Below are 72089 nucleotides of genomic sequence, written 5' to 3'. Positions count from 1 at the left end.
GAAACCACAGGTGATTACTGTATTTAAATTACATCCTGCTTCAAGACTCCACAGTGTACATTCTTCCGGCTGACATGCAATTGCAGTTACTATGTCTTTGACTAAGTCAATTCAGAATTTCATATTTCCCTTAAGATCCAGGTTATTGTATAGCATTGTCGATATGTGATAACAGGGTTTGGATAACTAATGCACTGTCTCATTCCATGTCTTCAAACATCAAGTGTAATAAAGTTTTAAACTTATGCACTATATGACAATGAACTTGGCAATATGAATGTTTTGGGAAACAAATCCAAGATTGGCAAAAAGCATGAACCAAGATTGTTTTGCATGAACATCTACTATATTCCTGCAATGAAATTGCTGATAATAGTCAGCAGGGACTAGGGTTGCAAAGCTACCGGTAATTTACCAAAGTTACTGGAATCTTCTGTAACTTTTGTAATTAACAGGTAATCTATGGCAATCTATGGTAATTTATACTTCAATAACAAAATATATATTAATAATGTATAAACAGTACCAGTCAAAAGTTTGGACACATCTACGAGGGTTTTTCTTTATTTTTACTATTTTCTACATTGTAGAATAATTGTGAAGACATCTTCACAATTAGACATCTATGGCGATCTTCATGAGGGACAGTTTCATCATAGCGCATGATGGTTTTTGCGTTCTTGATATTTTCCGTATTGAGTGACCTTCATGTCTTAATAAAGAAATGATGGACTGTCGTTTCTCTTTGCTTATTTGAGCTGTTCTTGCCATAATATGGACTTGGTGTCCATCTGCTCCCGCTCCCCCTCTCTGGCGCTCGAGGTCGCCAGGCTGCTCATCATTACGCACATCTGTCACCATCGTAACGCGCACCAGCGCATCATCGGACTCACCTGGACTCTATCACGTCATTGATTGCCTCCCCTATATATGTCACTTCCTAAGTTTCACTCCCGTGTCTGCATTTATGTTGTTTTGTTTCTCTTGTCCAGACGTTGTTCTTGTTTAGTTTCATGTCTATTTATTATTAAATCCTCACCCTGCACTTGCTTCCCGTCTCCCAGCATCTGTAGTTATGGAACCGTTACACTTGGTCTTTTACTATACCACCCCTACCTTGTCACAACACAACTGAATGGCTCAAATGCATTAAGATGGAAAGAAATTCCATAAATTAGTTTTTAACAAGGCACACCTGTTAATTGAAACTGCCTCATGAAGCTGGTTGAGAGAATTCCAAGAGTGTGCAAAGCTGTCATCAAGGCAAAGGTTGAGTACTTTGACGAATCTCAAATGTAAAATATATTTTGATTTGTTGAAAAAAAATTGGGTTACTACATGGTTCCATATGTGTTATTTCATAGTTCTGATGTCTTCACTATTATTCTACAAATGAAGAAAAGATTAAAAATAAAGAAAACTTTTGAATGAGTAGGTTTGTCCAAACTTTTGACTGGTACTGTATATATTTTACAATACCTTCAGAAAGTATTCACACCCCTTGACTTTTTCCACATTTCGTTGTGTTACAAAGTGGGATTAAAATGGATTTAATAGTAATTTCTTTGGTCAACAATCTACACAAAATACTTTGTAATGTCAAAGTGAGAAAAAATAATAATAAACACTAATATATCTTAATTAGATAAGTATTCAACCCCCTGAGTCAATACATGTTACAATCACCTTTGGCAGGGATTATAGCTGTGAGTCTTTATGGATAAGTCTCTAAGAGCGTTCAAGCTCTGTCAAATTGGTTGTTGATCATTGCTAGATGCCTTGCATTTCAGGTCCTGCTGAAAGGTGAATTGATCTCCCAATGTCTGGTGGAAAGCAGACTGGATCAGCTTGTCCTCTAGGATTTTGCCCTTTGATTAGCTCCATTAGGTTTATTTTTTATCCCAAAAAAACTCCCCATTCCACCACTTTGCTTGAAATGGAGGGAGGTACTCAGTATTGTGTTGTATTTAATTTTCCCGAAACATAACACTTTGTATTCAGGATAAAAAGTTAATTGCTTTGCCTCCTATGTTGCAGTATTACTTTAGTGCCTTGTTGCAAACAGGATGCATGTTTTGGAATATTTTTATTCTTTACAGACTATCTTCTTTTCACTCTGTCAATTAGGTTAGTTTTTTGGAGTAACTACAATGTTGTTGATCCATCCTATATCACAGCCATTAAACTCTATAACTGTTTTAATGTCACCATTGGCTTCGTGGTGAAATTATTGAGCAGTTTCCTCCCTCTCCGGCAACTGAGTTAGGAAGGAAGCCTGTATATTTGTAGTGACTGGGTGTATTTATACACCATCTAACTTGTAATTAATAATACCACGCTCAAAGGGATATTCAATGTCTGCTTTTTAAAATTGTTTTTTACCCATTTACCAATAGGTGCCCTTCTTTGCGAGGCATTGGAAAACTTCCCTGATCTTTGTGGTTGAATCTTTGTTTGAAATTCACTTCTCGACTGAGGAAACTTACAGATAATTGTATGTGTGGTGTACAGCGATGAGGTAGTCATTCAAAAACCCAGTCCATGCAATTTATTATGTGACTTGAACATTACAAAAATGATTGTAGTTTCCTTTAACTTAGAACGTTTCAAGTAATATATCCTCCCTTTGCAACGTTAGCAAGTACCCTTGTCCTATTCACATGATTTTTATACACTTTGGAGTAGAGGTCGACCGATTAATCATAATGGCCGATTAATTAGGGCCGATTTCAAATTTTCATAACAATCGGTAATCGGTATTTTTTTACACCTTTATTTAACTAGGCAAGTCAGTTAAGAACACATTCTTATTTTCAATGACGGCCTAGGAACGGTGGGTTAACTGTCTTGTTCAGTCAGGGGCAGAACGACCGATTTTTACCTTGTCAGCTCTGGGATTCGTTTTTGCAACCTTCCGGTTACTAGTCCAACGCTCTAACCACCTGCCTTACATTGCACTCCACGAGGAGCCTGCGTGGCAGGCTGACTACCTGTTACGCGAGGGCAGCAAGAAGCCAAGGTAAGTTGCTAGCTAGCATTAAACTTATCTTATAAAAAACAACCTTAACATAATCACTAGTTAACTACAGTGAGGGAAAAAAGTATTTGATCCCCTGCTGATTTTGTACGTTTGCCCACTGACAAAGAAATGATCAGTCTATAATTTTAATGGTAGGTTTATTTGAACAGTGAGAGACAGAATAACAACAAAAATATCCAGAAAAACGCATGTCAAAAATGTTATAAATTGATTTGCATTTTAATGAGGGAAATAAGTATTTGACCCCCTCTCAATCAGAAAGATTTCTGGCTCCCAGGTGTCTTTCATACAGGTAACGAGCTGAGATTAGGAGCACACTCTTAAAGGGAGTGCTCCTAATCTCAGTTTCTTACCTGTATAAAAGACACCTGTCCACAGAAGCAATCAATCAATCAGATTCCAAACTCTCCACCATGGCCAAGACCAAAGAGCTCTCCAAGGATGTCAGGGACAAGATTGTAGATCTACACAAGGCTGGAATGGGCTACAAGACCATTGCCAAGCAGCTTGGTGAGAAGGTGACAACAGTTGGTGCGATTATTCGCAAATGGAAGAAACACAAAATAACTGTCAATCTCCCTTGGCCTAGGGCTCCATGCAAGATCTCACCTCGTGGAGTTGCAATGATCATGAGAATGGTGAGGAATCAGCCCAGAACTACACAGGAGGATCTTGTCAATGATATCAAGGCAGCTGGGACCATAGTCACCAAGAAAACAATTGGTAACACACTACGCCGTGAAGGACTGAAATCCTGCAGCGCCCGCAAGGTCCCCCTGCTCAAGAAAGCACATATACATGCCCGTCTGAAGTTTGCCAATGAACATCTGAATGATTCAGAGGACAACTGGGTGAACGTGTTGTGGTCAGACGAGACCAAAATGGAGTTCTTTGGCATCAACTCAACTTGTCGTGTTTGGAGGAGGAGGAATGCTGCCTATGACCCCAAGAAACCATCCCCACCGTCAAACATGGAGGTGGAAACATTATGCTTTGGGGGTGTTTTTCTGCTAAGGGGACAGGACAACTTCACCGCATCAAAGGGACGATGGACGGGGCCATGTACCGTCAAATCTTGGGTGAAAACCTCCTTCCCTCAGCCAGGGTATTGAAAATGGGTCGTGGATGGGTATTCCAGCATGACAATGACCCAAAACACACGGCCAAGGCAGCAAAGGAGTGGCTCAAGAAAAAGCACATTAAGGTCCTGGAGTGGCCTAGCCAGTCTCCAGACCTTAATCCCATAGAAAATCTGTGGAGGGAGCTGAAGGTTCGAGTTGCCAAACGTCAGCCTCGAAACCTTAATGACTTGAAGAAGATCTGCAAAGAGGAGTGGGACAAAATCCCTCCTGAGATGTGTGCAAACCTGGTGGCCAACTACAAGAAACATCTGACCTCTGTGATTGCCAACAAGGGTTTTGCCACCAAGTACTAAGTCATGTTTTGCAGAGGGGTCAAATACTTATTTCCCTCATTAAAATGCAAATCAATTTATAAAATTTTTGACATGCGTTTTTCTGGATTTTTTTGTTGATATTCTGTCTCTCACTGTTCAAATAAACCTACCATTAAAATTACAGACTGATCATTTCAATGTCAGTGGGCAAACGAACAAAATCAGCAGGGGATCAAATACTTTTTTCCCTCACTGTACATGGTTGATGATATTACTAGTTTATCTAGCGTGTCCTGCGTTGCATATAATCGATGCGGTGCCTGTTCATTTCTCATTAAATCACAGCCTACTTCGACAAACGGGTGATGATTTAACAAGCGCATTTGCGAAAAAAGCACTGTCGTTGCACCAATGTACCTAACCATAAACATCAATGCCTTTCTTTAAAATCAATACACAAGTATATATTTTTAAACCTGCATATTTAGTTAATATTGCCTGCTAACATGAATTTCTTATAACTAGGGAAATTGTGTCATTCTCTTGCGTTCCGTGCAAGCAGTCAGGGTATATGCAGCAGTTTGGGCCGCCTGGCTCATTGCAAACTGTGTGAAGTCCATTTATTCCTAACAAAGGCCATAATTAATTTGCCAGAATTGTACATAATTATGACATAACATTGAAAGTTGTACAATGTAACAGCAATATTTAGACTTAGGGATGCCATACGTTAGATAAAATACGGAACGGTTCCATATATCACTGAAAAAATTAAAGTTTTGTTTTCGAAATTATAGTTTCCGGATTCGACCATAATGACCAAAGGCTCGTATTTCTCTTTGTTATTATGTTATAATTAAGTCTATGATTTGATAGAGCAGTCTGACTGAGCGATGGTAGGCACCAGCAGGCTCGTAAGCATTCATTCAAACAGCACTTTCGTGCGTTTTGCCAGCAGCTCTTCGCAATGCTTCAAGCATTGCGCTGTTTATGACTTCAAGCATATCAACTCTCGAGATTAGGCTGGTGTAACCGATGTGAAATGGCTAGATGGTTAGCGGGGTGCGAGCTAATAGCGTTTCAAACGTCACTCGCTCTGAGACTTGGAGTAGTTGTTCCCCTTGCTCTGCATGGGTAACGCTGCTTCGAGGGTGGCTGTTGTCGATCTGTTCCTGGTTCGAGCCCAGGTAGGGGCGAGGAGAGGGACGGAAGCTATACTGTTACACTGGCAATACTAAAGTGCCTCTAAGAACATCCAATAGTCAAAGGTAAATGAAATACAAATCGTATAGAGAGAAATAGTCCTATAATTCCTATAATAACTACAACCTAAAACTTCTTACCTGGGAATATTGAAGACTCATGTTAAAAGGAACCACCAGCTTTCATATGTTCTCATGTTCTGAGCAAGGAACTTAAAACGTTAGTTTTTTTACATGGCACATATTGCACTTTTACTTTCTTCTCCAACACTTTGTTTTTGCATTATTTAAACCAAATTGAACATGTTTATTTATTTGAGGCTAAATTGATTTTATTGATGAATTATATTAAGTTAAAATAAGTGTTCATTCAGTATTGTTGTAATTGTCATCATTACAAATACATTTAAAAAAACGGCCGATTAATCGGTATCGGCTTTTTTTGGTCCTCCAATAATCGGTATCGGCGTTGAAAAATCATAATTGGTCGACCTCTACTTTGGAGTTTTTACTACCAGCCTCATCAGTATAAATGAATCCACTCCCAGCAGCACAGTTCATAGTATGGTCAGGTGGTTCTGTCGTCTCCATTTATCTCCTCTCTAAAACATCCAGAATCAAAGGCATGCCCGGTAATACTAATTAAAAGGAATGTGTCCCTGCTTATGTCATTTAAATTTATGTAATTATCTGACCTTCATAGAGGGATTACTGCCAATGCTAAGCTATTAGCAGGTCTGTATCATAACCCTTTCCTCTTTGTCCTTTTTGTCCTCCTCTCCTTGTCTTCGCTTCCTCTCCTCCTCCTCCCCTCCTTCAGAATGAGATTAATTCCATTAACTGTACTCTCCTCAGGCCCAGAGGAATTGATGAAATACATATTTAATACAGAGAGCGGTCAGCTGACTTTAGGAACTAGGCAGTCAATCCAATCAATAAATCAATAATTGAGTTGACTAATGATTCCCTTTGTGTGCCTCTCTCAGGTTCCAGATAGTGCTCCCTGCTGAAGCCTCAGGCTATGTCCTGGTGTTTGGTGTCAACAGCTTTGTGGGCATGGCCCTGCAGTCTCCCCACTGCCATCATCCTCAACACCAAGAGTCTGCAACTCACAGGTACTGCAGAGACACATGCACTTACAACCACACACACATACAACCACCTCAAACACATACACTCACCTTACTGAAATAAAATAATCTCACAAGCAATTACTGACAAACATTATATAAAAAAAGTGGAAGGTATGGTGGAACTGTTAGTACTTTCTGGCTTGTTACTGTAAAACGAACAATACATTTTCATTTACACAGGTAGCTACTGTGTTATAAGACCTATGTAATGCAATGTAGCATAACAAGAGCGTTCCTCCCCCTGCAGTTCTTTGTCTATGCCAGTTATATTGCTGCCATGGCTGTGCTGTTTCTCATCAGAGAAGTGTATAATCTTATTCTTTGCAGCCGATTGGTGGAGCCCATCCCAGCTGAGTGTTTATCAAAGAGAAGAACTGACCTGCCACAAGTTTAACCTCTGGCATGACACTCAAAAAGGGAAATAATATGCAGCACTGCCACCACTTAAAGGGAGAACAAAGCAATGCAACGGATACACAACACACCTGTATTACAATTATTTGTGTCCAAGGAGTGCAATACGTGTATATAGCCATCAGAGAGCACTGTAGCCTTATGAACATGAACAACAAGTTTCCAGCAGACTTTTTACAACACACACAAAAAAAGTATTTTGTATAGATCTACCCTTGAGATGTGTGTGCCAAACCAAATATTTTCCATTCAGTTCCTCTACAACCACATTCATGTGCACAATGTAATCACTATGGATATGCTCAAATTCCATTTGATTGTTTTTTATTTAAAAAAGCTGTGCTGACCAATGCAAGTCAATGTAAAAATGTGACTAATTAATGAACAGTGAGTATAACTGTGGGAGCCTTTTTATAGATTGCACGGACAATAGGGTAGCAGTGCAGAGATGCTTGATCCTAAACTATTGACAATTTTGTAAAAGGCTATGGGTTAATTCAGCCCGAGTTACACGTCCGTAAATGTAACTTAATTCCCTTTTTGTGCACTTTTCTCTCTATGGGTATTCTGACCTTGAACTGAAGCATGGGGAAACACATGTGCTAGCCAGGTATTCATTTGGGGTGGAGATCACAGAAATTGAGGTGTGGAAGAGGGGCGTCTACGGATGCGCTGTATTAACCTTGACAGTATTCTGACCTTGACTGATAATTCCACCACCTTTACTCAGGAGGAAACCATGAATATGGTCGAGCAAACCTTTCGGCTCCAAGTGGAAAAACATGTGCTTTCTTTTTTCCAGATAGAAGCAACACCATTCTCCATGCACCATCATTTATAAATTGCTAAGAGTTATGTAAATGAGTAATCTTCTTGGAGAAGGGGATTGTACAAATAACAAATGTTGTAGATAATTGTTTGTTAGAGACGGATGTGAAACATTAATGGAAGCAAACTGAAAAGCATACAGTATCAACATGACAGGTATTTCTGCCCGTTTCCAACAGTGAAGTAAAACACACCTTATGCATCATTTAAATTGTATGGCCTTTAAACTTTTTTTTGTAATTATTATTATTTTTTGGCCCATCTATGGGCTGGACATCCCAGGAGATGAGTTTGAATTGGTCTGCTACTTTTCTCAACAACATTGATGCCCTGAATTTAGCAGGCGCTATCGACAGAGCAGTAGGAAAAAGTGATCCAGTGGAGGCTGGTGAAGTAAACAATTTAGGAGGATGCTAGACCCACGGTACAGGCGCGGAACCCGGAGACAACAAAGTGTTTCAAAAATCTTCTAGGACTAATTATTTTAACCTAAAGCATTTAATAAAGACATTTATAGTAGAATATTATGAGGATTGGGAATGAAGTGGCCACTTACACAGTGATGGAAAGGGATCACAGCAGTGATTGAATGAGGGTTTGAGGCATGAGTTGAAGTGTTCAGAGGCTTGACCAGCGCAGGACAGGATTTGACTGGGAAGAGCAAAAACAATAACACAACATACTACACAGTTAAACAAAAGAGCTAAGATTGAGTTAGTCCAAGCAAGGAGTAAAATCATTGATGTGTAATAATGCAATTGTTTTTGTGTATGTGATTGACTCTACATACAGTAATGAGAGAACATTGATATGGGTACTCACAATGCTTGGAGAGGAAACATTCAATGTACCAGTGGATGAGCGGGCACATGAGACGTGGCTTCAGTTCATGTCAGGAGAGAGTGGTAGTGGAGTGGAGTAGCCATCACCTCTTAATCAGGGAACAGAAGGGGACTTAGCTGTAAATACAAATAGCAGATACATTCCACTACAGCTGCGCCATCGTAGGTTTGGACAACGAGTGTCTCTAAGAAGTTAAACTCAGACATCTCAAAATAAATACAGTCAAACACAGACTGCTCATCTCGCCCACTTGACAAATCAAATTAGTCCAACAAACGTTCCTGAATAAAGCCCTGATCATCCACATACCTGACGATAACTGACAACTGCAAGCAGACTGGTGGCACCGTAGGTCCCAGAGCGGTGGGGCAATTTTTACCCCCTGGGGCCTGGAGTTTTTCCTTATATGATAACCTAACTAGGAACACTCTGGGCCCTATAAGGTATGACAGTTGTAAAAAGGTTTTAAATGGGCTGTGATGGGGCCAGTTTTTCCTAATGAGATCAAATGGTTTTAAAACACTCCTGGCCCTGGGGGATGAAACCCCTATCAAACTGCAGCTACCTTATATTTGTTCATATAAATTATATTTAGACTAGATTAGGAGGGGGATTTCCTCTACCTAGACACATAGACAACAACTGATAGACAGTAGAACTCCAAGGGCTGAGCTTGCTTTATGCATGTTTGCATCATGCAGGCCCATGCAACTGTAGGCCTTATAATATATTTACTCACTATTATGTTGACTGATTAATTCCAGTTAATAATGTTGGATCAAAAACGTATAGGCAGCATAGCCAGCCCAATTTGGAATATAAACTACATTTGATCACATTCACAGTTTCTCCTGACACACAAATGGACTATAAATACATTACCAATTAGTTTACCCTGACCAGATGGACAGGGCGCATAGGATGTAACATTATGCAGCTGCTCTTATTACTAGCCTACAGTTGTTCAGACTGAAAAGTAGTCTTGTTTTCATCACATACAGCATTCCAGATTTCTAATGTTTATATGTAGACTAGGATGCAGCAACATTTCTGTCATGAGGTTTTGCTGGTGTCTGTCTGGAGTGATTATGTGTTATCATCTTTGCTAAATAAATACCGGAGGAAAGTGGACAGCCTACTTGAGCGCACACGAAAAAATGCGCTGCGTCATCATCTCTCTTTAATCAAAACGTTAATGAATGGTGCGATGGAAGCTATCAAATCATATGGAATTGTTTTCGACATCCTAGAAAAGACAGTCGAAAGTTCGATATGTTCAGCAAATTAAAGCGTCGTAACGTGCGATTACCTCTGTAAGCTCCTTGTAGTTGCCCTTGTTGGTGGAACTTTCCCTCTCGTCTGTCTAGGTTTTAATTCGCACATTTTCTGTGTACCACAGAGAATGAAAGGGGTTCTTAACACATAGAACCCCCATAATGCTCTGTGGCACAATCCCAATGTATCACACTAAATTCATTCTCTGATCCTAATTATATGATTGGATGGACAACATGTCAGTTCATACTGCAAAACCTTTGATTGGTTGGGGAACGTCCTCTGGAAGTTGTCATAATTACCATGTATGTCTATGGAAGGGGGTGAGGCCTACGAGCCTCCTAGGTTTTGTATTGAAGTCAATGTAGCCAGAGAAGGATGGAAGCTTTTTGTCCTCCGGCTACACCGTGGTGCTACCCCAGACAGTGATGTTGACATTACTGTAGACCTGCATTGCAAAACAGTGTATTTTAATCAGTTATTTGGTGACATATGAATATATTTAGTATAGTTTTATCTAAAAAGAATAACTTTTGTAATGTTTCTGTTTTTATTTTTATGAACTTTCACTGAGGAGGATGGTCCTCCCCTTCCTCCTCTGAGGAGCCTCCACGAAGTGATATGATACTTCCTGCACACGTCACAGTCAGTGTGAACCAGAGTGACTTGAAACAAAGCTGACCAAACAAGATGTAGCAACAAACAAAAAAGAGTTAAATGGTTCCAGTCTGCCGTGAAGCAATCATCCATGTATACGGGTAAGAGTCTAGCTACATTTTCCAGATATAAGTTTCTAATTATGTCAAAGTCATTTTATTGCAAGATAAAGCATACTGTTATTTAGCCAGAAAACATTAGCTTGCTGGCTCACAAGCTAACGTTACACGTATGATCAGGGTAGTAATATTTTTCAAATCAAGATCCATTTGCATTGCTAGTTATAGACTGTTAGCTAGTTAACGTTGAACCTAGTTTGTTAGCTTTCGCTACCTGCAGATTCATACTACAGCTATGACAATGTTTGAATTGGTAGGAGTATGAGTGGGGATTATGTCAGTTCATTGTTTAGCTAGCTAGCTAGCTACATGTCTAAACAAAAGACTCCACTTCGCTAGATTATTACATCACCCATCAAATTAGCAGGTGTGTCTGGGGGTGATTACGGCCACTGATTGTATTTCATGAACATGTGTACGTGTCTAGACAATAGTGACCCATCCACTTACAGTAGCTAGATGTGGGTGAGGGGTAGTTTTAGAATTTACTTCACATGACCCATCAATTTAGAGAAGTGTGTCAGGTAAGCGTCATCGAATAACGATAAAATATTTATACAATATTTTTATCTGGACACCTTCTGTTTTTGATATTGCTTCTATGCAAATACGCAAGTACTATCACTGTACTGTTTACAGCTTCTGTATCCTGCGCATGACAAATAAACTTGATATAGCGTGTGTTTACCACATGGCCTCACATGTGAGTCATCAAAGAGATGGGTGGGACTAAGGCTTATGAGGGTGTGAAAGATGCTGAATGGGTGTAGACAAAGAAGAGCTCTCCAGGAGGGCATTTTTCATCAAAAGTGAGGTTTACAAGTTTATCAACTTTCAAAGCAGAATTACTTTCCCATTGTTCCTCAACTGTAGTGTACAATGTACCATTTTCTAGCTCTGAGTCTCTACTTTTATCCAAATAACACCATTTCAAATTTACTACATAAGACCGAATCAAGCCGGTCGGTCACAAATGTCTTGAGTCAATAAGTATTCAAACCTTTGTTATGGCAAGCCTAAATGAATTCAGGAATACAAATGTGCGTAACAAGTCACATAATAACTTATATCTGTTTCGCATGTCTTTGTGCTTGTCTCCACCCACCTCCAGGTGTCGCCCATCTTCCCCATTATCCCCAGTGTATTTATACCTGTGTTCTCTGTTTGTCTGTTGCCAGTTAATTTTGTTCGTCAAGCCTACCAGCGTTTTTCCCCTTGCTTCTGTCTTTTTCTTTTCTTTTTTTTTTATTATTCTTTTTTTAAAATAAATTTTCTCCCCTTTTCTCCCCAATTTTCGTGGTATCCAATCGCTAGTAATTACTATCTTGTCTCATCGCTACAACTCCCGTACGGGCTCGGGAGAGACGAAGGTTGAAAGTCATGCGTCCTCCGAAGCACAACCCATCCAAGCCGCACTGCTTCTTAACACAGCGCGCCTCCAACCCGGAAGCCAGCCGCACCAATGTGTCGGAGGAAACACCGTGCACCCGCCCCCCTCAGTTAGCGCGCACTGCGCCCCGCCCACCACAGGAGTCGCTGGAGCGCGATGAGACAAGGATATCCCTACCGGCCAAACCCTCCCTAACCCGGACGACGCTAAGCCAATTGTGCGTCGCCCCACGGACCTCCCGGTCGCGGCCGGCTGCGACAGAGCCTGGGCGCGAACCCAGACTCTGGTGGCGCAGCATAGCACTGCGATGCAGTGCTCTAGACCACTGCGCCACCCGGGAGGCCCTGCTTCTGTCTTTTTCTAGTCCCTGTTTTCTAGTTTTCCCGGTTTTAACCATTCTGCCTGCCCTGACCCTGAGCCTGCCTGCCATTCTGTACCTTGTCACACCACCCTGGATTATTGACCTCTGCATGCCCTGAGCCCGAGACTGCCTGCCATTCTGTACTTTATGGACTCTGATCTGGATTACTGACCTCTGCCTGCCTTTGACCTGTTGTTTTGCCTGCCCAGTTCTAGTAATAAACTTGTGTTACTTCGACACTGTCTGCATCTGTGTCTTCTCCTGAAATGTGATAGCATGGACTCACTGCGTGTGCAAAAACAGTTTTAAACAAGATTTTTTTTATGACTACCTCATCTCTGTACCCCACACATACAATTATCTAAAAGGTCCCTGAGTTGATCAGTGAATTTCAAACACAGATTCAACCACAAAGCCCAGGGAGGTTTTCCAGTGCCTCGCAAAGAAGGGCATCTATTGGCAGATGGGTAACAAAATAAAATAAACCAGACATTGAATAGACCTTTAGCATGGTGAAGTTATTAATTAGACTTTGGATGGTGTATCAATACACGTAGTCACTACAAAGATACAGGTGTCCTTCCTAGGTTGCCAGAGAGGAAGGCAACCGCTCAGGGATATCACCAAGAGGACAATGATGACTTTAAAATAGTTACAGTTTAATGGCTGTGATAGGAAAAAACTGAGGATGAATTGACAACATTGTAGTTTCTCCACAATACTAAACTAATTGACAGAGTGAAAAGAAGGAAGCCTGTACATAATATCTAAAAATATCCAAAACATGCATCCTGTTTGCAACCAAGTACTAAAGTAATACTGCAGAAAATGCTGCAAATCATTAAATGTTTTGTCCTGAATACAACGTGTTATATTTGTGCAAATTCAATACAACACATTACTGAGTACCACTCTCCATATTTTGCGGACTGATGTAAATGGACAAGTGTTGGAGGAACTACTGGATGAGAAAGGGCTTGTGAGTCTAAATGACTGCCGGGGAACCAGGATTGACTTAGTAACTGGAAATGAATCTGCTCTGGATCTTAAGCTGATCTTAAGATCAATGGCAGGCAGATATAGTTGTGAGGTTTTTGATGAATCTACAGGGGTAGTGATCACTATCCTATCATGTGTACAGTAGGAATGAGGGTGGAAGATTCAGTAGGAAATGGATTGAGGTGGATATTTGGGAAAGTGGGATAAGTTTCAGGAGTTGGGTGAACCTGAGCTTTCTCAGGTTGATCTCAATTCAGATATAGAAAAGTGAATGATGGAGTAATTGGAGCAATAGTAGGGGCCGCAAGGCAGGTGATTCCTATGGGTACAGGGGAGAGAAAGAGTAAAGCAGTTCCCTGGTGGACTGAAGAGTGTAAGCTGTGAAGAGTAGGAACAGGGCTTTCAGAATGTTGAAAAGGTCCCATAATTAACAGCGCCTGATTCAGCATAAACAAACACAATCAGTAGTAAGGAGGATCATTAGGACAGCTAAGAGGGAGTGTTGGCACTGGTTCTGTGGAAACATAGGCAGGACCACTCCTGTGGGAGAGGTATGGGTGATGGTTAAGAGAATGAGTGGGGTCAGATGAGATTGGGATCTCCCTGTACTGAAAAGTGGGGAGATTGTTGCAGTAAGCAATATGGAGAAGGCAGAGATGTTAGCCCAGGCATTTGTGAAGGTGCACAGCTCAAATAATCTGACAAAAAAAGCGGCAATATGGGAGAGAGAGGGTCAGGGGAGAACATCCGGGGATACTGGATCAGAGAGAGATGGTGGGGGATGAATTGAATGCCCCTTTTACGTTGGCTAAGATGAAGAGAGAATTAGCTAAAGCTAGGGTAGCATTGTAATGGAGAAATTTGGGACAGTTTGTACATAATTGTATGTCAATGCAACAGGTCAAAAAGATTAAGATTACAAGAGAATTGTTTACTTTAGAATGTGCCTAATTCAGCTTTACGGGACACCGTATCATCTGATATGTTTGAAGTATAAGTGGGTCTGAAGTATAATTCTGTATACTCATGGGTTTATTAAGACTTCCTGCCCAAGATGGAGTAAACTCGATTATGTTAATTTTCTTTCTTCCAGGACTGATAGAATGTCCGCTACCAAGTTTTTTTTACATGTTAATCAGTGATTCTGTATCTCTCCCTTTGAAAGGCTCGCTGAGGCAGGTACCTTGGGAGAGCAGTTAAAAGTGCCCGGATCCAGCTGTTTAGGGACCTCCCAAATTAAGCAAGGCCTAGCCATTTTGTTTGTGTTAACCCTACAATTTTTGCCACACACACCCCAGCACCCACACGCAACCCACCTGTTAATACTCTGTTGGATTTAGAGGTGTGGGGTCTTTGTATTTGGTATTAGTGGGTTTTTAACAGGTTAGAAAATATGCTGAAAACAATTGAAAGTTTCTATTGTCAGAGTTTTGTTTGCACACATGTCAATTCTCTACATCTGCATTGCTTGCTGTTTGGGGATTTAGGATGGGTTTCTGTATAGCACTTTGTGACATCGACTGATGTAAAAAAGGGCTTTATAAATACATTTGATTGATTAGAAGAAATATACAAAAAAAAATATATATCTTTAAATAATGTCTGAGGTACAGGAAAACAAACACTCACTTAATAGGGCTGACTGACCTCTGACCTCTGTTCTGACTTCCTGTTGAGGCCTGATCACCCTCATTAGAAAGATAGGGGCTATGTAAAAACAAATAACTAGGAAGAATTTATAATTTATCAATAGTCCTACGTGTGATTCGGACCACGAGAAGGACATAGAGCACTGCCCCTGAATTATCAAATCAAATGTATTTATAAAGCCCTTCTTAGATCAGCTGATATCTCAAAGTGCTGTACAGAAACCCAGCCTAAAACCCCAAACAGCAAGCAATGCAGGTGTAGAAGCACGGTGGCTAGGAAAAACTCCCTAGAAAGGCCAAAACCTAGGAAGAAACATAGAGAGGAACCAGGCTATGAGGGGTGGCTAGTCCTCTTCTGGCTGTGCCAGGTGGAGATTATAACAGAACATGGCCAAGATGTTCAAATGTTCATAAATGACCAGCGCGGTCAAATAATAATAATCACAGTAGTTGTCGAGGGTGCAACAGGTCAGCACCTCAGGAGTAAATGTCAGTTGGCTTTTCATAGACGATCATTGAGAGTATCTCTACCGCTCCTGCTGTCTCTAGAGAGTTGAAAACAGCAGGTCTGGGACATGTAGTACGTCCGGTGAACAGGTCAGGGTTCCATAGCCGCAGGCAGAACAGTTGAAACTGGAGCAGCAGCGCGGCCAGGTGGACTGGGGACAGCAAGAAGTCATCATGCCAGGTAGTCCTGAGGCATGGTCCTAGGGCTCAAGTCCTCCGAGAGAGAGAAAGAAAGAAAGAAAGAAAGAAAGAAAGAAAGAAAGAAAGAAAGAAAGAAAGAAAGAAAGAAAGAAAGAAAGAAAGAAAGAAAGAAAGAAAGAGAGAATTAGATAGAGCATACTTAAATTCACACACAGGACACCGGATAAGACAGGAGAAATACTCCAGATATAACAGACTGAACCTAGCCCCCCGACACATAAACTACTGCAGCATAAATACTGGAAGCTGAGACAGTAGGGGTCAGGAGACAGGTCAGGGAGTATTATGAGGGACACCTGTCTTTAGTCTATTTTACCATTACCTTATGGGATACAATTATTTCCTTATGGAGTTATCAAGAGTTGTAATCCTAATTTGATTTGTTATTCTAATTTGTTTATTTTTTATTTAACAGGCAGTGTTTTTTGGGGGGGACGCATGAATCACAATATGAGTCATGTGTCCAAAGGGGGAATTACCAGTCTCCTGGGGCCCTTAGGTAAATAAGCAAATTGATTGATTGAAGTTTCACCCATATCTAGTGATATACTGTATGTGTATTGCTGTTATTGTTTTATTTTCTTTGTTTCTTTTCTTCTTACTTCAATAACAAATCTCACCAGATTGTGTCTGCTGGATGGTCAGATTTCTCCCTAAGGATTAGCCCTCTGACTCTCTGACCTGTAACTCTGCAGTAAAATCGCCAAGATGATAGGGGAGTCAATTGGCGGGGGTGGGGGGGGTCAACAACGTGTTGTTTTTCTCTTTGACATTTGTCTTAGAAGTCTGTACTTCCTGAATTAGAAATACCCTAAACTAAACTGTTTTTCTGGTCTGTCCTCTCTCTCGAAGGTGACCAGCAGGTCAGACTCAGGACTCACTCTTTCTCGAAGGTGACCACATATGGTACCTAGATGCATGGAAGATAATTCGGCAGAAAACAGTGTGAACCTCAACACCCCCTCTAACCGGCTGAAGTAATGGTGAAAATGGCATTCAGTATGGTCCTTCACTACTTCTACCTTGAGTCCTGAGTCTAAGCCAGCAACCTGTACACAGCATTCAGTCAAAGCTATCAACTGTCTTTTCTCTCATGCTTTTTCTCAGGAGTGCGACATGGGTCCATGTGGAGTGAGCATGGAGAGAGATCCAGTCCAAACTTCTCTCATGCTGCTGGTGTACTGGTAAGAAAATGGATGAAGACATAATGGACGGTAAAGGACAGTGATGGCTCAGGTGAGAGACATTATCAAGGGCCATCCACTTTGAACATGTGTCATTAAAAAGATGCACTGAAACACTATCTGAAGAAGAACATGAGTGCTGGGGACAGAGGGGGTGGTCAACCATGCCCGTAATTAATCTAGGCTTATCCAAAATTGATTATTTGGGGTATCAGGTTGATTGTGGAGGTCTGCACACTGCGAAATGTATAATCATTTAGACTAAGAATGCATTGAGATACCAATCTGTCTTTACCACAAATGGGGGCCATGATGAGAAAAGTTCATGCTAGAAAAATGTAAAGGTACATTCTGCCAGTATCGGTGTGTGCTAAGTCGAGGGTCTTAAATTAAAGCGGTTGAACCAACGTGTAACACTAAGGAGTGTCATTTTAAATTTGGGTTGGATAATTTTTTTATAGTTACAATTATGATGTGGAAAGGTAAGGTTTCTAGAGACAGAGCTGTGCCCTAAAATGTGGGGAGAGCTAGTGAGATTGTAGCTTGGGCTAACCTTGCTCCAATCTCATTCTTAGCAATGTTGATGTGAATCTGTTATAACATCTCTTCCCTGTGAAATGTTATTAACAGAGACACAAAACCCTCCATAACGAAAGGTAAACAATCTGGGTCAATTGGGACTTTCACATGCCCCTGGGCAGGAAACGGAGGTACAGGACTGAACTGGGACAGGCGCTGCTAACACCGTCGGCTTAGGTTTAACGGTAGTGCCAGTACATAAACATACCTGAATTTGTCCAATAGAAACTCTCGTTTGCAATGGTTTGACTAATGATTACACTCTAGATCAGCTAGATGCAGGCAAAAGTATTGAAGGTGTCACTGTCTGACACGTAAAAAAATTCTCGACCTGTGTGCACCTACGTTGTAAACTTTCATTAGTAGGCTAGGTTGTAGCAACCTCATGATGGGTATAGGGAAAATTAGAGTGTGATGTAGTAGCCTAAACCTATCGATGTTACATTGAACTGGGTGAATGGAATATCAATGAGAGTCATCCAACATGCTGTAATAGAAATAAGCACATGCTCATGAAAATAAGAATCGTCCTCCCTCATCATAAACGGCACTGACCACCACTGGTCCACAGATAAGTGAATCTGACCAACCCTTTCATGGGAACAGAATATTGAAATATATGACCATGGCATCCCATAATCCAAATCATAAATTTATACATTTTAAGTTTGTATTTAGGAATTTTTTCACGGTGTAATTGGCACCAACTCCCAACTGTTCACCCTAAATCAGGTAGGCACATTCATATGATGTGGGAGTGCCCTGTGTTAGGTAAACTTTTTCCCAGCGTGAATATTTCCTAATTGTTCTGATTGTGTTGTGATTGTCTTGTTGAAGAAATTCTCACAGCGTGAGAATGTTCCAAGTTCAATAATTGTACTTGTCTCTTTATGTGGATGGTTTAGCTCATGTGGGTGGCTGAGCTCGTGCGGATCTCTCTCTCTTTAGGTGTCTGCTGGTCGAGATGGCTTGTTCTCAGAGGTGTGCAATTTTAACTTGTTTGTAAAGCTAAATAAACCAATATAAAAGCTAGGTTTTAGCTTCACATCTCCACTAGTTACTTTGACATTGTTCTAAGATGTAATTTGATAACCAAATGTATTGAGCTAGCTATCTGCCATTTCGTGCATCACATGAAACACTAGCTAGCTAGGACAACTAGCTTGTGTCCACAACTAGCTAACTTATAACATTACCCACCGTCTCTCACATTACCCTAAACGTGGTTGCCTCTCTGCTGGAGCAATCCTTGAGTGGAGAGTAAATGGCAACACTGCAAATAAATGCAATGCTAATTCGTGGTAAAGCCAAATCAACTTTCACACTACTACCAAAGATTTATATAACTAACCCATGGTACTTCAATTTCTCCAAAAGCATCTGTTTTTGCTGTCATTTATGTCACTTGAGTGACCCCTACTGTTATAATGTGGAACTGAAGACTCAACTGCGTTGTGAGTGTGTCTTTTAAGTTTATCTCCAGAATATTGCGGAGGAGAAAGCAAGTCCATTATGTAATTTATGGCCATATGCTTAATTAGTAGGTTGTTAACCAGTTAACAGACAGTGAAATATTTGAGGGAACAGATTTTATTACAGGGTGTGAGAGAAAAAAAACATTACAGGCTATCCAAAAGAAAACTGTTCACCCCCCACAACACCAAATTGATGCTCACCAACAAAAATAAAGACATACATTCTGTATATTTCCAGCCAAGGTTCAGCACTATGGCTGTGTTTATACAGGCAGCCCGATTATAATATTTTGGCCAATTATTGTCAAAGAGCTAATCTGATTGGTCAAAAGACCAATTAGTGGGAAAATAATCAGAATTGGGCTGCCTGTATAAACGCAGCCTATGTGGCATCCTCAACCCTCCCTGAAGAAGGTGCTGAAATGTTGGTTCTTTCCATTAAATCAGGAGTGTGAAACTCATTCCATGGAGGGCCTAGTGTCTGCTGGTTTTTGTTTTTTCCTTTCAAGTAAGACTGAGACAACAAGGTAAGGGGAGTTCCTTAGTAATTAGTCACCTTAATTAATCAATCAAGTACAAGGGAGGATGAAAACCCAGCAGCAACTCAAACCTCCATTGAATGAGTTTGACACATGTGCATTAAATGATTTGAGTATACAGTGTGTCTGACTTTATTATTATATAAGTTAACAAAGCTGTACGCTACTTTGAGCAAAGAATAAGTTCTAACTAAGTAATAAGCAGATCCCAAAAAGTAAGAAGACAATATGAAATGTAGGCTTTAAGAAAACAAAACATTTATATGAAATCATATTTGCAACTATAACACATTGATGAGATTTACTTGACATGATGAGCGAGACATAAGAACTGTGTGCTGATGTTACAATATGATGGTGGAATTACATACATACAAAATAAAAAGCATACATGTTAAATAAATCAAAAATGTGATCTTGTGTCAGTAAGATGTGAAGGTGGATGGGTTTTTTTCAGAGGGAAGCAAAAACCAGCAGCAAGTATGGGAAAAAACTGGCAAAAGTCTTCCCTGACTTCTTTTTACAAAACGATCGAGAAAGCTCCTGGAAAATACACAGAAACTAAAGATTAAGAGGAGAATAAGAAATGCAAGCTATCACTAAGAAAACAAAAGAGTTATGAAATTATATTTAAAACTATAATACATTGATTAGATTAATTTGACATGATGAGCAAGACATAAGAACGGTGTGCTGGTGATCGTGGTGTCATGACTGTCCTGTAAGGATCCAAATAGGTCAGATCAGCTTTTCAATAAATAACTTCAGCCAGATCCCCACCACAGAGGGGGGAGAAGGGAGCTGGTGGGGTTGACAGCTCACACCCTGTTGCAAATCAAGGATTAGAACATTCAGCTATCTCCCTCTCCAAATTCACAAAGGAATGTGCCTTTGTTTCACAGACATTTCCCCGTCGAAACTTTAACACCTTCTAAAGCGAATACTGGAACAATATTTCTAACATAGAACGTGGGGAATGGTGTCACGACTTCCACCGAAGGTGGTTCCTCTCCCTGTTCGGGCGGTGCTCGGCGGTCGGCGTCGCCGGGCTACTAGCCATCACCAATCCATGTTTCCTTTTCCGTTTGTTTTGTCTTTGGTTCATTCACACCTGGTTTTCATTTGATTTAATTTCTGTGTGTATATTTACCCCTGTTTCCCCCCCCCGCTTAGGTTTGTGCGGGATTATTTTCTTGTTGCTTGTGGAGGCTTTCCTCAGTGTATTTCGCGTGTGGTTATTATAGTAAGGTGCGTTGTGTTTTTGCGCCTTACGGGAGTACTGTTAGTTCCCATTGTCTTGGGCGTTGTTTTGGGGTATTGTACTGTACCATGTTTTTGGACTTGCCCTTATTAAAATATACAGTACACTGACATCTCTGCTCTCCTGCGTTTGACTCCTCACCTATCTTCAGTGTGTAAACTCAACAAATGGTCAGAGGCGATCCAAAGAATAATAATGTAATTACGGTTGTTATTTTGTGATGTCATTAAAAATGTTAAAGGAAATACTGGAACTTGAAAAGTATATACACTACATGTACGAAGTTGTGTTTTTGTTGAGAGGGATGTGATCTTAGAAACTATTAGAGGAAATTGTTTCTTTAACTTTGTACAAGTAAGTAGTCACCGCCCCTTGAGTGGAATTAACATATCAGACCAGAAAGGAGTCAAGATGCAGCTGACGTAAAAAGTGGTTTGAACTCTGAAATCTTAACACGAGGTAGAGACGATAGTCACATCCCGGACAATCACTGGTACAGCTGATTAGCTGTCCTAAGTAAAGTATCTAGAAAAGTGAACTTAAGTGGGACCATTCTACTACTCTTCTCAAGTCACCGTAGTACGCTACGCTCATCACCACAATGGGAACCATTGACACGGCTGGCTAGCCTATCTTCAAAGAGGCAGCTTCAGTAGTGAATGGAAGGGAAATTAACTCTGTAGTTCTGTTCAGGACTACATAACAAGTCACTGGATACCGGACGACAGCAGAGATGAACAACAGTAGAAGACGGGTTGGGACCCCCTTTTGGACAATTAGAGCCTTACAAGCGTGCCGCAAAAAGGCCCAATAACCTTTCCAAGAAGGCCTGGTTCCGACAGAAATACACGAAAAACCAAGGCCTTTCCATGTAAATACATTTATGATTTCTTACTCCAAACGGTTGGCGGTATATGTGCAAAGTATAGGATTACTGTGAGAGTAGTTTCTAAATGTACCAAAGTATTATGTCTATGTCCCTCTCTGTCCCCCCCCCCCCCCCATCTCTTTTGTAACAAGCCACCATATCGTTGTCAGCCCGCTAGGGACCTGTTTCTAAAGTATTTATGGTTATGATTAATACATTGACTGTTTATGGATGTGATAGGTAAAGACCTTTAGAGTTTAATTCGGGAGATGGTAACTCTTTAAAGAACCGCTCTCATGGTGCCCCAATTCCTAATGAGTTAATTGTCATATGATTAATTTAATTGGGTAACAATTTAACATAGTTTATTAGATAAATAACAGTCCTCAGATTAATGAAAGTAAAGTCACGACAGTGGCATTACATACAAAATAAAAAGCAAACATGTTAATAGGGATGTGCATCTTTCCGTTTCAAGACGATTCAATACGTATCTACAGTATATGATTTGATTTATATAGATACATGGGATACGAAATATCAACGATACGTTTTAGGTTGAACCTACCTACTCCGAAGATGATTACAGTTGAACACAATCTACATCTGACGAAGCAGAGAAAGTTCGCTAGCTCCGATATGGCCCTCTTAACCCCTTAGACTCTGCCTCTCAAATGAACATGCAGATGGAACCAAATAGTGAAATAAATAAAAACAAGTTATGGGGAGGCAATATGTGTGAGGAAAACTAAAGTGTACAAGTGTGTGTGTGTGCGCAAGTGTGTGTTTGCATCAATGGTGCAATCCAGTTGGCATGCGTCGGTTGACACACGCCTCATCGTAGGACAGCTTTTCCCAAAAGCGACTGAAACCCTCATGCTTCTGCAGAATCCCCACTGTGACCTGTATATTAAGAATACAAACAGATGTTGCATCGACTGCAAAATGTACACTCCTATAACACATAAAAAAATCCAATACCATATTTAATTACCTCTCAGAAAATAACTTCTGTAATGAAGTAGAAGTGTGTGTCAGCGTCAAAGTCCTTGTCCAGCTTACAATGACCCTGTTATCCTGTTGAGGACAAGGGGGTGCTGTTTTCACTTTTGGAGAAAATCGTATGATTTTTAAACGGCCTCGTACTCAATTCTTGCTCGTACAATATGCATATTAATATTACTATTGGATAGAAAACAGTCTCTAGTTTCTAAAAACGTTTGAATTATTTCTCTAAGTGAAACAGAACTCCTTTTACAGACCATTTCCTAACCGGAACTGAGATTTCCAAAATCGAACTCTCTCTTCAGGAGCTTGTCTATAAAAGGGCATGTCACTTATGACTGTAGAAACACGTCATACGCCTTCGCCTGTGTGTAATGCGGAAGTGAGAGAAAAAATCAGTTGATTATCTCGACCAGGGACTGAACACAACGTCTTTGACTGAGACGTGCGCACTTTTATTTATTTTCTGGGCGCGAAGTCTGACCTGTACTCGGCTCATTGAAGAACCTTTTTAAAGGTGAATATGATCTCTGGCTTCGATTTTCTTTGATACATGTCACAATATCATCTTAAAGTATGTTTTTTCAATATAGTTTAATTATATTATTGAAATTTATTCTGGACTTTAGACGTGATGCGACGCAAGAATTGGTTCAAGAACGAGAGGCTAGCAATGCTAGCTAATGTTGCTTGCTAATTCTGAGGGAAATCGTTCGTTATGGATCCAAATAAAGTCGGTTCTGAACAAAGGACCCCTTGGAGAACATTCTGATGGAAGATCCACAAAGATAAGGACCCAATTTGGGATGCTTTTTCATATATATCTGTCGAACTGTGCTATGCTACCGTTTGACTAGAAGCAATGCTGCTGTGTGCTAGCTATTGTAGTAAGCTAATATAACGATATATTGTGTTTTCGCTGTAAAACACTTCAAAAATCGGAAATATTGGCTCTGTTCACAAGATCTTATTCTTTCATTAGCTATCCACCATATATTGTTCTGAAATGTTTTATGATGTGTAATTAGTAGTTGACGTTGGTGTCTGTATTTTCTCTGGCTACTGCCGTGCGATTTCTGACTGTAGCTGTGATGGTGGCTATGATGGTAGCAGTAATGTAAAACTGATTTATAGCTAAAATATGCACATTTTTCGAACAAAACATAGATTTATTGTGTAACATGTTATAGGACTGTCATCTGAGGGAGTTTTTTCTAGGTTATTTAGGTTGGTTCTAGGTTGGTTCTAGGTTAGTTAGGTTAGCTACTTGCATGCTACCGTTGCTGTGAAAAACTGTCTGTCTGTCTTTTGTATTTGGTGGTGAACTAACATAAATATATGTGGTGTTTTCGCTGTAAAACACTTCAACAATCGGAAATATTGTCTGTATTCACAAGATATTTGTCTTTCATTAGCTATCCACCATATATTTGTCTGAAATGATTTATGATGTGTAATTAGGTAGTTGGTGTCTGTATTTACTCTGGCTACTCCCGTGCGATTTCTGACTGTAGCTATGATGGTAGCAGTAATGTAAAACTGATTTATAGCTAAAATATGCAATTTTTTTGAACAAAACATAGATTTATTGTGTAACATGTTATAGGACTGTCATCTGAGGTAGTTTTTTCTAGGTTATTTAGGTTGGTTCTAGGTTAGTTAGGTTGGCTTGTGCATGCTACCTGCAGCCTACTTGTGCTGTGAAAAATGTCTGTCTGTCTTTTTTTATTTGGTGGTGACCTAACATAAATATATGTGGTGTTTTCTCTGTAAAACATTTTAAAAAATCGGACATGTTGGCTGGATTGACAAGATGTTTATCTTTCAAATGCTGTATTGGACTTGTTAATGTGTGAAAGTTAAATATTTCATTTTTTTTTTTATTTGCCGCTCTGCCTTTTCAATGGAATGTGGGAGGAGTGCCGCTAGCGGCACCCGTAGCCTCAACAGGTTAACTTCCTTATGAGGGCCTCGTGGAACTTGGAGACTGCGGGATTAGCAAACTTCGAGCCTTCTTGTCTCATCCTTAATGATCATGAAGGATCCAGCCACTTGCTCATCTAGTCATTTGTGACTGTGCTGTCGGAAAGCTCTCGGTATGCAATGTAATAGTTACAGTAAGTGGAAGGATACTGTTAGTCATGTGAATTGTAAGCTAATTGTAGTTGAGAGACTCATCAAGACAATCAAAATAATTTCTTCAAACAAGAAAATTACCTCAAGGTCTTCAGCACACACACTCTGGCTCCCGGGTGGCGCAGCGGTCTAAGGCACTGCATCTCAGTGCTAGAGGCATCACTACAGACACCCTGGTTCGAATCCAGGCTGTATCACAACTGGCTGTGATTGGGAGTCCCATAGGGCGGCGCATAATTGGCCCAGCGTCGTCTGGGTTTGGCCCCAAAACCTTGGCGTTGATGCCCTCATCACAGATTTTTTTTTTTACCTTTATTTAACTAGACAAGTCAGTTAAGAAAAAGTTATTATTTACAATGACGGCCTGGAAAATACCATATAAGAAAGATGAATGTATGGTCATGTCTGATCTTTAATTGCTAATTATTGTAACAAACTCGTTAAGATTCTGCGGAAGTCATGGAACTAACATTTTAGATTACGAGTTTTGTTTAGCAGTTCTGGTGTAGACTGATTCAGGTTGTGTGTGATAGGATGAGATAAGGTGGGTGATTGGTATGTCCATATTTAGGAGACTTTACACAAAATTCTAGCGTCCAATTAGATTTCCATGTTTATTTAGCAGATAACAGATTAGAATTCTTAACTTTGTTCTTGTTGATGTATGAATGCAAGGAGTTTACACTGTTGTATGATGATGGCCTATTGCTGAGTTTGAGATCTACCACAGGCGTTCACAGGGAGGGCTGGATGACGGTCGGACACTGTTGTTCTCATAAAGCCAGTATAAGCAGGAGCATAAGCTTTGTCTCTTATCAGCCCTTCAGCTCCAATGGAAACTATGTACACATCCTATTATATTGCATAGTATCTCTATCATCATACTGTACTACTTCCTCTGGGGATAAAACTAAATGACAACCTTAAATTTGCATGTCACAAAGACAGTTCTCTGTGTGTCCGACTTCCTTCTCTACTCCCTCCTATCTCTTTTGCTCTCTCAGTTTTTGAAAATACCAAATACCTGATAACATAAAAAAATGTATGTATAGTTTAGTGTGTTCCCATGTCACATCTATCCCAAACAAGGAATGGCATTTAGGCGTTTAAATATAACATGACATAAAACAGACCAAAACATTTATTATCTGCCCCCCCATCCCCCGTCAGTATGATTTCAATATTTAGGAAGTCAATCACCCATACTCACTGTCAGTATAATGTAATAATTTAGGAAGTAGACAACCCATATTAGGAAATCCCTGTGTGTGTGACTTCTCGTCTTCGTTATCCCCACTAAACTAACAGTGTGTGGGTGGGCGTTCATTCAGAATGGTATTTTCCACCCACCCACCGGTCGCCGAGCCACAGTGCATCACTCTGACGCATGCAAGGTCTTCACTCGCCTCCCCACATAAATGCGTGGCATTACCTCCAGAGGAAGCCACGGCCCGCCACTGACTACCATTGATCCAACCAGAGATGTTACACCCATCAGTGCTAAAATGTCACAGGGCACGTAATTGGGAAGAAAGAGGAAACAGTTTGAAGCAGTCAGAGCCTGTTATCAGTCTAATTACAGCAGGAGGAGAGTCGTGATGGTAGGTAAAGAACAAGATCTGTCGAAGAGAATTAAACTACGTAAAATTAGCTACAGTGTAGCGACTCTATGTTTCCCGTGCTTTGTTTGACCTGTGACAGTACTGATGCAACCTCTTTCGCTTTCGCTTTCTCTCTGTCTCTTTCAATTCAATTCAAAAGGGCTTTACTGGAATGGGAAACTTATTTTTACATTGCCAAAGCAAGTGAAATAAACAATCACAAATTAATAGTTAACATTAAACTCACAAAAGAGAAATATGTTTGAAATATTATATTATTAATTATGTATAGTGTTGTTGCAATGTGCAAATGGTAAAAGTACAAATGGCAAGGGCAAATAAATAAACAGATAAATATAGTTTTATTTACTTTGGTGTTTGTGCTCCACTGGTTGCCCTTTTCTTATCGCAACAGGTGACACATTTGCTCTGATGATTACACACAGCGGTATTTCACTTAACAACTAACATATACAGCAACTTATCAATATTTGTTTATTGTTCAAATAATTTTGGGGTCATTGTAATCCCAGGGAAATATAACTCTTTCTCTCACGCTCTCCCTCTCGCCCTCGTTCTCCTTCCTGTTTGTACAGGTGTGATCTGTTTTGTTGTTCCTCTCCTCCACCTGTTGTCAGTTATTATTATGTTGTCTCATAAAACACCTCGATGAGAGATATCTTCTCTCTTAGTTGTTGTTCACACAGAAAGGTATGAAGGAGTGTCAATATCTGACAACTGCTTGCAAGACCTAGAAGTATACAACAGAGATGACTTTGTCTGAATATAAACGTGTACAGTGGCTTGCAAAAGAATTCACCCCCCTTGGCATTTTTCCTATTTTGTTGCCTTACAACCTGGAATTAAAATTGATTTTGGGGGGGTTTATATATAAAAAACTGAAAACTTGAGCATGCATAACTATTCACCCCCCTGAAGTCAATACTTTCTAGAGACACCTTTTGCAGCAATTACAGCTGCAAGTCACTTGGAGTATGTCTCTATAAGCTTGGTACATCTAGCCACTGGGATTTTGCCCATTCTTCAAGGCAAAACTGCTCCAGCTCCTTCAAGTTGGATGGGTTCCGCTGGTGTAGAGCAATCTTTAAGTCATACAACAGATTCTCAATTGAATTTAGTTCTGGGCTTTGACTAGGCCATTCCAAGACATTTAAATGTTTCCCCTTAACTTTTTATTGATAGGGGGCAGCATTTTCACTTTGGAAGAATAGCGTGCCCAAATTGAACTGCCTCCTACTCTGTCCCACATGCTAATATATGCATATTATTATTATTATTGGATAGAAAACACTCTGAAGTTTCTAAAACTGTTTGAATTATGTCTGTGAGTATAACAGAACACATATGGCAGGCAAATTTCCAAACAGGAAGTGGAAATTCTGAGGCTGGTCGATATTCAACTGATCGCCTGTTCAAATCTCAGTAAGATATGAACCTGTTTGCACTTCATACGCCTTCCACTAGATGTCAACAGTCTGTAGAACGTTGAATGAAGCTTATACTGTGTTGTGGGGCCGGATGAGAGGGGAATGAGTCAGTGGTCTGGCAGATTTCCAGTTCCTGGTCATGCGCATTCCTCATGATATCGCATTGCCTAACTTCTACAGACACGAAGGAATGCTCCGGTTGGAACTTTATTGGATATACAGTGAGGGAAAAAAGTATTTGATCCCCTGCTGATTTTGTACGTTTGCCCACTGACAAAGAAATTATCAGTCTATAATTTTAATGGTAGGTTTATTTGAACAGTGAGAGACAGAATAACAACAAAAATATCCAGAAAAACGCATGTCAAAAATGTTATAAATTGATTTGCATTTTAATGAGGGAAATAAGTATTTGACCCCCTCTCAATCAGAAAGATTTCTGGCACCCAGGTGTCTTTCATACAGGTAACGAGCTGAGATTAGGAGCACACTCTTAAAGGGAGTGCTCCTAATCTCAGTTTTTTACCTGTATAAAAGACACCTGTCCACAGAAGCAATCAATCAATCAGATTCCAAACTCTCCACCATGGCCAAGACCAAAGGGCTCTCCAAGGATGTCAGGGACAAGATTGTAGATCTACACAAGGCTGGAATGGGCTACAAGACCATTGCCAAGCAGCTTGGTGAGAAGGTGACAACAGTTGGTGCGATTATTCGCAAATGGAAGAAACACAAAAGAACTGTCAAACTCCCTCGGCCTGGGACTCCATGCAAGATCGCACCTCGTGGAGTTGCAATGATCATGAGAACGGTGAGGAATCAGCCCAGAACTACACAGGAGGATCTTGTCAATGATCTCAAGGCAGCTGGGACCATAGTCACCAAGAAAACAATTGGTAACACACTACGCCGTGAAGGACTGAAATTCTGCAGCGTCCGCAAGGTCCCCCTGCTCAAGAAAGCAAATATACATGCCCGTCTGAAGTTTGCCAATGAACATCTGAATGATTCAGAGGACAACTGGGTGAACGTGTTGTGGTCAGATGAGACCAAAATGGAGTTATTTGGCATCAACTCAACTTGCCGTGTTTAGAGGAGGAGGAATGCTGCCTATGACCCCAAGAAACCATCCCCACCGTCAAACATGGAGGTGGAAACATTATGCTTTGGGGGTGTTTTTCTGCTAAGGGGACAGGACAACTTCACCGCATCAAAGGGACGATGGACGGGGCCATGTACCGTCAAATCTTGGGTGAAAACCTCCTTCCCTCAGCCAGGGTATTGAAAATGGGTCGTGGATGGGTATTCCAGCATGACAATGACCCAAAACACACGGCCAAGGCAACAAAGGAGTGGCTCAAGAAAAAGCACATTAAGGTCCTGGAGTGGCCTAGCCAGTCTCCAGACCTTAATCCCATAGAAAATCTGTGGAGGGAGCTGAAGGTTCGAGTTGCCAAACGTCAGCCTCGATACCTTAATGACTTGAAGAAGATCTGCAAAGAGGAGTGGGACAAAATCCCTCCTGAGATGTGTGCAAACCTGGTGGCCAACTACAAGAAACATCTGACCTCTGTGATTGCCAACAAGGGTTTTGCCACCAAGTACTAAGTCATGTTTTGCAGAGGGGTCAAATACTTATTTCCCTCATTAAAATGCAAATCAATTTATAACATTTGTGACATGTGTTTTTCTGGATTTTTTTGTTGATATTCTGTCTCTCACTGTTCAAATAAACCTACCATTAAAATTACAGACTGATAATTTCTTTGTCAGTGGGCAAACGTACAAAATCAGCAGGGGATCAAATACTTTTTTCCCTCACTGTATATGATAACAACATCCTGAAAATTGATTCTCTACTTAGTTTGACCAGTTTATTCGACCTGTTATATAACTTTTTGAAGTTTTCGTCCGACGTTCGCCTGGACCGGCGCGAGCGTTTGGATATGTTTACTAAACGTGCTAGCAAAAGTAGCTACTTGGCCATTAATTCCTTTTCCAATGGCTTCCTCAGGCTGTGACCAGGCTTTAGACATAGTTTCAGGCTTTTATTTTGAAAAATGAGCGAGATTTTTCAAAAGTAGTCAGGTGTCCTCTGATTAGTTCCTGCGCGCGAGAGGGGTAGCTCTCCATTTTCTTTCTCTCTTTAATTGAATAGGTTACGGTCCGGTTGAAATATTATAGATTATGTTTGTTAATCTACCACTTCTCTCTCCCGGATCCGGGATCCTCCTCATCAAAAAAGCTGACTAGCATAGCCTAGCCTAACAGGACAGGGATATCATATGATATAATTTTCATGAAATCACAAGTCCAATACAGCAAATGAAAGATAAACATCTTGTGAATCCAGCCATCATTTCCGATTTTTAAAATGTTTTACAGCGAAAACACAATATGTATTTCTATTAGCTAACCACAATAGCCAAAGACTCAACCGCATATTTTCACCATGTTTCTACCGCATAGGTAGCTATCACAAAACCGACCAAATAGAGATATAATTAGTCACTAACCAAGAAACAACTTCATCAGATGACAGTCGTATAACATGTTATACAATAAATTAATGTTTTGTTCGAAAATGTGCGTATTTGAGGTATAAATCATAGTTTTACATTGCAGCTACCATAAAAAATATCACCAAAGCAGCCAGAATAATTACAGAGAGCAACGTGAAATACCTAAATACTCATCATAAAACATTTATGAAAAATACATGGTGTACAGCAAATGAAAGATAAACATCTTGTGAATCCAGCCAATATTTCAGATTTTTTAAGTGTTTTACAGCGAAAACACAATATAGCATTATATTAGCTTACCACAATAGCCAAACACACAAACGCATTTATTCACCGCATAGATAGCATTCGCAAAAACCAGCAAAATATATAAAATTAATCACTAACCTTGAACAACTTCATCAGATGACAGTCTTATAACATCAGATTATACAATACACTTATGTTTTGTTCGAAAATGTGCATATTTAGAGCTGCAAACCGTGGTTATACATTGTGAAAATGTAGCAACATTTCCCCAGAATGTCAGGAGCTATTTTGGACACTCACCTAATCTGACAAAAGAACTCATCATAAACTTTACTAAAAAATACATGTTGTACAGCAAATGAAAGATACACTGGTTCTTAAAAACAACCTGAGGATTGATTCCTCAGGACTGGAACGTGGCTGTAGTTTTCTCAGCATAACGCGCAACCCAAATGGCGTTTTTTTGTTATAAAAGTAATATTTATCGAACAAAAATAACATTTATTGTGTAACTGGGAGTCTCGTGATTGCAAACATCCGAAGATTATCAAAGGTAAACAATTAATTGTATTGCTTTTCTGACTTTCGTGACCATGCTAATTTGGGGCTAGCTGTTCTAGCATTGATTGATACACTCACAAAAGCTTGGATTTCTTTCTCTGTAAAGCATATTTTAAAAATCTGACACGATAGGTGGATTAACAACAACCTAAGCTGTGTTTTGGTATATTTCACTTGTGATTGCATGATTATAAATATTTTTAGTAATATTTTGCGCCCTGCAATTCAGCGGTTGTTCAGGAAAATGATCCCGTAAAAGGGATCTGTAGCGCAGAGAAGTTAATGCAACCGCTATGTCAGATTTAAAAAAAGCTTTAACGAAAAAGCACACCATGCAATAATCTGAGTACAGCGCTCAGAGCCCAATCAACCCAAAGAGATATCCGCCATGTTGGAGTCAACATAAGTCAGAAATAGTATTATAATTATTCACTTACCATTGATGATCTTCATCAGAATGCACTCCCAGGAATCCCAGTTCCACAATAAATGTTTGATTTGTTCCATAAAGCCCATCACTTATGTCCAAACACATCCTTTTGTTCACGCGTTTAGTACACAATCCAAACTGACGACACGCTGGCAGGCCCAGGCGAAAGTTCAGACGAAAAGTCATATTACAGACCGTAGAAACATGTCAAACTAAGTATAGAATCAGTCTTTATGATGTTTGTATCATAAATCTTCAATAATGTTCCAACCCGGAGAATTCCTTTGTCTTCAGAAATGCTATGAAACGCAAGCTACCTCTCATATGAATGTGCATGACCAGCTCATGGCACTCTGCCAGACCTCTGACTCAATCCCCTCTCATTCCCCCCTCCTTTGTAGTAGAAGCATCAAACAAGGTTCTATAGACTGTTGACATCTAGTGGAAGCCTTAGGAAGTGCAACATGACCCCATTTCCACTGTATCTTGGATAGGCAAAGAGTTGAAACACTACAAACCTCAGATATCCCACTTCCTGGTTGGATTTTTTCTCAGGTTTTTGCCTGCCATATGAGTTCTGTTATACTCACAGACATCATTCAAACAGTTTTAGCAACTTCAGAGTGTTTTCTTTCCAAATCTACTAATTATATGCATATTCTAGCTTTTAGGACAGAGTAGCAGGCAGTTTACTCTGGGCACCTTTTTATCCAAGCTACTCAATACTGCCCCCCTGTCCCAAAGAAGTTAAGGTTACCAAACGGTCAATTAAATCTATCCCAATCAGCATCCGTTCGGTGTCAATGATAGTCACGTACACAGGGTGGATCAGTGACGCTCTTTCGAAGTTGAGTTTAAGTAGGAGTCGCTTGGTTAGGGGGGAGGTAGCTTGAGTGAAACCTCAAAGATTCGTGTCGCAACCTTCCGTTTTCAACCAACGAGGTCCACTGGGTCCACTGCCCTTTTTAGTTCATCCAGCAAAGTTTCAGATATGAGGGAAATTGTCGAACCCGAATCTATCAGAGCATCTCAAGTCAAACAGTCCTCCAAGACTGCTCTAAGGTATGGCCTGTTCGAGTTGGTTTTTCTCGTCATATCCCCAACAAATTGGAGTGGGTTGGAAGAACAGAGCGGATTGTTATCTGTGTTGATTTTCGAGACAGATAACCCGCCTTTGTGACCCAGTGGATCCTCTATCGGAATGGGAGAGGAATCATCTTACCATTCATCTTACCATGTGCGTCTCCACATCTGTATCAAAGTCGGTAGACAAAACCTGCGGGCTTGTGTCTAGAACGAGCGGTCCCTCGACAGGGATTTGAGTGAGAGCGGGGGTAATAGGAATGTTGACGTTCTCGCGAATTTCGGCTGACTTGGTCTCAAACAATTTTACGCCTAGTCACGATGACTTATCCTTGTCCTCTTCCTCAAATTTATTCTGCTGCAGTACATCTCAGAGCTTCTATATTGTTTCGGTTAGCGTTTAGATCGTTGTTGAACACTTTGTTGCCCTTGTTACACTTGTTACTCTTGTGTCCTGACTGTTTGTGAGGGTTAGGTGCAGGGACGTAGTGGCCAGGTCAATCACTACGGGACCTGTTAGGTTGGGGACATTCATCATAGCTATTGTTACTGCGGTGGTTATAGGTGTGGTGGTTACTTGGTAGCCACCCCCTTTGTGCTTCATCTTTCACCGCACCTGTACCTGATGCTGCACCTTCCAATTGGAGTGATTATTCCCGCCCAAGCTCGAAAACCGAGCTGTCAAGGCTCTTAGCCCGTCTTGCTTTTGATGCTTCAAAAGCGGCGCTTGCAAGCTCTCAGAGTGTCGAGATCGGCAAACCAACGTGGGCAGTAGGGCACATGTAGTTGCTAAAGTTGGGAGACATGTTTGACAGAAACAGTTGTTTGAATGGTAATAGATCTTCCATTCCTGTTTCAGTGAGCATGCCAAAGTAAGCTGAACGAAGCCTATGATAGTAGGCTTGTGGGTGTTCATTTCGAGCTTGTTGGATATTGTTAGCAAACGAGCTGTCGTGTTTGCGAGTCACAGAACCACTGAATTCTATTTTAAAAACCGTGGCAAGTTTAGCGTAGTCGTTTTGCACGTGTTGCTCTTGTAGACAAATGAACCTTGTCATGTGTCTGTTGGATGTTAGCTTCAACAGGTAGAGCCTGTCGGCATTCGTAGCGTTTGGGTGGCCATCCAAGGGGTCCTCTATGTCTGCTAAGAATGTCTCAGTGTCGTTTGGCACTCAAGTTTTTGATGATTTTGTCAAGGCGATCCCCGCCAAGTGCACGGGGAGCATCTGCACCCTCCCGTGGGGTATTGTGGGCCGAAAGGCCAAGAGGAAAAGTCAAGCTGTGGTTGTGTTGGCGATGAGGTGCCATGTCACTATGGGCCGAATGGCCAAGAGGAAAAGGCTGAAATCTCCTGTCATCTACCATCCCTCGTTCCTTCCCCTTTGTTAGCTTAGCATCCCTTTGTTAGCTTAGCATCTGGTGCAATGCTTAGCTTCACTTGTGCGGGATTTCCACTTCCCGAGCACGAGGAAAGTTCCCTCCAACAAGGGAACAGGCTTACTAAATTACGTCTCACGTTCAACCCGTGAGCTCTTCACATTACCAAAACGCGAGAGGTAGAGAGATAATGACTTCGCTTCGGTCAAACAAATATATCTACTCAAGTTCGCGTAATGGCCGGCTCATATGTCCTCTGCTCTAGGAATTGCTTATGACCGAGTCTAATCGCTCCTGAAAGCGATAGACAGAAATAACACTACATTGGGCCCAAATAGTATTTTTCTCAGAATGCCTGCATCAGCTGGTACATATGGTCTAGCTCGTAGCATTCAGTAAATCCCCCTCACACACTGACTTTCATCAGGTATACAACACAGGGGTGGTTTCCTCCCTACCAGTATCTGGGTGAAAAGGAAAACCACACACACTCCCCTCTCAATAATAATCCTGCCTTTAGCTATTATTGGTATATATGTATCTTGCTACACAATTAGTATGGAACTAACCCAAAAGTGTGGCCTAGTTTTATCTTAGTTTCCTCACAGGGGTGCATTTGAAGTTGGAAGTTTACATACACTTAGGTTGGGGTCATTAAAATGAGTTTTTCAATCACTCCACAAATTTCGTGTTAACAAACTATAGTTTTGGCAAGTCAGTTAGGACATCTACTTTGTGCATGACACAAGTAATTTTTCCAACAATTGTTTACAAACGGATTATTTCACTTAGAATTACCTGTATCACAATTCCAGTGGTTCAGAAGTTTATATACCGTACACTGAGTTGACTGTGACTTTAAACAGCTTGGAAAATTCTAGAAAATAATGTCATGGCTTTAGAAGCTTCTGATAGGCTAATTGACATCATTTGAGTCAATTGGAGGTGTACCTGTGGATGTCTTTCAATGCCTACCTTCAAACTCAGTGCCTCTTTGCTTGACATCATGGGAAAATCAAAAGAAATCAGCCAAGACCTCAGAAAAAAATTGTAGACCTCCACAAGTTTGGTTCATCCTTGGGAGCAATTTCCAAACGCCTGAAGGTACCACGTTCATTTGTACAAACAATAGTACGCAAGTATAATCACCATGGGACCACGCAGCCGTCATACCGTTCAGGAAGGAGACGCGTTCTGTCTCCTAGAGATGAACATACTTTGGTGTAAAAAGTGCAAATCAATCCCAGATAAACAGGAAAGGACCTTGTGAAGATGATGGAGAAGACGGGTACAAAAGTATCTATATCCACAGTAAAATGAGTCCTATAATAGACATAACCTGAAAGGCCGCTCAGCAAGGAAGAAGCCACTGTTTCAAAACCGCCATAAAAAAACAGACTACGTTTTGCAACTGCACATGGGGACAAAGATCGTACTTTTTTGAGAAATGTCCTCTGGTCTGATGAAACAAAAATAGAACTGTTTGGCCAAATTGACCATCGTTATGTTTGGAGGGAAAAGGGGGAGGCTTGCAAGCCAAAGAACACCATCCCAACCGTGAAGCATGGGGGTGGCAGCATCATGTTGTGGGGGTGTTTTGCTGCAGGAGGGACTGGTGCACTTCACGAAATAGATGGCATCATGAGGGAGGAAAATTGTGGATATATTGAAGCAACATCTCAAGATATCAGTCAGGAAGTTAAAGCTTGGTCGCAAATGGGTCTTCCAAATGGACAATGACCCCAAGCATATTTCCAAAATTGTGGAAAAATGGCTTAAGGACAACAAAGTCAAGGTACTGGAGTGGCCATCACAAAGCCCTGACCTCAATCCCATAGAACATTTGTGATCAGAACTGAAAAAGCATGTGCGAGCAAGGAGGCCTACAAACCTGACTCAGTTACAACCGCTCTGTCAGGAGCAATTGGCCAAAATTCACCCAATTTATTGTGGGAAGATTGTGGAAAGCTACCCAAAAAGTTTGACCTAATTTAAACAATTTAATGTCAATGTTACCAAATACAAATTGAGTGTATGTAAACTTCTGACCCATTGGGAATGTGATGAAAGAAATAAAAGCTGGAATAAATAATTATCTCTACTATTATTCTGACATTTAACATTCTTAAAATAAAGTGGTGATCCTAACTGACCTTAAACAGGGAATTTTTACTAGGATTAAATGTCAGGAATTATGAAAAACTGAGGTTAAATGTATTTGGCCAACGTGTATGTGAACTTCCGACTTCAACTGTATACAGTATGTCACTCCCCTTGGTTCCTTCCCCAGGCGCCATTGTTTCTGTTTCAGTTTCATGTCTGTGCGTTGTTCGAGTTTCTTGTTTTGGATTATGTTGCGTTTTTTCATTAAAACACTCACTCCCTGAACTTGCTTCCCGACTCTCAGCGCACAACGTTACAGCTTTACTCCATTTACCAGCATCATTATTATCTTCTATCAGCTGAACAATGTTTCTGTCCCACCTTTTATCCCTACAGTGCCTAGAACAGTATATTTTTTATAAAGATCCTGTCTAGAACTGTTTTTATATAGCCCCTGTCCAGAAAAGTATATTTCTATTCTGCCACTGTATATTTATAGCCATACATCATCTAAACAACCACTCTGCTAGAACTTGACTTGTCTTCAGAGAATTCCCACAAAAACACATGCATTTCACTCGATCAGATATGAATTGTTCCAAAAAAATGTTTTCACACGTTTTCATGTGATCACGTGCTCTTATGTGAAGTTAATGTGACAACATGTAAATCAACATGTGATTACATGAAACTACACATATGAAAACATGTGATTTCAAGTGAAGTGTTCCAAAAATAAGTTTTCACAGGATTTCACGTGAATGTTCACGTGAAATCATGTGGATTTTCTGTATGGGTTCCCTGTGCATTAATTAACAATGTTCTCTGCCTTTCCCTCCTTCTCTGTTTCTCCCTCTTCCTAACCCCCTCGCCCCGTTTCCGTTCCCCCCTACCACGTTTTCACACTGATGAGCATGCTGCGTGGCTCCTAGCCTCCTACTTACGGCAATTGTAACAGTAACAGCAGATATAATCGCCACACAAGAGGAGTGCCATCACAGACAAACACACACACAGTCACGCACACACCGACGTGGATAAATAGCGGCTTGTTCCTCTCAAACGTACGCTGGGGAGGAAAAGAGAGAAAGTGTCCACCTGCGCTGATCAAATACACAACAGGGCTAAGGTAAAACATCATCCATATTCATCTTAGTAGTAGATCGATACATTACTTAAGTCCACTATGGATAAAGGATGGGAAGCAGACTGTCAGTATGTACATCTGCTGTCAATGTGTCTGATCACCAGAGTAGAAAAGATGGAGACTGTTCGTTTACAGGACAGATAACTGTCTTCATCTGGAAACACACTGTTAGAGACATGAGAGGATAGTTTATTTGCTACTCCAAATATAGTTTTGTTTAAGTTATTGCTTATTTACATCAGCAGTGCATTGTTTACACATTTAGAAATTGTAGTATGTATGTGTGCGTGTGTGTCAGTAAATGTCAGACAGTGGAGGACCTACAGACAGAGGGGATTTGAAGCACCCACAAATCCCACCTACAGGTTTAACACCTCTCTCTCTCTCACTCACTTCTATCTCAATCATTATCTCACCTCTTTTTAATTTCTCACACAAGGGAAATCCAACAAATATTTATCATCCTTGGGTACAGAAATAATCAATAACGCTCCCTCCCTCCCTCCCTCCCTCTCATCTCTCCACTCTTCCCTCGTCCCTTACATCTCAGTACTCCTCCCATCCTCTTCAGCATATTTCACCCAAAAACCTGCCCCTAATCAAACAGAGATTCTGCCTGGCCACTCTCAACACAGAAACATTATATGAACATCTACATCCAAAAAGTGTGCGTTTGAAAGAGAAAACAGCTATAGCTACCTAAATCTAGATACAGCTACAGTATTTTTAAGCCAACTGACCCTACAAAGGGTTAGTAACTGTGAAAGCTTTCAACAGAATGAGCTGTCAAGCTTATTCAGTCGGGATGGAGTGGTCTGCAAACCTAATCCCCCAAATACATTGATTACATAAAAACCTAAAGTCAGGATTAAGAGCATAATTTCTGACTCAGCAGAAAATAACATTAAAAAAAATACCAAAAGAAGGGCAATGTTCAAACTTGTAATCATCTACTTCATAATCATCAGCCCAGTGGTTATTATCCAACAAGCTCTCACAGTTTCACTGCATAATTAGACGTTTATCCACGTTCTCTAAATGTCAAATTTCGTAGTTGCTCCAAACGTAAAATTTCTACGTGTTTTTGTTGCTCCTGTTGGTCTGTATCGTTCCATTTCACCAAACGTCAAATTTCGAAGTTAAGGGTTAGGTTTTGGCACTCATTCTGAACGGTTAAGGTTTGGGATATGGTTCATCCTTAAGAGTCTATCGTTGCACACGTGCATCAATCTAAGCAACACAATAAAAAAATCCTCATCAAAATCCGTCAGTTTATGATAGAGATATCTTCATGGGCTGCGTCTCAATCCACCTCATCCGCCCATGTTGCCCTTCCGCATCTACAGTCGAAGGTAGCCAAGCTACAGCGGTGTTTGTCAGACCATGAGACATCCCGAAAATTGGTCTTCTCAATTAAAGGTCTGTAGCGTCCGAACGGTTTAGCATACAAACTATTATGATCTATAGAAAGGGGAGACTTGCACGAACGCGATGGTGTCACGAGACTCGTCTGAAGTTAACCCATACAAACAAATGGAAGTATGGAGGAAGTTTTGTGTTAAATATGTGCCCAAAAATATTTTATTCACTTTCTTACATTTCCTAGACACTTCAAAACCTTATTCCTTATGATTTATTTTTGATAGTATTTTTTGCCATTTAGAACTGTGTTATTCAATGCGTTTGTAGGGGCTATGGTAGTAAAGGCCAAATTCAATATTTTATCAAATAATTTTTCTACATAATTTTTATACCAAAAGGGGTCATCGAATTCTTAATCAAATAGCTCAATGATCCATGATATGACCATCTTAAAACAATTCCAAATGTTAGCTTAGTACCCCACACCCACAACGTTTTAAACTTTTAGAGGTTAAAACCAAAAATTCAAGAAATAAAATTAAAAAACAGTGTACGAGGCTAGGATCAAACACACAACCTTCTGATCCAAAGTCCACCACCTCCATCCACAATGTTGTAGTACAACCCAAGCTTTGAAGCCATTTCCCATCATCCTTAGGACATGGATAGATGTTTAATTTCAACATCAATCTTGAACGACCTGGCTGTATTATCACCGTACGGAGCATGACTCCAGAGCAAATGAACAAATAAATGTAGTTTTGTTGTGCTAAGGTTGAATAACTAAGCACATATCTGTGCTTGTTGTAAACCGTACAATGATTCTGAAAGAGAGATGAAAACGAAAGCTTAAAATGTAATTATAAATTGCATGCTGTGATGCTCTGCACAATGTTATTTTTAGCCAATATTACATCCAAATGTCCCCATTAACATGGCCACTCTGTGCATATATTTAGTTTAAATAGAACTGTCCTCATCGCTCAGGGCTGGATGGGTATATAGCCTTGCTCAGGGTCCTTACTGCCCTTGTGTCATATGCCTCAGTCCCCAACTTCCACCTCCAGGGGGCAGTGAATGTGTGTGTGTGTTTGCGTGAGTGTGCATGCGTGTGTGCATGCGAGTGTGTCTTAATGTTTCTTATTTGATATGGTAATAAGTGCATTAGATTCCATTGTAGCATACTGGGCAGCAGCACACATGAAAATCAACCTCTCTGGGGAACAAAAGTGACATTAATATGATCGTACATCACTGTGCCTGAAGAGAGCTAGGGTAAAAATAGATAGACAGTGTTAGTTTGATGAACTGAGACTGGATGCTTCTGTTCTGGCTTTACCCCATGCCTGTCGAGGTGCGCCATGCATCAGGGCTGATGTGTTTATCAGGATCAGGTCTACTCTATGAGAGTGTATAGAGATAGCCTACACTCAGTGTATTATACTGCAAAGCTGGCATAACAATGCAAGAACATCAGTGAGACAGCAAGCTGCAGCCTGCAGAACAGACAACAGGGCTAATTTTAGAGTTAGATTACCTGAGAGGGTAAGGTCAATGCCTCTGTGGATAAAAGCATGATAGCTGGGGGTCCATATAACAATGTTCATGAAGGGTAACCGTTGGCAGTTGCAACACGTACACAAATAGGGATGTGAGAGATATAGAGAGAGTGATGAGGTAGGGATGGAAAGAGGGTACAGAGAAGGATGGAATCAGTTCAAACTGAGTCAAGCTTTCCCCTCGGAGACAAACTGGACATCAGACAGATAGATGGATAGACAGAGCAGGACAGGGACAGGCGGACAACCCCAGCCTTAAACAAAGCCAGCAGAGCAGCATAGGTCTGTAAGGCCAGAAATAGCCCAAAAACAGCCTGGGAAGGTTTCAGCAGGGGCACTCATCTTTCGGACAGGGACACAGACGGTATCCAAATGTGTGCATGCGCATACCCTTATGCAAAAATAGACACACACACAGATACACACAATAAATAAAAAGGACACAGAATTATTCAGTGTTCCCATGATGTTTAACTCACACGGGAAATAAGTGATTGCAGCAATTGCTTCTCTCCATACCTAATGCAACATTTAGATAATACTGTACTTTAGCAACAGAGAGAAACTCTGCATGGTGGGAAACTGCTTGCACCAAGTCAACAGGGTGGTTATTCCAACCTGGTCTCAGAGCATTTTGTATTATTCTGTACATAAATCAGAGACACTTGATTTAGTATGATATGTGACTCGTTTCAGGAAACTAGGCGTATGACGCGTCAATACTTCACAGGAAAGTAATTTGAACTTTTTTTATCAGATGCGTTTTTGGGCAGAAATGCCTTCGGGAACATGTGAACTTTCCTGTGCCTTAATATCAAATGTGTATGCCATCTGTAAATACGAATACAATTGTTAAATTACGAGGCTAGTTGGTTTAGCCACAGAAAAAGGCACTAACTTTCCTGCTAGCCATGATGAGCGGCCTGTGCATGCCGAGAGATGAGTTTGGATTGGTCTGCCATGTAGCACTGTCTATAATATGAGCTGGTCAGTATGTGTAGGTAATCCTTTCTAACTCAGCTTTTTTGAAAGATATCACATAGTACAAGCGCATAAGTGTTGCGCTCCACTTTCTGGAGGACCGATTTTTGAAATCAGTGGAATTAGAGTTTGATAGCTAAGGAGCTGGATAAAATTCTGGTGTTTGATTGCAAATATGCAGGCGGAGTCGAAAAGAGATCACACAGAAGGCTGTTGTATAAAACACCTCTCTCCGGATTCAAACTAAAGGCAACCATGGCATCTGTGATAGAGAGGGAGAAGTGTCCATCCATGTATATGGGTAAAGATAGTCTATCTACCGACATTTTCAGATATTACACTTCTAATTTTGTCAGAAAGTTGTTTTCATTTCAAGTGAAAGTGTACTGTTAGCTAGCTAGCTTAAGTTAGCTAGCTGGCTCGCTAGCTAATGTTACGTGTATGATCTGTGTATTTATATTATCCTTATCTCAGAGCCATTTGCAATGCTAGTTATAGCCTAATGTTAGCCAGCTAACATTGAACCTGGTTGGTAAGCTACCTGCAGATTCATGCAGGGTTGTAACGTTATGAGTTGGGATTATGGTTAATTGTTTAGCTAGCTAGCTACATGTCTAAACAAAAGACTCAACTATGCAAGTAACCATTTCAGTAGAATGCTCATGATATCACTGCAACAACTGTCGATAGACATAGCTGTTAAATTCGATCTGGCTATCTACTCTAATTTTAGAGCACTCTCATCTGAGTGTTCCAGAGCGCAGAATAACTGACAAATTTACGAACGCTCAACACCCGTTGAATATGGTTGGTGTCAGTATACGTCAGCAAACAAGTCTAATTCAATTGTTGCAAAGCACAGTTACAGTCACCAACGCTCTGAATAACATGAAAACAGCCTAACCAGCTCTGCCAGGGCGAGTAAAATGGTCAAAGTGAGGTGTTCTCAAAGTGAGGAGTTTCTGACTTTCGTGACGCCTCTGCTTGTTTGAAAAATGTTTGTAATGCTTTTGTATGTGGGGCGCTGTCCTCAGATAATCGCATGGTATGCTTTCGCCGTAAAGCCTTTTTGAAATATAACAAAGCGCCTGGATTAACAAGAAGTTAAGCTTTTAAACGATGTAAGACACTTGTATTTTCATGAATGTTCAATATTACGATTCTTTATTTTGAATTTGGTGCGCTCCGATTTCACCGGATGTTGTCGAATTTGATCCCGGTAACGGGATTTCCGCTCTAAGATTATTAAGGAAAAAATTTAAGTTGGGTGCTTGGTCATGGTGGATGGTTCGGTGTAAAACGCAAACATCTAGTAACCCAAAGATTGTGAGTTCAAATCTCATCAACTGCTTGTTACTTTGTAACTACTTAGCATGTAAGCTTAACCTTCCCTTAACATTAACCCTTCCCTTCACCCTGCAACCTAACTCTTAAACTTAACCTTAACCCTAACCCCTAGCCTATTGTACTTTTTGGAAGTTCGTAACATATAACACATTTAGCAAATTCTTAACATGTTGTATGTTTTGCAAATTCCTAACATATTGTACGTTTTTCTAATTTGTAACATACTGTACTTTTAGCAAATTTGTAACATATTGTACGTTTTGCATATTCATAACATATATTACAAATTAATTCGTAACATATCAAATGAAATTGGTGATGGACATTCACAAATTAATACATACCATGCGAAACATAACATATCATATAAGAATAATATGAAATGTTCTGAGACCAGGTTGGTTATTCATGCAGTGTTTTATACCCTGCAGTGCTATTCCAACAAACAATACACTGATTTGAACCGATACATGTTCAAGGCCAAATGTCAAGGCCAGTGATGTTTCCTTGACAGATGGACATACCAGGATCTGCTCTCCAACTACATTCTCCACACTAAGTACAAGAAAACATGGCACAGGAAAAAATCTAAATACCGTAAGGCACCAAAACAACATCAAAGGGAATTTTTAGACCCAGTACTTTCAGGATCCCTTTTCAGCAACCAGACATCTTTTAAAGGAATTGCGAATGTTGTCATATAAAAAATTCATGAGGCAACTGACAAGTTCAAATTTGGAATCCTTTTTATAGCAGCCCCTCGAGGAGTCTGTGCCTGCTGCATGGCTGAATAGAACATTAAGTGGCTTCCCCCTGACTACACAGATTTGTCACAGAACTTTATAAAAAGCTCTGCAGGCAGGCAGACAGGCACGTGTTCCCACCCAAAGTAGGTGAAGAGATTCAGCTCGCTGCAGAGCAGAGAAAACGTGACAACACAGCTCTGCTCTCCACTGCAGAGATTGATTGATTGAATACTTTTTTGTCCCTCTAGGGGAAAGTTGTCTGGCAACATACAGCAGTTCCTGGCAAACATACATAAAATCAAAGCACAGGACATACAACACTCCATTTACAGACAACACATGTCACAAGATGTACTTCAAACGTATAGATGAATACTGTAAGTTTGGAGTTATGGCAGTGCATAACTGCCGTCTTACGAGCTCCTGACCAATTCTGCAATTTTGTGTGCTTTTTTTCGCTGATCGTAACTTTTTTTTACATAATGTTTCTGCCATCCTATGACCAAAAACAGCTTCTGGACATCAGAACAGAGATCACTAACCTCAATTTGGATGAAGATTTCTGAAAAGTCTGCACAGGTACAAAAATATAGAGATTTATAAACTAGGCGCACCCTATACAGTACATAAGCATGTTTCCCATTATAAATCAGATCTGTCGTAAAACTGTGCAGTCGTAAATGAGCATATAAATTCCACTTGGAAAACGCCTTCATTCACCTTTTATGGTGACGATAACGCTGTATTTGCTGTATAATTTGGAACTACTGGTATTAGGCCACGACATGCAAAATACTTATTGTTGTTCAATATTTTGTTTTTCAACAACTGGGTTTATATGTTCTGCCTTTGTATGAACTCTGAGATGAAATAGGCAATTATGTTGCGCTCCTATCGCACAGCAATACTGTATCATTCCCATACTCCTCCGTAGGGAATGAAAAGCGTTGAGCTAGACACAGACAGCTCATTTGGGGGCTCATATGAACCACAGAGACTGAGTGTGGGATAATAGCGTTGTCGTGTTGAACCTTGCTTGTTCTCTCGACTCTGCTACCAACAACTAATTGCATATAGAGCTCATAACCTGAGCTACTAGCAGTAATCAGTAATACATACACACATTATTTACCAAGAGAGTTTTCATCTATACTTTTTGTCTGATGTTTTCATCTATATTTTTCGTAGCTGTCTATTTACCACCGCATTTGGAAAGTATTCATACCCCTTGACCTTTTCCACATTTTGCCTCATTCTGAAATTTATTAAATTGTTTTTTTCCCTCATCAATTTACACACAACACCCCATAATGACTAAGCAAAAACAGTTTTTTAGAGTCTTCTTGGGTATGACACTACAAGCTTGGCACACCTATAATTGGGGAGTTCCTCCCATTCTCCTCTGCCGATCCTCTCAAGCTCTGTCAGGTTGCTGCACAGCTATATTCAGGTCTCTCCAGAGATGTTCGATCGGGTTCAAGGACATTCAGAGACTTGTCCTGAAAGCCACTCCTGCGTTGTCATCGCTGTGTGCTTAGGGTCGTTGTCCTGCTGGAAGGTGAGCCTTCGCCCCAGTCTGAGGTCCTGAGCGCTCTGGAGCAGGTTTTCATCAAGGATCTCTCTGTACTTTGCTCCGTTCATCTTTGCCTCGATTCTGACTAGTCTCCCAGTCCCTGCCTCTGATAAACATCACAGCATGATGCTGCCAGCACCGTGCTTCACCGTATGCATGGTGCCAGGTTTCCTCCAGACGTGACGCTTGGCATTCAGGCCAAAGAGTTCAATCTTTGGTTTCATCAGACGAAATAATCTTGTTTCTCATGGTCTAAGAGTCTTTAAGTGCCTTTTGGCAAACTTCAAGCAGGCTGTCATGTGCCTTTTACTGAGGAGTGGGTTCCGTCTGGCCATTCTGCCATAAAGGCCTGATTGGAGTGCTGCTGGATGTCCTTCAGGAAGGTTCTTCCATCTCCACAGAGGAACTCTAGAGCTCTGTCAGAGTGACCATTGGGTGGGTTCTTGTTCACCTCCATGACCATGGCCCTTCTCCCCGATTTGCTCTGACATGCACTGTCAACTGTGGGACCATATATAGAAAGGTGTGTGGCTTTCCAAATCATGTCCAATCAATTGAATTTACCACAGGTGGACTCTAATCAAGTTGTAGAACCATCTCAAGGATGATCGATGGAAACAGGATGCACCTGAGCTCAATTTCGAGTCTCATAGCAAAGGGTCTGAATACTTATATAAATAAGGTATTTCCGTTTTTTATATTTAACAATTTAGGAACATTTTATTTTTTTTAATCATTTTTTTCGCTTTGTCATTATGGGATATTGTGGGTAGATTTCTGCAGTTTTTTAAATCAATTTTAGAATATGTAACGTAATAAAATGTGGAAAACTGCTCCAGAGTCCAATGGCGGCGAGCTTTACATCACTCCAGCTGATGCTTGGTATTGAACATGGTGATTTTAGGCTTGAGTGCGGCTGTGCGGCCATGGAAACCCATTTCATGAAGCTCCCGACGAACAGTTCTTTTGATGATGTTTCCATGCATCGTCAAGATCGGACGGCAGTCTCGGGTTTGATTTACATTTATTAGGGTCCCCATTAGCGGACCCAAATGGAGACAGCTAGTCTTACTGGCATTCGACACGTAACGAAAAAGACATTACAAACAAAATACTTTACAATTTACATAGATTTAAAACATTTACATGTAGTGTGTGTGTGTGTGCATCTATTAGGTACACATAAATGTCAATACATACACACAACAAGTATAAACAGGTAAGCTGAGAGGGGGAGCTCTGTGTCTTTGTTAACAACAGCTGGAGCACGATCTCTAATATTAAGGAAGTCTTGAGTTTTTGCTCACCTGAGTCAGAATACCTCATGATAAGCTGTATATTATTTACCAATAGTTTATCTATATTTTTCATCTATATTTTTCATAGCTGTCTATTTACCACCACAATCACCGGCTTTATTAATAAGTGCATCGACAACGTTGTCCCCACAGTGACCGTATGTACATATCCCAAACAAATATGTGGATTACAGGCAACATCGTCACTGAGCTAAAGGCTAAAGCTGCCACTTTCAAGGAGTGGGACATCCATCCTGGCGCTGCTACGACCTCCGACAAGCCATCAAACAGGCAAATCTTCAATACAGGACAAAGATCGAATCCTACTAAAGGATCTGACGCTTGTCGGATGTAACAGGACTTGCAAATGATCACGGATTACAAAGGGAAACCCAGCCGTTAGCTGCCCAGTGACATGAGCTTACCAGACCTTCTAAATGCCTCGCTTTGAGGTGAGCAACACTGAACCATGCATGAGAGCACCAGCAGTTCTGGATGACTGTGTGATCTCGCTCTCCGTAGCCGATGTTAATAGGACCTTTAAACAGGTTAACGTTCACAAGGCTGCAGCGCAAGTCAGATTACCAGGATGCAGAACACGCAGCTGGCGGGTATCTTCACTGACATTTTCAACCTCTCACTGACCCAGTCTGTAATACCTAAATGTTTCAAGCAGACGACCACAGTCCCTGTGCCAAACACGCCAAGGTAACCTATCTAAATTACTATAGCCCCGTAGCACTCACATCTGTAGCCATGAAATGCTTTGAAAGGCTGGTCGTGGCTCACATCAACATTATTATCCTAGACACCCTGGACCCACTCCAATTCGCATACCGCCCCAACAGTTCTATTTTTGTTTCATAAGACCAGAGGACATTTCTCAAAAAAGTACGATCTTTGTTCCCATTTGCAGTTGCAAACCGTAGTCTGGCTTTTTTATGGCGGTTTTGGAGCAGTGGCTTCTTCCTCGCGGAGTGGCCTTTCAGGTTATGTCGAAAATAGGACTCGTTTTACTGTGGATATAGATACTTTTGTACCTGTTTCCTGCAGCATCTTCACAGGGACCTTTGCTGTTGTTCTGGGATTGATTTGCACTTTTCGCACAAAAGTACGTTAATCTGTAGGAGACAGAACGTGTCTCCTTCCTGAGCGGTATGAAGGCTGCGTGGTCCCATGGTGTTTATACTTGCATACTATTGTTTGTACAAATGAACGTGGTACCTTCAGGCGTTTGGAAATTACTGCCAAGGATGAACCAGACTTGTGGAGGTCTACAATTTCTTTTCTGAGGTCTTGGCTGATTTCTTTTGATTCTCCCATGATGTCAAGCAAGGAGGCACTGAGTTTGAAGGTAGGCCTTGAAATACATCCACAGGTACACCTCCAATTGACCAAATGATGTCAATTAGCCTATCAGAAGCTTCTAAAGCCATGACATAATTTTCTAGAATTTCCTAAGCTGTTTAAAGGCACAATCAACTTAGTGTACAGTATATAAACTTCTGAACCACTGGAATTGTGATACAGTTAATTCTAAGTGAAATAGTCAGTTTGTTAACAATTGTTGACTTGTGTCATGCACAAAGTAGATGTCCTAACCGACTTGCCAAAACTATAGTTTGCTAAAAAAACATTTTTGGTGTGGTTGAAAAATGAGTTTTAATGACTCCAACCTAGTTGTATGTTAACTTCCGACTTCAACTTGATCTACTGTACCTCAATGACATCTACTCGGAACTGGTAACCTGTCTATATAGCTAAGTTATCGTTACTCATTGTGTATGTATTCCTTGTGTTATTATTTGGTTTTTATTTTTCTCTCTGCATTGTTGGGAAGTGAGTGAGCATTTCACTGTTAGTCTACACCTATTCTTTACGAAGCATGTGACAAATAAAATGTTATTTGATTTGAAAATTTGATTTATGTGTTCAGGAATCTGTTTTTGGTTGGAATTCTGTAGAGTGGGATTTTGAGTCTTCGGCCGGACTGTAATGTTTGGCACTGGTTGTACAGCAGGTGTGTGATGTCTTTATTGATGTGTCTGGCTTTGTAGATGGTTCTGGTTTTATAGAGGGATGATATGCTTTGGCACTTGACACCGCAGACTTTGCTTGAAATGTTGACAGTTTTGCGAATTGTGTGGGTGTTTGTTATTGAGAGTGAACCATACCAGCCAAGGAAACAGAAGGTGAGAATGCTTTAGATGAATGCCTTATAGAAGAGATGGAGTATTGTGTTCTAAACATGGAATTTTACTGAGGAATGCAGTCTTTGTTGTACTTTTTTGAATAACGCTTTTGTGTTAGAATTCCAGGTTAGTGTAGAGTCAATGATTGTTCCCAGGTAGTGGTATGCTTTTACAGTGTCGATATTTTCCATGTTGATTTTGACCGGTTCCAGATCCTCAACTTTTGTTTGGAAGTCGAAGATATATATATATTTTTGGGGGACGTCTAGCTGTAGTGATTGTTGCTCCATTCTGTGAATGTGTGTATTTCTTGTTTGTAGTTGTGTTCTTGAATGCCTGACATTAGTCTGACCATGGCTGTGCCATCTGCAAATTTGATGGTGTGGCAGTCCGGTGCATGGCTTTGTGTAATTTGTATACAATGTGAAGAGAACTGGTCAAATGACACTTCCTTGGGGACACCTGTGTTGCTGGGTATGGAATGGGAAAGGGCAGAGTTCACCCTCACTGTTTGAGTGCGGTTATTCAGGACGCTGTCAACCCATCTGATGATGTAGCTGTTGTCCATAAGTTTCTGCAAAAGGAGATGTGGTTGAATGGTGTTGAATGCTGAAGAGAAGTCCATGATCAGAATCCAGGCATATGATTTTGGTATGTCCAAGTGCTGGTGCAGGATGTGCATGAAGAATAACAGTGTCCTCTGTAATCCGCGCTGCTTTGTAGGTGAATTGGAGTGGGTCCAACAGCTGTTCTGTTATTATCTCTATTGACGTGAGGGCAACAGGTCTATAATCGTTGAGGACTTTCAGTTTAGGGATCTTGGGGAATTATCACAGCTGATTTCCATACTGATCTGATCTGGTGATAGTCAAGGGACATTTCGAGAGCTTGGGACTATAAGGTTATATCTGCAATTTTGTCCAAATGGAGTAATTTACACAGTCTTGTTCTGTTCAATGTTCTCTACCTACAGTGCCTTCAGAAAGTATTCACACCCCTTGATTTTTTCCACATTTTGTTGTGTTACAGCCTGAATTTAACACACAACACACACAAACACGCACACACAAAGCATTCTAATAAACCCGCTCTGCCTAGATGGAATCTATGAGTGGAATCTTAAGAGCATGCATGATGAGAAGGCCTATTAAAGTGATTTTTGCATGCAATTTTTGCCAATTACAGCAGACGCCAAAACAATCCTCCATGACGCCTCCTCCAACACCCACCAATGTTTCTCTGTAGAGGAAGTGTTAGCTTAGATATATGCTTGAAATACAATAGTAATATAATACATTTTAGCAGACAATTTTATCCAAAGTGACCTAGAATTAACTTAACTTAATATATTCAGTATGTATGGTAGCACATTCATGAATCAAACCAACAACCTCAGTGTTTCTAGCAGCACCATGTTCCATCCAACTAAACCACCTTAACCAACAATATCTATTGTTTTGCAATATAGTGGCCTGTAGGGATCAAGCCTATTGAAAAAGGAAAAGCTTTTGTGATACAAGCAGTTTGTTAATATTGTAGTGGGACTGCCGGTGGCATCTGGCTTTAGGGTAATGATCACCAAAGGAAGTAACACTTACACTAACTACCCTGTTGTTCATAAGTATAAAAAGACCAGATTCTATTTCTTTCCAACAACCCCTCTATCTTTATGTGCCAGCAGAGAAATATAGCAAACACCAGTTATTTAAGAGGAGTCCTTGGATTACAGAAGCTTGACTGACCATTCCAATAACACCAAGAGGCAAAGCAACACTGGGTATTCTAACAGTTTACCCACCAGTGGGATGGAGATCATGTCACTGATGTAACTAACTACAGATGGGGGAACTCATACCTCTCATTCAATTTTGGCATATTGAGCACTCACAGCAGTGCTTGGTGTGTTTGGTGTGTGTGTTATCAGGGGAAATAGGTGCATGGTAGAGATGCTTGTGGCTTACTATCCAGATTGGATGTTCTCTGGTGGCTAGCTGATGGGTATTCATGTTGGCTTCTCCATATGGAGCTACACCTCCTTTCTATGTCTATCTGGTGTGTCCCTTTAGAGCAATGACTCTAATCAGATCCATCAATATGTCAGTCTGTCTGATCTGTCTAATCCTACAGCAGCTGGCCAATAGGTCATTATATGAAACGTTACTGTTTGATAAGTCAGGTAGGACATTACTGGCCATTTCATTCATTTGATGATTACATCAACAACCTGTGTCCATGATACACCATAGAAAAAACATTGAACAGATTGATTGTGTGATATGTAGGGTGAGTGAGTAAGCAGAAATATGTCAAAGGCAAATTACTATGTGCCATCAGGTCGGTGCATATTAAACAAATGTGAAGTGATGTGATGTTTTAGTAAACTTCATGAGGCACATCCTGAAACTGTGCTCTCCCACTTCCAACATCTGAGCACCTGGATGCAAACATTTAATTATGTAGTCATTGGATGGATCAATACACTGATCCACAGGCCGTGGCCTTGCTCATGACTGACCCATCAACATAGTGACTATAGGCAGGAGGTTTAGATCTGAGCACTTTCCTAGAAGACTATGTTTTGAGCTGTAGGTGTACATGTTGGTTAGTTAAAAATAAGCTGTGAAGATGAATTTCTACATCAGAGGACAGTCTAAATTTGATATCATAGGTTTTCATGTCTTGTGATCAGTAATCAGGAGAGGTACTTTCTTGTGTACTTCTATTCCATTCTGCCATTCATATGAGTAGAACCATGAAGACCAGACTAGGCTGCCTGTCCAATAAGTCTGACTCATACCCCGACTTCACTGAGTTCCTGCCCCCTGCCCAGGACAGGGCCACCAGATGCCGAAAGTAAGTAGATATTTTCATCAGATGACATTGTTCCAGTCCCTCCCATTGATATAGAATGTAGGTATTATTACTCGCAATGCCAGAAATATGTCATACAGTTGAAGTCGGAAGTTTACATACAGTTAGGTTGGAGTCATTAAAATGTGTTTTTCAACCACACATTTCTTGTTAACTTTTCTGCGCTATGGATACCGAATACGGATTCACTTTCCTAAACAACCGCTGAATTGCAAGGCGCCAAATTCAAAAAATATTACTACAAATATTTATAATCATGCAATCACAAGTGAAATATACCAAAACACAGCTTAGCTTGTTGTTAATCCACCTATTGTGTCAGATTTTGAAAATATATTTTACAGCGAACGAAATCCAAGCTTTTGTGAGTGTAGCTTTCAATGCTACATCAGGTAGCCCCAAATTAGCATGGTCACGAAAGTGTGAAAAGCAATAAAATTAATCGCTTACCTTAGATAATCTTCGGACGTTTCCACTCACGAGACTCCCAGTTACACAACAAATCTTCTTTTTGTTCGATAAATATTACTTTTATCACAAAAAAACGCCATTTGGGTTGCGCATTATGATGAGAAAACTACATCCTCGTTCCGGTCCTGAAAGGAAGATGAAAATTTCCAAACGTATCAGATTAAAAAATATTACTAAAAATATTTATAATCATGCAATCACAAGTGAAATATACCAAAACACAGCTTAGCTTGTTGTTAATCCACCTATCGTGTCAGATTTTGAAAATATATTTTACAGCAAAAGAAATCCAAGCTTTTGTGAGTGTAGCTTTCAATGCTATAACAGCTTAGCTTTATATTAGCTTGGTTAGCTTGGTCACGAAAGTAAGAAAAGCAATAAAATGAATCGCTTACCTTTGATAATCCTCGGGTGTTTCCACTCACGAGACTCCCAGTTACACAACAAATGTTATTTTTGTTCGATAAATATTACTTTTATCACAAAAAAACGCCATTTGGGTTGCGCATTATTTTGAGAAACCAAAAGCCGTGTTCCGTTCGACAAATCCCCAAAAGTATCCGAAATGGTCGTAGAAACATTTCAAATGTTTTTTATAATCAAACCTCAGGTTGTCTTTAACAAACAAAATTGATAATATTTCAACCGGAGCATAACCTATTCATTAAGAGAGAAAAGGAAAATGGTGAGCTCCTCCCGTGCGCGCAGGAAATATTCAGAGGACACCTGACCTCTTTTGAAACATCTCGCTAATTTTTCAAAATAAAAGCCTGAAACTATGTCTAAAGCCTGGTCACAGCCTGAGGAAGCCATTGGAAAAAGAATCTGGTTGATACCCCTTTAAATGGAGGTTAGACGATAAAAATATCACTTCCGGGAAACTTTTTCTCAGGATTTCGCTTGCAGAATAAGTATTCTTTTTCTCACAGACAATATTTTGACAGTTTTGGAAACTTTGGAGTGTTTTCTCTCCTAATCTGTAAATTAAATGCATATTCTACGATCTGGGTCAGAGAAAATGTCCGTTTACGTTGGGTACATTATTTAAAAAATAAAAAACAATTCTGACCCCTGGCGCTAAGAGGTTTTAACAAACTATAGTTTTGGCAAGTCGGTAAGGACATCTACTTTGTGCATGACACAAGTAATTTTTACAACAATTGTTTACAGACAAATTATTTCACCTATAATTCACTGTATCACTATTCCAGTGGGTCAGAAGTTTACATACACTAAGTTGACTGTGCCTTTAAACATCTTGGAAAATTCCTCTTTGCTTGACATCATGGGAAAATCAAAAGAAATCAGACAAGACCTCAGAAAAAAAATGTAGACCTCCAAAAGTCTGGTTCATCCTTAGGAGCAATTTCCAAACGCCTGAAGGTACCACGTTCATTTGTACAAACAATAGTACGCAAGTATAATCACCATGGGACCACACAGCCGTCATACCGTTCAGGAAGGACACACGTTCTGTCTCCTAGAGATGAACATACTTTGGTGCAAAAAGTGCAAATCAATCCCAGAAAAACAACTGCACATGGGGACAAAGATCGTACTTTTTGAGAAATGTCCTCTGGTCTGATGAAACAAAAATAGAACTGTTTGGCCATAATGACCATCATTATGTTTGGAAGAAAAAGGTGGAGGCTTGCAAGCCAAAGAACACCATCCCAACCGTGAAGCACGGGGGTGGCAGCATCATGTTGTGGGGGTGCTTTGCTGCAGGAGGGACTGGTGCACTTCACAAAATAGATGTCATCATGAGGGTGGAAAATTATGTGGATATATTTAAGCAACATCTCAAGACATCAGTCAGGAAGTTAAAGCTTGGTCGTAAATGGGTCTTCCAAATGGACAATGACCCCAAGCATATTTCCAAAATTGTGACAAAATGGCTTAAGGACAACAAAGTCAAGGTACTGGAGTGGCCATCACAAAGCCCTGACCTCAATTCCATAGAAAATTTGTGGTCAGATCTGAAAAAGCGTGTGCGAGCAAGGCCTACAAACCTGACTCAGATACACCAGCTCTGTCAGGAGGAATGGGCCAAAATTCACCCAACTTTTGTGGGAAGCTTGTGGAAGGCTACCCACAACGTTTGACCTAATTTAAACAATTTAATGACAATGCTACCAAATACTAATTGAGTGTATGTAGACTTCTGACCCACTGGGAATATGATGAAAGAAAGAAAAGCTGAAATAAATCATTCTCTCTACTATTATTCTGACATCTCACATTCTTAAAATAAAATGGTGATCCTAACTGACCTAAGACAGGGAATGTTTACTCAGATGAAATGTCAGGAATTGTGAAAAACTCAGTTGAAATGTATTTGGCTAAGGTGTATGTAAACTTCTGACTTCAGCTGTATATAATAAGACTACACGATAGATGGTGTAGACTCTTTTAGAGCAACCTCTTAAACTGTTGTGTGTCTGTTGAATTGCCTTTATCTGCATGGTTGCATACACATTTGAAAACATGTCACTGTATCTTTCTGTCTTTTCTTTAAGGCTGTCAAAAGATGAAGTCGTTCTATGGGCAGATTCCTTCGATGTTCTTCTGTCGAACAAGTGTAAGTCCCTTTTCATTGACAAGTATCAGTCAATCCTTCTCCTTAGAGTTAGATATGAGAAATTGAACCAAAATAAGGAGGAAATAATATTTTATTTTTATCAACCAACCCCTCCAAAAAACTGCCCGTGCCATTGTTAGCGAAAGGATAGAAGCAAACCACACAACTGTACGGATTACATTTTTTCCTCAGTCCCATTCTGTTCCCTTTGAAAACATGATTGCCTCTCTATTTCCTTTGACAAGATGATTGTCTTTCTGTTTCCTATCTGAGGATAGCTCCCCACATCAGTCCATTTCTTTCCCCCTAATCCCTTCTTATGTAAGATCCGGTTATTGATGTGTGACTCATTGTGTTACTCCTCAACACACAATGAGTCACACTCTTGGTTGTGACCTTCTCTGTGGATTACACAAAAATACACATGTTCATGTGCAAATACACACATGCAAACACACACACACACACACACACTCACAAGCACACACATATAGTTCATGTGCAGGCACACACACACGTGACAGGTTAAGTGTGTTCATAATAACAGGCCATCTGAAGAGACTGTCAGTGTTCTCTCTCTCACTCACACATACACTCTCACTAGAGAACCTGACAAAAAGGACAGAAAAGGGAGTGATAGCTATAGGCTCTCCACAGGGAGTGGAAAATTAGACTGCACAGTAGGAAGACAGATGACCGACCTTGACTTTAGTTCTATTTATTTGTATTTTTCATTTGGCAGTGCGTCAATGAACAACATCTTGCTGTTTTTTAATATTACTATAATATTTTGTCCAAACTAGAGATGTACTCACAACTCAAGTCATATGGTAATGTTATCTTAATGGGCATTTGTAATGTAATGTGTGGATGTTTCAAATTAGCATTTGTCTCTATTGAGTTAATCAAGCATATTATACAGTATACTGTAGACCCTTCTACTAACTCTTTAACAGGTGGTGCTGTTGTATAACATAGAAAAATTGGTGTAAACGTCAATCATGGTTTGACGTCACATCCACACGTTACCTCTTATGACCCTAGCTGCATGAAAGTCTAGGATCTCAGTCTGCTTGTTCCTGGAATTGACAAATATTGTCCTCAGACAGAAGGGGACAAAGGGAAACACTTTTGTAACCGGTTTCGCCGAACACAATTTTTGAAATGATTTCACCTTCATTTAACCAGGTAGGCCAGTTGAGAAGTTCTCATTTACAACTGTGACTTGGCAATGAGTAAAGAGACCTTGATGCTGAACTAAATCTATGTCTATGTTTTTCAATATTCAATTATAATCTTTATGTGTACATCAGCTCTCTCTGTGTAATGTATTTCTGCATTCTGTAAGGAAAATCGAATGAGAGTGAGAAATGAACACTGACCTACAGTACATTCAGACATTGGAAGGCCTTTGCTTGACTACCACATAATAGCCTATTCCTAAAGAGGCTAATTAAAACCTATAAAAAATATAAGCTAATATATGGAATTGTTTTAAGATGGTCATACCATGGATAATTGAGCTATTTGATTTAGAATTTTAGCACCCCTTTAGGTAAAACAAAAGGTTAAAATTAAACATTATTTGATAGAATATTGAATTTGGTCTTTACAACTACAGCCCATACAAACGCATTGAATAACACATTCATAAATGGAAAAAAAGAAAGTCATAAGGAATAAGGTCATAAGGAATAAGGTTTTGAAGTGTCTGTCCTATATCTAGGAGATATAAGAAAGCTCAGGATTTTTGTATATTTTTTGGGACACATATTTTAAGAATAAAGCAGGGCGAGAGAATCTTCCTCCAAGCTAAGTTCAATGTCTTTTTATTTTGAACACTGTCTGTTGACAAGGCTGCATGCAGTCTCAGTGTCCCTGGTGATTTTCCTATAAACAGTGTGTAGTGAGAGTGTGTGAGTAATGTTGGCGATAGGGCCTGATGGACTACTCTACTGCTGCTGCTGGGCAAATGTTAAGCAAATAAATGCAAGAGAAAAGAGAGAGGGAGGGAGGGAGGGAAATAGAGAGAGGGGAGGAGGGATAGAAAGTATGGAGAAAACATGTTAACATGACACAGCCGATTGCAAAACATGACCTCCTTCTGTGGTTTCATTGATGTCAGACAAATTGATCACTTATCTTTGATTGATGAAGACAAAAAGCTCATTGAAGGTTTGTGGGCCATATGTTTATGTTCTAATCACAGAGCTCTTCCCTGTGCTGAGAACAAGAGCACGCTCTGCATCTGAGACAATATCAACACATGATAAACAACCCTGTTAGTATCTACAGCTGCTCTCTGTGAAGAAAAAAAACATCAGTTCCTAAGAAACTGGCCCATGTTCAGAAATAGGTGCTGGGATACAATATAGATCTTTGTAAAGACACACACGCTTGGTCGGTCGGTCGGTCGGTCGGTCGGTCGGTCGGTCGGTCGGTCGTCCGTCCGTCCGTCCGTCCGTCTGTCTGTCTGTCTGTGTCTCACACACACACACACACACACACACACACACACACACACACACACACACACTTGCTGTCCGTTAGCTCTTCTAACTAGCTGATGGATGTTTTGTGTCTTAGGTGGCCTGGCTGCCTTCCGGGCTTTTCTCAAGACGGAGTTCAGCGACGAGAACATTGAGTTCTGGATGGCCTGCGAGGAATATAAAAAAATCAAGACTCCCACTAAATTGATGACCAAAATTAACAAGATCTACACTGAGTTTATTGATGTCAAGGCTCCCAGAGAGGTTTGTGTTCGATCAAATGACTAATGAGGCAAAATATTAACTTCGTCTCTTTTAAGGCCAGGAAATGTTGTATTAAAATATGAAAATTAGGTGTTCTAATTAAATATGTGTATATTTGAGTATCACACAAAAATAAAATCTGGACGCTGAATGAAGAAAGACTAAATATTCGTGTTTCATTTTGTTAAGACATTCCATGACTGGACTTACGCATAGATAAAAAAAAAAAAAAAAATTAAGTATTTATTCACACATCTATCTGTAAAATATAAAGAAAGATAGGTAAAATGCCTTTTTGGCGCATTTTTCTGAAGAAAATGTCATCTAGAAAGTTTTTACATATAGGCTAGTTTGTAACATTCTCTATGAAATGGGCTTATAAATTATGTGTGATTAAATTAGCTTTGAAATTATTTGTAAAAGTGGGTTTGATTAGGCTGTGATTAGTTTTTAATTTGGGGTTACTATGTGTCAGATAAACATTTTAATTCACAACCTCCCAATATTACCGATAGATACACATGAATACTTAATGCATACTTTGATTATAAGGATTAATAATAATATAGATGCTGTCCACAAACAAATGTTTCATAGGAAATTCACACTAAGATATCCATGATTTGGATATTTAACTTTTCTTTTCCTTTCCTTGGTCCCTGTAGGTAAACATAGACTTCCGTACGCGGGAAGTGATGAGGCAGAGCCTTGCGGAGCCCACCCCCTCCAGTCTGAATGAGGTTCAAGCCAGGGTCCACAGCCTCATGGAGAAAGACTCTTACCCACGCTTTCTCCACTCCAAGATCTACCAGGACTTACTCAACCTGCAGTACTCACACTGCCATCGGAACTCTGTCTGAAGAACACACACATGCGCCGTCGCAGATACACATACACATACACACACGCGCACACACACACACACACAAACAGTTGTGTTTGTCTTCAGTAGCTAGAACCCAAGGAACCATTATTCCTCAGGTTCTAACTTGAGATCTCTATGCGTAACTCAATAACTCAAGTCTCCCATTGACATGTTGAATCATGTGAACGTTTTTGAGTTATCCATACAAATATCACATTAGGATTCTCCTCTCACAGAGATATTCTTTGTATTTAGACATATCGTGATATTGTATCATCCCTCTTAGAACTGTGTCAACATATAGTTTACACTTAGAAAACAAAATACCACAAGACATTGTACTGTGTATCCTTTTATTTCTCTTATTAGAAAATGTGTTGTTGTTGATGATATGTATTTCTCCCATCACTATAGATTTATTGTGGTGTAGCAATATGTCTGGCAATTTTATTAAAGTTTTGCAGCATGTCATCTGATATATACACTATATGTGGGCGGTTGTACAGAAGTGGTGCAAATTTTGGGTTAAAAAAAAAAATAATAATAATCTAATCAGTATCGTGTTTTTCCTAAACTTTCAGCACACTTCTTACAACAGATACAGTGGGTATTCGCCTTATCTAGCCCCGTCCACTTGACTCAGTTCCATTCGAACGTGATTGTGTTTGTTTCCGTCTCACAACTTCCGGCCACGCTAGTGGATTACCTCAGCGGTGGCTAGCTAATACCAAAAAAACTAGCATCATTAACACATCTTAACATTAAAACCTACCCTAACCAGAAACCGTAGATAGATTTGCATTTGCGCAAAACTGAAATCGCGTACCACCGCATTTAACCATGGCAAGGCGACTGTGCCAGAATACAAACAGAGTAGTCATTCCCTCCGCAAGGCAATCAAACAAGCAAAATGTCAGTATAGAGACAAAGTGGAGTCGCAATTCAACGGCTCAGACACGAGACGTATGTGGCAGGGTCTACAGACAATCAAGGACTAGAAAATGAAAACCAACCGACGTCTTGCTTCCAAACAAACAAAACACCTTTGCCCGCTTTGAGGATAATACAGTGCCACCAACCTGGCCCGCTACCAAGGACTGTGGGCTCTCCTTCTCCGTGGCCGACTTGAGTAAGACATTTAAACATGTTAACCCTCACAAGGCTGCGTGCCCAGACGGCATCCCTAGCCAAGTCCTCAGAGCATGTGCAGACCAGCTGGCTGGTGTGTTTACGAACATATTCAATCTCTCCCTATCCCAGTATGCTGTCCCCACATGCTTCAAGATGGCCACCAATAAAGCAAAGGTAACTGAACTAAATGACTATCGCCCCTTAGCACTAACTTCTGTCATCATGAAGTGCTTTGAGAGACTAGTCAAGGATCATATCATATACCTGTCATTCTAGACCCACTTCAATTTGCTTACTGCTCCAAAAGGTCCACAGACGATGCAATCGCCATCACACTGCACACTGCCCTATCCCATCTGGACAAGAGGAATACCTATGTACGAATGCTGTTTATTGACTATAGCTCAGCATTCAACACCATAGTACCCTCCAAGCTCATCATTAAGCTTGAGGCCCTGGGTCTCAACCCCCACCCTGTGCAATTGGGTCCTCGACTTCCTGACGGGCCGACCCCCGGGTGGTGAAGGTAGGAAACAACATCTCCACTTCGCTGATCCTCAACACTGGGACCCCACAAGGGTGCGTGCTCAGCCCCCTCCTGTACTCCCTGTTCACCCATGACTACGTGGCCATGCACGCCTCCAACACAAACATCAAGTTTGCAAACGACACAACAGTAGTAGGCCTGATTACCAACAATGACAAGACAGACTACAGGGAGGAGGTGAGGGCTCTCGGAGTGTGGGTCAGGAAAATAACCTCTCACTCAACTTAAACAAAGCAAAGGAGATGATCGTGGACTTCAGGAAACAGCAGAGGGAGCACCACCCATCCACATCGACGGGACAGCAGTGGAGAAGGTGGAAAGTTTTAAGTTCCTTGGCGTACATATCACTGACAAACTGAAATGATCCACCCACATTCTACCCACGCACCTCTTCAACCTCAGGAGGCTGAAGAAATTTGGCTTGGCACCTAACACCCTTTACAGATCCACAATTGAGAGCATCCTGTCGGGCTGTATCACCACCTGGTACGGCAACTGCACTGCCCACAATCACAGGGCTCTCCAGAGCATGGTGCGGTCTGCCAACGCATCACCGGGGGCAAACTACCTGCCCTCCAGGACACCTACAGCACCCAATGTCACAGGAAGGCCAAAAAGATCATCAAGGACAACAACCACCCAAGCCACTGCCTGTTCACCCTGCTACCATCCAGAAGAAGAGGTCAGTACAGGTGCATCAAAGCTGGTACCGAGAAGCTGTTTTTCAGTCTCTATCTCAAGAACGTCAGACTGTTAAACAGCCATCACTAGCACAGAGAGGCTGCTGTCTACATACAGACTTGAAATCATTGGCCACTTTAATAAATGGAACACCAGTCACTTTAATAATGCCACTTTAATAATGTTTCCATATCTTGCATTACTAATCTCATATCTATTCTACACTATCTATTGCATCTTAGCCTATGCCGCTCTGATATTGCTCATCCATATATTTATATTTATATATTCTTATTCCATTCCTTACTTAGATTTGTGTGTATTAGATATTGTTAGATATTACTTGTTAGATATTGCTGCACTGTCGGAACTAGAAGCACAACATTTCGCTACACTCGCAATAACTTCTGCTAACCATGTGTATAAATAACATTTATTTTTTTAACAAATAAACAAACAAAAAAACATTGCTCACATTTGGGAATGCACACAAATGGCTCTTTGGAGGTCAGATGGTATGACATGATAAAATGTGCTGAAATTATGTATGGGGAATTGTTTTATTACTTTGTGCTCTCCTTGGGAGTGGATGGTTCCTGGATGGTTCCTGAAAGTCATGCAGCCATGCAGCCTCAATTTTGTGGAAGGTAGGCTAATAAGCAAAGTCACTTGCATTTCTATATAGAACATTCCTTAAACAATAAATCTATGTTTTGTTCGAAAAATGTGCATATTTGAGGTATAAATCAGTTTTACATTGCAGCTACCATCACAGCTACCGTCACAAATAGCACCGAAGCAGCCAGAGTAATTACAGACACCAACGTGAAATACCTAAATACTCATCATAAAACATTTCTGAAAAATACATGGTGTACATCAAATGAAAGACAAGCATCTTGTGAATCCAGCCAATATTTCCGATTTCTTAAGTGTTTTACAGCGAAAACACAATATAGCATTATATTAGCTTACCACAATAGCCAGAAACACAAGCCATTTACCAGCAGCAAAAGTTAGCGATCGTAACAAACCAGCAAAAGATATATAATTTTTGACTAACCTTGATAAGCTTCATCAGATGACAGTCCTATAACATCAGGTTATACATACACTTATGTTTTGTTCGAAAATGTGCATATTTAGAGCTGAAATCAGTGGTTATACATTGTGCTAACGTAGCATCTTTTTCCCAGAATGTCCGGATATTTTTATGACACTCACCTATTCTGACCAAATAACTATTCATAAACGTTACTAAAAAATACATGTTGTATAGGAAATGATAGATACACTAGTTCTTAATGCAATCGCCGTGTTAGAATTCTAAAAATAACTTCATGATCTTCCATCAGAATGTTGTACAAGGGGTACTTTGTCGGGAACAATCGTTGTTTGGTTTTAGAATGTCCTCTTCTCCAGTCAATTAGCACGGAAAGCTAGCAAAGTGGCGCGAAGCTCTCCTTCGTGAACAAACGCAGACAACGCAACACGCCTAACGTCCCGAAAAAAATTCAATAATCTAATAAAACTATATTGAAAAAACATACTTTACGATGATATTGTCACATTTATCAAATAAAATCAAAGCTATATTAGTCGTCTATAACGACAGCTTTTCAGAAGGCAATACCCGGTCCCTTCTCGCGCATTCCAGAAAACAGGAAATTGGTGTCATGCCAAGAGCTTTTATTCGACCTCAGATCAAGTTATACACTCCATTTCTTCTCTCACTGCCTGTTGACATCTAGTGGAAGGCGTATGAAGTGCATGTATACTAATACATATCAAGCACATTTATAGGCAGGCCCTAGAACAGAGCATCGATTTCAGATTTTCCACTTCCTGTCAGGGAGTTTGCTGCAAAATGAGTTCTGTTTTACTCACAGATATAATTCCAATTGTTTTAGAAACTAGAGAGTGTTTTCTATCCAATAGTAATAATAATATGCATATTGTACGAGCAAGAATTGAGTACGAGGCCGTTTGAAATGGGCACCTTTTATCCAGGCTACTCAAAATCTGCGCCTGCAGCCCAAACAGGTTAATTAACATAAGCGATTACAGCATACAAGCAGCCTACATGTGTTGTGATGACAGTTACTATAATCCATAGGCTAACGTTATGATAGAGTTCGCAGATGATATCTATGATCAATCTCCTCATTACTTGGTCTTGTAATTTATGTTTATAGCCTATTTTCTTTGTTCCTTTTATAGATGAAAGTGCGCAATACTGCCTTATTTAGACACAGAATGATAAAATAGTGAGGCAGTTAGACCAAACGTTTTGTTGGATGGAAGCTGAATTGAGAATGTCATGATTTATTGGTTATGTTAACATGTATTTGTGGATCAACAGAACTGATGTATTAATGTGGGGAATCTGTAAGTATCCTGTCATGTCTCATGTTGGTAAAGCAAGGTAGTGTCGTGTCTGGACTATCATTAAATGTGAAATCTTATTTCTATCATATCAGTTCTCTAGGTTGAAAGATCACATGATTAAACTAATCGCTGCTGAGGTCAGAGATCAATCCTTTTATGGGTGAGGGTTCACTAATTAGTGGAGGAGTGGGGACCACTCCCTCTGATAGCTTGCACATTATTATAATTTTTTTCCAAAGTTTGGTTTTGGAAAACGTTGGAAGCTGCAAAGATGATTTTAACCCTTTCACACGTACCATCACACGGGTGTGATCATTCTACAGTGGTCCCTGAAGAGTACGATCACACCCATGTGATTATTTAGAACACTTACTTAGAACGTCCAGTTTTGAATGACGCAACAATCAGCATTTGAGCTGGCCACCCTGGTGACAGTCCTTCTCATGGGGATAGTAAAGAAGAACTCCCTAAGAGAATACTGGAGCACAGATCCTATGTTTGCAACTCCCTTCTTTGCCACCCTCTTTTCCCAAGACCGCTTCCTAGTTCTGCTGCGATGACTGCATTTCGTCAACAATGCTACTGCCATCCTAAATGACCCGTTATACAAAATTTAAAAAATTCTTACCAGCCTGACAATAGCATTTGGTTGAGTCTTTGTGCTTTGTCAAGCACCAGACTGCGTGCTTGACTATAACCTCAAAATGGGGGCAGTGGATAAGGCGGACATGATAAACAGCTTTGTGGAATGCACTCAGAAAATGACCAAGTGGTATAAGAAGATATTTTTCCATCCGATCGACACAGCCCTCAATGGCTATATAGTTCACTGTAAACTAACAGGTGAGATTTCTGAACAAGGGATTTTTTGTCATTGAACATACAGTTCACATACAGAAACTATTATAACATAATAAGGCACTTACTCTGATAGAAACACAGCCTGGATTTGAACCAGGGTGTCTGTAGTGACACCTCTAGCATTGAGATGCTTTGCCTTAGACTGCTGAGCCACTTGGGAGTCATAAGAACAGGGTAGCTTCAAATTACAACACAAGCTAATACTTCTCTGATGCAATTAGCATTGTTTTACAGACCTAATAGGAGAATGTAGCTAGCTACATAAGCACGATTGAATACAACACAATAAAGGTGTACAATAAAGGTGTTGTAATATATAATGCTTTTTGGCCTCCCGGGTGGCGCAGTGGTCTAAGGCACTGCATCACCTGTGCCACCAGAGACTCTGAGTTCAAGCCCAGGCTCTGTCGCAGACAGCTGTGACTGGGAGGTCCATGGGGTGACACACAGTTGGCCTAGCGCTGTCTGGGTTTGGCTGGTAGCGATCTCATTGTGCACTTGCGACTCCTGTGGCAGGCTGGGTGCAGTGCATGCTGACCAGGTTGCTAGGTGTACAGTGTTTCCTCTGACACATTGGTGTGGCCGGCTTCCGGGTTGGATGCGCGCTGTGTTAAGAAGCAGTGCGGCTTGGTTGGGTTGTGTTTCGGAGGATGCATGGCTCTTGACCTTCGTCTCTCCCGAGCCCGTAAGGGAGTTGTAGTGATGAGACAAGACTGGGAATTACACTTTTAATTAACCTGAGAAGTTGGTTCATCTAGGTTAATATGGGAAAGTTTAAAATGTCTCATTTAATTGGAAGAACCTGAAAAGGTATGTTCGACAATTTAACTTATTAAATTGAACGAGACGATGATATCCAATCAATTGAGATTGTCTGGATTATCATAATTGTAACCAGTAGAGCAAATGTTATGGTAAATTCACCACTAGGTTTACTTATCCCTAAAGCCGAAGCCACATGGGATTTCCACGAAGGCAGGAATTCCTTCAGTACTGGGTAGTCCTGAATGAGCTTTGCAAAAGCAAATTTGACTGATTAATCAATGTTAACGATAAATCAAACCTGTATAGGCTATTTGAGAATTAAACTTTAATTAACCTGAGAGCGTAGCTGTATCAAGGCTAATGTGGAAAAGTTTAAATTGTCAGTGTAGGTTGGCTGGATATTAGAAGAGTAACCACTTGTTAGCACTGTGGGACAACGGTGGAACTCAATGGAATATTTATTTTATTAAAATTTGATTCTGTACCACCAGGGGTCACTTATCTCTGAGGCCTGAAACTTCAACATGCATACTAAAAACAGACCAAACTCATCTTGTCTTCTCTTATTATCTTTGGTTTCTGTGAGAGAGAAAAAGCTTGGCAGAAACTACCCATCCTCGGATTACTTTCAATTTCTAGAAATTGTTTTACTCAATTATTTAGATCAATGGTGAGCTCGCCCGTGATATGATTAATTATAATACATTTATATTTTACATTTAAGTCATTTAGCAGACGCTCTTATCCAGAGCGACTTACAAATTGGTGCATTCACCTTATGATATCCAGTGGAACAACCACTTTACAATAGTGCATCTAACTCTTTTAAGGGGGTGGGGAGCTAGCTACATTCTCCTATTAGGTCTGTAAAACAACAATAATAATAATTGCTATTAGCTAATTTATATTGTAGTTTATGTCAGCCGAGAATTATAAAATATGACCGCTTGTGTTACGTCAATCTTTCCTCAGTTAGCGCTAGAACTAATGTAGCCTTCATCTTCCTGTTTGGATGATTGCTTATGCTGTCGCTACTTCTGTGAATGTCTGAACATTGCATCCAAAAATAAACTGCTCACATTCTGGACAACTTTGTAAGGACTGTGTTTGTGCAAAATGTTTCTGAAAAAACAGTGTGGCCAGCTCAAAAGCTGATACTTGCGTCATTCGAAACTGGCACTTCCAAATAAGCATTCTAAATAAGCGTTCTAATCACACTGGTTTGATTGTATGCTACAGGGACCACTGTAGAATGATCACACCCGTGTGTTGGTACATGTGAAAAGGTTAAAAACGGTATTATCTTATTCTTCACCGAGTCGTGGCTGAACGACTACATTAATAACATACAGCTGGCGGGTTATACACTCTATCGGCAAGATAGAACAGCAGCTTCTGCTAAGACACATGCATATTTGTAAACAACAGCTGGTGTACGATATCTAAGGAAGTCTCAAGGTTTTGCTCGCCTGAGGTAGAGTATCTCATGGTAAGCTGTAGACCAAACAATCTACCTAGAGAGTTGTCATCTGTATTTTTCTTAGCTGTCTACATACCACCACAGACCGATGCTGCTACTAAAACCGCACTCAATGAGCTGTATACCGCCATAAGCAAACAGGAAAACGCTCATCCGGAGGCGGCGCACCTAGTGGCCGGGGACTTTAATGCAGTGAAACTTAAATCGGTTTTACCTAATTTTTATCAACATGTTAAATGTGCAACCAGAGGGAAAAAAACTCTAGACCACCTTTACTCCACACACAGAGATGCGTACAAAGCGCTCCCTCGCCTTCTGTTTGGCAAATATGACCATAATTCTATCCTCCTGATTCCTGCTTACAAGCAAAAACTAAAGCAGGAAGCACCAGTGACACGGTCAATAAAAAAGTGGTCAGATGAAGCAGATGCTAAGCTACAGGACTGTTTCGCTAGCACAGACTGGAATAACATTGAGGAGTACACCACATCAGTCACTAGCTTCATCAATTAGTGCATAGACGACGTCGTCCCCATAGTGACTGTACGTACATACCCCAACCAGAAGCCATGGATTACAGGCAACATCCGCACTGAGCTAAAGGGTAGAGCTTCCGCTTTCAAGGAGCAGGACTGTAACCCGGAAGCTAATAAGAAATCCCGCTATGCCCTCCAATGAACCATCAAACAGGCAAAGCGTCAATACAGGACTAAGATCGAATCGTACTACACCGGCTCCAACATTCGTCAGATTAAGCAGGGCTAGAAAACTATTACAGACTACAAAGGAAAGCACAGCCGAGACCTGCCCAGTGACACGAGCCTACCAGGTGAGCTAAATAATTTCAATGCTTGCTTCGAGGCAAGTAACACTGAAACATGCATGAGAGCATCAGCTGTTCTGAACGACTGTGTGATCATGCTCTCCGCAGCTGATGTGAGTAAGATAATTATAAGATAATTAATAAGGTGTTTGGTGATCATGGTATGTTCAAAATTTGTAAATGATTAATAATATACTACTGATGTACTTATAAACCAGTTATAAAGGAGTTATTGTCAACTCATAAGATTATTTTTAAGGTGTTTGTTAATGGCTGATTAATGGTTTGACTCAAGATTTATATACATATTTATAAATATATTTATGTATGTCATGAATGGGATACATCTATATGAATACAACTGTCACTTCATTAAAGCTGTTATAGCGCACTGCACTTTATTACAGGCGACAGTTTTAGTACTCATCACTGCATTCTTTACCAAAAAGTTTGATGTCATGTAGGTTGATACATTGCTATGTTTTAATTTTTTAATTTTCATCCTTTTACAAAAACTCCTAATGTGCTTAACATCATTAATAAACTTGAGACATATGAATTACCAAACCCGGTCTCAGGGATGGCTAACTCTGGTAATTCCTTTGGGTCTCTGGTCTCTTTTAGTTTTCTTTCACCTTATTTGTGGAACAATCTTCTAAATGTTCTTAAATTTGATGTTTTGGTGCCTCTAGTGTAATTCAGAAAGCTGACTGAGGACCTTATTAGACCTTAATAGACCTTATTATGTTTGTATTTCTATGACTGTGGTTTCTTTTTGATTGCATTTTTTAAATGTGATGTGTGAATTTTCGGTCATTTCTGTAATTTAGGTGTAATGATGACGCTGGGAGTCAGGAAGCAGGTGTGTCCTGCGTGTGTGTTATTAAACATTTACTTGATATGAGAATGTGCTCTCTTCCTCTCAACCTTTAGACCATGCAGACGCACATCTGCTGGTGGTTAAAATATTGCACAAGCTGGCAATTAAGTGAAAGTGAAAAGCTTATTCATAAAAAACTAAAAACTGCAAAACATATTAAGAAAAATGCAACCATTTGCCGTTAGTGAGAAGAGCGGAAAAACTACGTTTTATTTTTAGAATCTAAAATAATTAGACATAATAATATTGTAATAAGACATACACTATATATGCAAAGTATGTGGACACCCCTTCAAATTAGTTGATTTGGCTATTTCAGCCACACCCGTTGCTGACAGGTGTATAAAATTGAGCACACAGCCATGCAATCTCCATAGAAACATTGGCAGTAGAATGGCCTTACTGAAGAGCTCAGTAACTTTCAACGTGGCACCGTCATAGGATGCCACCTTTTCAACAAGTCAGTTCGTCAAATTTCTGCCCTGCTAGAGCTGCCCCGGTCAACTGTAAGTGCTGTTATTGTGAAGTGGAAACGTCTAAGAGCAACAACGGTTTAGCTGCCAAAGGTGCTTCAACAAAGTACTGAGTAAAGAGTATAAATACTTAAGTAAATGTGCTATGAGTTTTTTCTTTTTAATACATTTGCAAAACATTTTTTTACCTGTTTTACCTTTTATTTGTCAATATGAGGTAGCTCACAGAATGGGACCACTGAGTGCTGAAGTGCGTAGTGCATACAGATTGTTTGTCCTAGGTTGCAACACTCACTACCTACTTCCAAACTGTCTCTGGAAGCAACGCCAGCACAAGAACTGTTTATCGGGAGCTTCATGAAATAGGTTTCCATGGCCGAGCAGCCACACACAGGCCTAAGATCACCATGCGCAAAGGCCAAGCGTCAGCTGGTGTGGTGTAAAGCTCGCCGCCATTGGACTCTGGAGCAGTGGATATGAGTTCTGAATCAGTAATGTAATGAATCATACTGGCGTCACTGGCTGGAGGGCTCTGTAACCCCCTTCATCGTGTTGACTGACCATAAAAACCTGTCCTACATCCAGACCGCCAAACGTCTGAAATCTCGGCAAACCAGGTGTGCCTTCTTCGGTAGATTAAATTTCAATGACTCGGGTAACAGTCCTAATAATACTCTGTTTGTTCCAGATTGTGCTCGTTCTGATCTTCAGTCAGGCCATTCTACCCACCTTACCTGTCACCCTGGTATGAACCCGACCCTCGCCTTCCTGCGTCAGCACTTTGGTGGCCCACCATTGCAAGAGATGTCCGGGAGTTTGTCTCAGCCTGTTCGGTTTGTGCACGGAACAAAACCTCCACAAAACCCACTTCCGGTCTGCTCCGCTCTCTTCCCATACCCAGTCGCCCCTGGTCACACAATTATGGACTTCGTCACTGGCCTTCCCCCATCTAACGGTAACTCCGTCATCCTCACCATTATTGACAGGTTTTCCAAAATGGCTCACTTCATTCCCCTCTCCAAGCTCCCGTCCTCCAGGGAGACTGTGGGCCTGTTAGTATCCCATGTATTTTGTCTGCATGGCATCCCCACTGACAGCGTTTCCGACAGAGGACCCCAGTTTACCTCCCAGGTATGGAGATCCTTCTGTTCAGCTCTTGGTATCAATGTCAGTCTTCTGGATAACACCCCCAGAACAACGGCCAGACCGAACGTGCCAAACAAGAGATGGAGCCTGCCCTACGCTGCGTGACCTCTGCCAAACATTCCTCCTGGAGCGATCAGCTACCCTGGGTTGAATATGCCCACAACACCCTCGCCAATGCCTTGTCAGGTATGTCACCCTTCGAGTGTGCTCTGGGTTACCAACCACCCTTGTTCCCCGCCCAAGAGGTTGCGGTTCCTTCTGTCTAGGACCATCTGCGCCTTTGTCACCGTACCTGGAGGAAGGCCCGGGCTGCCCTTCTTCGTGTCTCCAACAGTACTCAGTACCAAGCCAAACGTCGCCGGGCCTCAGCCCCAGTCTACACCCCGGGGCAAAAGGTATGGCTCTCATCGAAGGAGGTGGCATCGAAGAAACTTTCCCCCCGATTCATTGGCCCCTTTGAAATTGATCATGTTATCAACCCCTCGACGGTGCACCTGAAACTCCCATCCTCTCTCAGGATCCATCCTACCTTCCATGTATCCCTTATTAAACCTGTCTGCTCCAGTCCCCTGTCTTCTCCTGCTGCAGCTCCTCCACCCCCTTTTCTCATCGATGACCATCCTGCCTATACTGTCCGGCAGCTTCTGGACGTGCTCCATTGTGGCTGGCAGTACCTAGTGGACTGGGAGGGATACGTGCCTGAGGAGCATTGCTGGGTGCCCCGCCACCATATTCTTGACCCCCTCCCTCTTATGGGATTTCTATATCTCACACCCAGATAAGCCTGGTCGTGGGGGGGGGGTACTACTGTCACATCTGCTCCTGCACCGCCATCTACTGCTCATCCTGTGTCTCTTTGAAATGCCACCTCCCCCAGTGCTCTTTCCCGGTGTGTGGGCGGAGACAGGAGTGCTGGAATCAGAGCAGATCCCCACCAGCTGCAACCCATTCCATAATCAAGACCTCTACGAATACTCAGTCCTGCCACTTCCACACTGCCAGATCGCAATCTCTGCTCAGTCATTCTACGCTTCTAGCTATTTGTTACTATTCAGATCCTGCTGTGCCTGTTTTCCTGCCTGACCCTGTTTTCCTCTACGCTATAGTTCTGCCCGCTCTGACTCTGGTCCCTGTCTCCTGTCCCACGTCTCGTCATCCTGCTACTCTGTCCTGGATTCCCCACTCTACTACTCCCTTGGATTCCTCCCCGGACCTGCTTACCCTGTCTCAACCCCTCTCGCTCCAGCCTCAGCCTCTGCACCTGGTCTCCAGCAATCCGCCCGAGCTTCCCCTGACCTGCACTCCATCTTCCCCCTGTGTTCCAATAAATTCCTTGGTTACTTCATCCCCGTCTCCTTGTCTGAGTCTGCTCTTGGGTTCATCCGTTCCGCTCCGCCTAACAACATTAATAGACAAGAACAGCTCAAGGAAGAACTACATACATTGTTTTTAAATGCACACGTAGCCTATATATCAATGCATACACACAAAGTATCTAGGTCAAATAGGGGAGAGGTGTTGTATCTGTTTTTTTTAAACTAGGTTGGCTGTTTATTTGCGCAATACGAGATGGAATGAAGTTCCATGCAATAATGGCTCTATATAATACTGTACATTTTCTTGAAATTGTTCTGGATTTGGGGACTATGAGAAGAGCCCTGGTGGCATGTCTGGTGGGATAAGTGTGCGTGTCAAAACTGTGTGTAAGTTGACTATGCAAACAATTTGGGATTTTCAACACATGAATGTTTCTTAAAGTGATGCAGTCAGTCTCTCCTCAACTCTTAGCCAAGAGAGACTGGCATGCATAGTATTTATATCAGCCCTCTGATTGCAAAGAAGAGCAAGATGTGCCGCTCAGTTCTGGCCCAGCTGCAGCTTAACTGAGTCTTTCCTTGCAGCACTGGACCACAACTGGACAATAATCAAGAATAGCCAAAACTAGCCTGCAGTACTTGCTTTTTGGAGTGCCGTGTCTCTTTATTACGGACAGACCTCTCCCCATCTTCACAACAATTGAATGTATATGTTTTGACCATGACAGTTTACAATCTAAGGTAACGGTGTAACGATCGTCTAAGGGAGGAGACCAAAACGCAGCGTGGTAAGTGTTCATGCCTTTATTAGAAAAGTGAACACTATGACAAAAATAACAAAGAGATAAACGAAAATCGAACAACACGAAACAGTTCTGTCTGGTACAGACACAAAGACAGAAAACAACTATCCACAAAACACAGGTGGGAAAAGGCTACCTAAGTATGGTTCTCAATCAGAGACAACGATAGACAGCTGCCTCTGATTGAGAACCACACCCGGCCAAACACACAGAAATAGAAAACATAGAACACAAAACATAGAATGCCCACCCCAACTCACGCCCTGACCAAACCAAAATAGAGACATAAAAAGGATCTCTAAGGTCAGGCCGTGACAAACGGCAAGTAATTTAGTCTCCTCAACTTGTTCAACAGCCACACCATTCATTACCAGATTCAGCTGAGGCCTAGAACTTTTTGTACCAAATACAAAGCTTAGTTTTAGAGATATTTAGTACCAGTTTATTACTTGCTACCTAGTAATAAACTTGATATCAGTATGACTAATTGAGAAAACAGTGTTGCGTTTCTTTTTCTGTTTTGGTGTCCCCTGTATCAAAATCCAACACTTTGAAATGTAGCTGACTATCTTCTGCAGGTTGTCCTCTATCCAGTGATATAAAAAAGATTT

At 40.8% G+C, this 72089-nt stretch overlaps 1 protein-coding gene across 3 annotated transcripts; it reads left to right on the top strand.

The window, feature by feature from the left end:
- Positions 1 to 37337: 37337 nt before the first annotated feature.
- Positions 37338 to 58655, top strand: LOC139578594 (regulator of G-protein signaling 8-like). 3 transcript variants are annotated; one of them, XM_071406419.1, is made up of 5 exons: positions 37338 to 37567; positions 51392 to 51496; positions 54505 to 54566; positions 57153 to 57319; positions 57985 to 58655. In XM_071406419.1, exons 2-5 carry the CDS (start codon positions 51396 to 51398, stop codon positions 58177 to 58179), a joined length of 525 nt encoding a protein of 174 aa, XP_071262520.1. In that variant the 5' UTR covers positions 37338 to 37567; positions 51392 to 51395; the 3' UTR covers positions 58180 to 58655. The 3 variants fall into 3 exon arrangements, with proteins under 3 accessions (XP_071262520.1, XP_071262521.1, XP_071262519.1); XM_071406420.1 differs by lacking the exon at positions 37338 to 37567 and adding an exon at positions 50131 to 50420; XM_071406418.1 differs by lacking the exon at positions 37338 to 37567 and having other exon boundaries at positions 51384 to 51496.
- Positions 58656 to 72089: the final 13434 nt, after the last annotated feature.

This window comes from Salvelinus alpinus, chromosome 6, assembly GCF_045679555.1.
Source record: "Salvelinus alpinus chromosome 6, SLU_Salpinus.1, whole genome shotgun sequence".
Classification (NCBI taxonomy): Eukaryota; Metazoa; Chordata; class Actinopteri; order Salmoniformes; family Salmonidae; genus Salvelinus; species Salvelinus alpinus.
This window is presented reverse-complemented; position numbering and strand designations above follow the sequence as displayed.

Bases quoted from the DNA above. Each gene is read 5' to 3' on its own strand.
- LOC139578594 (XM_071406418.1), top strand. From the start codon at position 51,384: ATGAGTAGAACCATGAAGACCAGACTAGGCTGCCTGTCCAATAAGTCT. The intron at 54,567-57,152 runs GTAAGTCCCTTT...TTTGTGTCTTAG, and splicing joins TGTTCTTCTGTCGAACAAGT to GTGGCCTGGCTGCCTTCCGG. The intron at 57,320-57,984 runs GTTTGTGTTCGA...TGGTCCCTGTAG, and splicing joins ATGTCAAGGCTCCCAGAGAG to GTAAACATAGACTTCCGTAC.